Source organism: Trichomycterus rosablanca, chromosome 9, assembly GCF_030014385.1.
Source record: "Trichomycterus rosablanca isolate fTriRos1 chromosome 9, fTriRos1.hap1, whole genome shotgun sequence".
In the NCBI taxonomy this organism is placed as follows: domain Eukaryota; kingdom Metazoa; phylum Chordata; class Actinopteri; order Siluriformes; family Trichomycteridae; genus Trichomycterus; species Trichomycterus rosablanca.
This window is the reverse complement of record NC_085996.1, coordinates 6,658,049-6,729,587: the sequence shown is the minus strand read 5'-3', so window position 1 is coordinate 6,729,587 and position 71,539 is coordinate 6,658,049. Positions and strand designations below refer to the sequence as shown.

The following is a 71,539-nucleotide window of genomic DNA, read 5'->3' as shown; positions in this document are numbered from 1 at the left end:
CAGTGTGTTTCAAAGGTTTCTGTTCTAGTATCAAAACACACAGTTCTTCTCCCAAACTTACCAGTATCATGACCGTAGATTCCAGTTCCAGGATTCTGGTTGGTTGTGGTTAAATGTGACACTGTGCTGTTGTACGTCAACATACATGGTGTGTACGGCAACTTCATGGAGGTTGTTGGAGCTTTTAAAATATCTCATTACACGAGGTTCATCAGTTCACAAGTTTATATCGAATACAGTCTTGGACAATTTAGTGTCTCCAATTCACCTCACTTGCACGTCTTTGGACTGTGGGAGGAAACCGGAGCTCCCGGGGGAAACCCACACGGACACGGGGAGAACGTGCACACATGCAAACTCCACACAGAAAGGACCCGGAGCGCCCCACCTGTGGATCGAACCCAAGACCTTCTTGCTGTGAGGCGACAGTGCTACCCACTTAGCCAGCGTGCCGCCCCGAAAAAGTATTAGAGCAACACACTAAGCAAGGTGTGGCTCTGTGTATGCAGCATGTCTGTCTGTGAGAACCTAGTACTAGCTGGTGTAAAGAAGCATCCAGCTACTCCAAAAGGATTGGGTGCTAGTTTCGACCAACAAGGTGGTGATAGAAGCCATAGAAAAATTGCAAATGTTTGTCCACAAGTTATGCCATAACCTTCCACGGTCAAGTCCTTAAGAGTATAATAGGTGCTGCTTTCTGATATGGGGGGGTGTCACTCCATTCTCCTCATGAAGAATTCTAGCCATTCTTAAACATCATTAAGCTCATGTACGGAGGGGGGTTGGTGTAAGTACTTATTTTTGTATTTACACGTCTTGCCTGATTTTATAGACTGCTAATGAAGGATGGAAACGAGAGCTCTGGTGACGAACAGAACGAATCATCAGAAGAAGAGATGGACTGGAGTGGAAGCAACAATCTTTTTGCTGACCTGTCTATCCCTCAGCTGGATGGTGCTGCAGATGAGAACAGTGGTAAATAATTATTTATCCAGATATTAACAACCCTCCATTTGTACAAACAAGCTGTCGTGTTTTCGGTTGGTTCATGTTTCTGTTTTCTCTTGCAGATTCATCTTTGTCTGACAAAGGATCCAGAACTCACTCATCGCTTCCTGCAAATGATAAGATTTTGAGCCAGAGAAACCACTTCCAGAGCGAAACTGTTTCTCAGTCTTCAGCTAAAATCCTTCTCCAGTGCAAACACCCAGAGCACAGACAGTCACTGGCACTTGATAAGCTGGAACCAGCGGATAAGCACTTTCCTGCTAACAACCAAGAGGCCAGTAAACCTGTAACTGGTCACAAAGTAAATAAAGAGATCCCGTACATTCCACCAGTAAAGCACCCCATCCCATCGAATGTGTCACAGACCAGTGCTGAGAAGGTGGCAGGGCACCCACTTCACTCTAATGAAAACAAAGCTGCTGCCCAACCCGATTCGGACAGTTTGAGCTTTGGGAGTTCAAAACTTTCCCAGAGCTGGAGAAAGCACAAGAGCATTAAGAATGACGACAAGAATCATTTATCCATTCTGCAAAATTCAAGTCTCTCAGTGTGTCTGTCCGATCTTCGGAGCTGTCCTACTGAAACTGAGCTTGATCTGAGTAAAAAAGACGAGGCAGAAAGTCCAGCTGCAAAAGATTTGGACAAAGCCTACAGTCCAGTGGAAGATCCTGAGCCTTTTGTACTCCAGGAGGGTGAGATAAGCCAGGATGGTGAAGAGGATGATGTTGGTGAGCTTAAGATTAGATATGAGGACTACCAAGAGAACAAAACAGGGAGAAAAAATGTGGCCCATCAGGAGGATCATTACAAGTTTTTTCCCAGTGTTATTCTTTCCAATTGCCTTTCAAGGCCAGTGAAGAAGCAGGTCGGGAGTAAGACTGCTGATAGTCTGGATCAGCCTGAGCAAAAAAGGTTGCGGTTAAAGTTAAGCAAGAAAAAAAGTCAGAAAAGGGAAAGTCTGACCGAAAGTCCTGAAACCCCCAAAAATGAGGTGGCTGCAGACTCACCAGTTCAACAAAACATGGAAACAGACGAGCAAGTTCAGAAGGAAATATTTGTACCAGATAAATGTGATTCAGCTTTAGAAAAAGGTCCTGATGAAGATTCTGGCAAGGATAATCTTTTAGATCTTCCTGACCAAATAGTGTGCACCAAGGTCTCCAGTCTGCCAGGCAGCAAGTATACCCTACGCACAAAGCGCAAAATTATGAGTTATGACAGCGAGGACGGCGATTACCAATGTTCTCGTACTTTCAAACAATCCTCAGTACATCAAGAGGGCTTTAAAGACAACCTGGGGGTCCTCAGTGGTAATCGGAAGAAGAGAAAGCTGTCTAAAAAAGAGCCACCGATTATAATCAAATACATCATCATTAACCGGTTTAAAGGCCAGAAAAATATGTTGGTCAAGATGGCGAAGGTTAGCGCAGATGAACCTCAAGTGGTTCTGACACCAGACAAGCTTGAGCAACTAGAGAAACTTGCCCCTCTCAAAAACTTCTGGCCCAAGGTTCCAGAGTCAACAGCAGTTCGATTTCCAATTCCAGAGCCAAAGGTTAAGAAACAAACCAAACGGAAGGTCAAGGTTCCCTCACAAATAGTGAAACCCAGTAGCTCCCCAAAACCAAGGTCTAAAAAAGACAACAACAGAAGAAACAAGAAGTTTAAGACTGAGATAGATTTACCCAAATTGCCAACACCTTGGCCTTGCTACAATGACCTCACTGGTGACTTCTGCTCTGAGTATTCTGATGTAATGTTGGAGTTGGGTTACCTTTCTGAGAGGGCAGCTAGTCCTGCTGATTCGACTCCCCCACGATGCTGGTCTCCATCTGACCCCATTTTAGAGGCAGACTCTAAAGATCACTTAATAAGCCCTTATAGTGATCCTTGCCTTGGCTCACCATATGAAGGAATGCCGGCAGGTCTTAAAGGCAGAAGAAGGGCATCCAGACCAAGAAAGAATTCTGGTGCAAGCCCAAAAAGAAGAAACACCAACCCACCAGCTAATGGAGATTCCACAACAAAAAACATCCGTAAAAAGTCACGCAAACCACAGAAAGACCTTGATCTTAAAATAGGAACTAACAACTCTAAATCTTCGTTCCAAAAAGGCAGACGGTTGAGCAAGAAGATTCTGGTTGAGGGGTCTGCAGATGTTCATGTAATTGCAGACCCATTAAATACTTCCCAGTGTTTGTATCCAGCCGATGACCTTCAACCTACACAAGGCTCATCCAGCGATTTGACTCCCTACCAGCATCCAGATTCCCAGCGACAAGAATTTCAGTTCAGTAGTTCAAGTTCTCAAACTCCAAAATCCACCCCTGAAGCAAAGTCTGAGCAGAGCCAGTCTAGCTGTGGGGTTCACCTGGGCTTTAGTGTTGCTGCTGCTTCTAAACAAGGTTCTCAGTTTTCTCAAAATGCTGCTAATCCTTTTTCTAAAATGTGCACCGATGGTAATTTCTCTCCATCTGCAAAGACGTCTAGATTATGTTTCTCAGATGTTAAACATGGAAGTCAAGATGGGAATGATTTGCCCAATCCAACTGAAATGAAATTAGAACCCTCAGAAGCAGAACCAGCCTCTAAAACTCTACAGCCATTGCAGAAAGACACAAAGATGCCTGCAAAACCTAAAAGACGCTCATCCAAAAAGAAGGAATTGGCAGAAAATACAACTTTGAACTTAACTCCTGAGTTGACACCCTTAAATAATAATCCACCAGATAATCCTCAGAAAGATCCCTCTGAACTCCATTTGGTGCCAAAGAATGGAGAGACCCCGTCTCAACCAAGTATGCCCTCTGGACTTGCTGTCTTAAAGGCACTTCTTCAAAAAAGACAGCTCAAAGAAGGACAAGGCTCAGTGGAAACCATACCTAAGAGTGTTTCTACTGCTATACAACTTCCAGAAGTTACTGCCAAACCTAAGAAGATGTCTTTACCTACACCAAGAAAGCCCAGAGTCCAGAAAACTCAGGTGCCAAAAGAGACGAAGCCACGAAGCAGGAAAGGAAAGAATGGCAAGTCAGAGGACCGTGTTAAATCAGAACTTCCTTTTTCTGATGGAAGTCCTGTGTTTTTGTCTGATCCTGGATTTGACAGCTCCTTCTCCTTTGAAGATAGCTTATCTCCTGAGGTTCCTCGTAACAGCTTTGACATTAATACTGTTTGTATTGTAAACTCCAGTTTGTATTGCAGTAGCCAGTTTGTTCTCACTGACAAGAATTTGCCTCAGACGTTCCTCAGTGATGTCAAACAGGAACCTGTATCCCCTCTGGCTTTGGAAAGTGGGCAAGGAAAAGCACAAGGCATTGTGGAGAGCAGCATAAATGAATCAGAGTGGCAAAAGCCTGGGCATGTCAGCCCTGAACTTTTTGAAAAGTTGCCTGCTGGTAATGTGGATGGGCTTTTAAATGAGATCCCTCTGTCTCTGATGGACAAAGGGAACAGAGATTGGGGTGCTTGTTTGGCTAAGATGAACCACAGCCACTTTCAAGACTTTTACTGTGAAAAAAACGACCTTTTACTAGGACAAGACCCCTTCTTACCACTTACGTCTGTCTCTTTTTCTGATAATGGTGTGTCCCCTACAGGGGATCTGCTAGACGGTAGTGAGGCATTTACCTCCACGACTCCCAGCAGTTCACCACGCTCTATCAGTTCATTATCACAACTAAGAAATGGTAGCCAGGCTCAGAAGAGTACAGGAGCTCATATTCTCAAACCTCTCATGTCCCCTCCGAATCGAGAGGAGATCCTCTCCACCCTGCTGGAGCTGGACCTTCCAGAGGCCACCTACCAAGAACCCTTTTGCAGTGACCCATCTGATGTACCTGTGAAACCAAGGTAAGGCTGCTAACACAGTATTTTCCGCTGAAAGTGTTGTTAGGTGCATGAATGATGTTCTATTTTGTGTTTTCCACACAGAGAGGTTGGTGGCCGGAAGCTTCTCCTGGAAACGAAGCTTGCAAACGATCTGACAGAGTTCATCGGTGGTTTATCACAAGAGGGTCTGCAGTTTTGGAAAACCGCATTTTCTGCTATGACTCGTGCAGGTCCTTCACCTAGTCAGGGTGCTGAGCCTCTAAAATCTGCCAAAGATCAAAAAGAGGGCAGTTTGTCCCCAAATAGTGACCAGAAAATAATCCTGTTACCCTGTAAAAGCGCACCAAGCCGAGAACGAGTGCAGCTTTGGCTCCAAGCAAAGAAACAGTTCGAGTGTCTTCAGAGGGATCGACAAAAAAGATTGGGGCCAAAAAATATAAAGGTGGACCAGGACAAACCTAAAATTGAACTGAACCATGAGGACGGGGGGTCTAAAATAGTATCAGACTTGCAGGCGCTCAGACGGAAAGAGTTGACTTTGCCTCTTAGTGCATCACCAGTCCAGGCTGAAACATCCACCAGCAGCCCACAAGATATAAAATATGACATGAATACTGAAACTATAGGACAAGAAGAAGGAGAAGGAAACTCGCTCAAACAGAGTGCATCTCCAGACCCGTCTGACCTGCCACCATGGCAGGAACCAGATCAGAGTCCTGGACGAACGAATCTTAGCAGGCGTGATTCAGCTGTTGAATCGGCATCTCCTAAACTAAGTGGATCTAGCGACCCTACCTCACCAGAAAGCATTAAACCAAAGCAGTTCCTCAGTCCATTGCCATTTCCTTTAAAAGTGCAGGATGAAGAGGGTTCGAGCCCCGGCCCAATACACAGCACCCCCATCCTGAACAAAAGAAGAAGCACAGCTGACCCCCAGCTCAGCAGCCCAGGATCAGAAGGTACTGACTGATTTTTACACTGAGATTATAAATCTGGGAAAGGAAGCTTGAAGTTCAATCAGAATTGTTAGTCAGGACTTGTTATGATTTGTAGCTCAGAGATGAGGTGGCAACTTGTTTCCTAAATTATTAAGCATCTTCAAAAGCTTTGCAGCCCCAAAGGTAGTGTTATTAGTCCTACATTAATACATACAGTGGGGCCAAAAAGTATTTAGTCAGCCACTGATTGTGCAAGTTCTCCTACTTAGAAAGATGAGAGAGGTCTGTAATTTTCATCATAGCTACACTTCATCTATGAGAGACAAAATGAGAAAAAAAAATCCAGGAAATCACATTGTAGGATTTTTAAAGAATTTATTTGTAAATTATGGTGGAAAATAAGTATTTGGTCAATAACAAAAGTTCAACTCCATACTTTGTAACCTAACCTTTGTTGGCAATGACAGAGGTCAAACGTTTCCTGTAAGTCTTCACCAGGTTTGCACACACTGTAGCTGGTATTTTGGCCCATTCCTCCATGCAGATCTCCTCTAGAGCAGTGATGTTTTGGGGCTGTCGCTGGGCAACACGGACTCCACAAATTTTCTATGGGGTTGAGGTCTGGAGACTGGCTAGGCCACTCCAGGACCTTGAAATGGTTTTTACGGAGCCACTCCTTCGTTGCCCGAGCGGTGTGTTTGGGATCATTGTCATGCTGGAAGACCCAGCCACGTTCCATCTTCAATGCTCTCACTGATGGAAGGAGGTTTTGGCTTAAAATCTCACGATACATGGCCCCGTTCATTCTTCCCTTAACACGGATCAGTCGTCCTGTCCCCTTTGCAGAAAAACAGCCCCAAAGCATGATGTTTCCACCCCCATGCTTCACAGTAGGTATGGTGTTCTTGGGTTCTTCTTCTTCCTCCAAACACGACGAGTTGAGTTTTTACCAAAAAGTTCCATTTTGGTTTCATCTGACCACATGATATTCTCCCAATCCTCTTCTGGATCATCCATATGCTCTCTGGCAAACTTCAGACGGGCCTGGACATGTACTGGCTTAAGCAGGGGGACACGCCTGGCACTGCAGGATTTGAGTCCCTCTCGGTGTAGAGTGTTTTTTTCAGATGGCAGCCTTTGTTACTTTGGTCCCAGCTCTCTGCAGGTCATTCATCAGGTCCCTCCGTGTAGTTCTGGGATTTTTGCTCACCGTTCTCATGATCATTTTGACCCCACGGGATGAGATCTTGACCCCAAGGGAGATTATCAATGGTCTTGTATGTCTTCCATTTTCCTACAATTGCTCCCACAGTTGATTTATTCACACCAACCTGCTTGCCTATTGTAGATTCACTCTTCCCAGCCTGGTGCAGGTCTACAATTTTCTTCCTGGTGTCCTTCGACAGCTCTTTGGTCTTGGCCATGGTTGAGTTTGGAGTCTGACTGTTTGAGGCTGTGGACAGGTGTCTTTTATACAGATAACGAGGTCAAACAGGTGCCATTAATACAGGTAACGAGTGGAGGACACAAGAGCTTCTTAAAGAAGAAGTTACAGGTCTGTGAGAGCCAGAAATCTTGCTTGTTTGTTATTGACCAAATACTTATTTTCCACCATAATTTACAAATAAATTCTTTAAAAATCCTACAATGTGATTTCCTGTATTTTTTTTTTCTCATTTTCTCAGTTGAAGTGTACCTATGATGAAAATTACAGACGTCTCTCATCTTTCTAAGAAGGAGAACTTGCACAATCAGTGGCTGACTAAATACTTTTTGACCCCACTGTAATAATTAATCATTCAAAATATTTTAATTGATGTGTTTTATTAATGGTGGTAGTTTTGTGTAGTGATGCTTTAAAATGAAACAAATTCATGACACGTGGAATAATCATAATCAATAATCATTTCCATCTCGAATCATTTGGCAGATGTGGAGCCGAAATCTAGAAGACTCCAGCAGAGGAGGATCAGCAACACCAGTGCATTACGCAGAGTTCTGCTGACCACTCAGATGAAGGTCTGATCAAAGACGTACAATCATTTCAGTTGTAGATTTCTCTCTGCGACCTGTGAGGATATGAATGCTGATGAGCCTGTTTTGTTCCTGTAGAATCAGTTTGCCGGGTTGAATGTATCCAGAGGAGACGGCTCTCAGATCGAAGGTCCATCACTCTGTAACTCATACGGGTTTAAAGTGGGGATGCAGAACCTGCACGACGCCAAAGCTCTACACGAGGTAAAGAACGAGGAGCAGTGCACCGCTTCAGGTTTCATTCTCTTTAATATAAAGCTGCTGCTGTTGCAAAGACTTGTGTTGCACCAATACTGTATCAGCATGGATCTACAATATGAGTATCGATACTAAATATTACTGATATCATGGTGCCAGCTCTGACCCACAGCGTATGACTGAGTGATGCTTGCTTAATCGACAGTCAAGTAAACAACACATCAGTAGTTTGACATTAGTAAAAGAAATTGGTTGCAAAATTTGTAACGCCACAATTTTAAAAAGTGGCACGACCAGCAATTACTATTTGCTTGTCCTTTATCCTCCAATTTAGTCGTTTAAATTCCTTTTTGCAATTCCTCTGCAGCATATATGGCAACAGGCTAGCCGAGGCTCCTTCCAGAGAGCTGTAAAATGTATGGCAGAACACACTACATTATCTGTATTCCTCCACCACCTCTATATTTCACCCAGCTCCCGCAGGTCGCTCTAAATACTCGATAAATGTGAGTGCGCATTAAAAAGTGAGTGGATTGAATGGGAGAGCCTTTATCATCTGTCATTATACCATGACTAGCCGAGTCTCTTTGTGATGAGCGTCCTGTCGAGTAGTTCTGTTTACTAGAGTACAGACTGTATCAGTATCAGGATATTTGAGAACCAAGAATCAGTACTGATTTCTGTCTGGATCTGATTGTTTCGTACAGGTGCAGCATCTGACCGTGATGAGTATGGAGCTGCATGCTCGGACACGCCGGGATTTGGAACCCGACCCCGAGTTCGACCCGATCTGTGCCTTATTTTACTGCCTCAGCTCAGACAGCCCGCTTCCTGATTCGGAGAAGAAACAGATAACTGGAGCTGTGGTCATTGATAAAGACTGTCACTCTACAGGACAGGGTGAGAAACCTTCCCACTGGCTAACAGAATATCAGACTTTTGGATCAGATCGGATAAAATATAAAATACTATCAAATTTTATGTGAAACAAAACGACTGTAAACTAGGTGGAAGATTTTAATTGGACCCTAAGCAGGGATGAAAACTAGCCAGCAAGTCTGGCAATTATTCAGAAAAAAAAGACAATTTGGTGCTCTGATCAGCTTACATGGTCCACAGTTACAGTGGTCCACCGCCACTGAGAGCCTGGTCGAGCACTCTGCAGACACAGTTGGCTTTGTTGTCCAGATGAGGTACCAAGATGTTGGAGCTGCAACAGCAACTCTTACTGACTGGTGTCGGGTATTTCTTTTTATCCAGTGGCAGATTCTTAGCCACAATCTGTATAGCCATTTTATGTGTTTTAGCCGTATGGAAATTATATGGTTCCAACTTTGAAGCAACAGTTTAGGGAAAGCCCTTCTATTCCCCCATGAAATAAAGATTTCATGTTTAGAGCATTTACTTCAAAGCTTTGGATGTTTCAAATGTTTTTGGACCGTTTGCGTTGTTTCTATCAGGCTTGAGGAGCACGGCGCCCCTGCTGGTGAGATCAGGTGTTGCAGATCTGCAGGTCAGTTATGCTGCCGATGAAAAGGAGCTTTTTGAGGAAATCTGCAGAATAATGAAAAAGTAAGAACTTTTTATTTGGACACCAGAATTGAAATAGATCCATTACTGAAACATTTACAGCTCATCTTGCATCAAACGTTTCAATACAAGTTCAATACAAGCCATTTTAATGCACTTTTATTTCTGTTGACTTGATTTTATCATTTTTAAGTGTTATTTTTGAGGAGGAGGGACGTGATGGGATCGGCTGATGTATGAACTTTGTTCTGCAGGTATGATCCTGATATATTGGTGGGCTATGAGGTTCAGATGCACTCGTGGGGTTACCTGTTACAGCGGGCATCAGCACTGAGCGTTGATTTGTGCCAACAACTCTCTCGAGTGCCAGGTACACTAAACACACACACCTGGTACAGGTGGCACCATTTCATGTATAAGAAGCTGTAGATTAATACGTCAATTATTGCAGTGGATTCTGGGTAATGTAGTTGTATTTTTTGCTTAGGTGATGCGAAAGAGAACCGCTTCACTGAGGATAAAGATGAGTACGGTGCAGAGGTCATGTCAGAAATCCATATTGTTGGGCGAATCACCATCAACCTGTGGCGAATCATGAAAACTGAGGTGATTACACGTGGGGTTTACACAGGTAACATAATTAATGAGCTTAGGCGTTTTAGCCACCCATTGCTAACGTGTGTGTGTGTGTGTGTGTGTGTGTGTGTGTGTGCAGGCAGCACTGAATATCTACACCTTTGAGAATGTGGCGTTTCACTTGCTGCACCAGCGCTTTCCTCTCTACACACATCGTTCACTCTCTGACTGGTTCGACCACAGCACACACCTGTACAGGTGAGTCCACACACACACACACACACCTCTTTATGAACTGCACATCTGGGTGGGTAGGTGTTTTTGATCTTTGTGTATGATGTTGTGTGTGTGTTAGGTGGAAGATGGTGGATCACTATGTGAGCAGGGTGTGTGGTGTGATGCAGCTCCTGCAGCAGAGGGACATTGTGGGTCGTACCAGCGAGTTTGCTCGCGTTTTTGGGATTCAGTTCTACCACGTCCTTACCCGTGGGTCACAGGTACTAACACACACACACACACACACACACACACACACACACACACACAATCTATTAATACGTATCTAGTCTTAACAGAGACTGCATTTTAATTCATGGCACTCTGGATTTTCGTGGGTGGGTTCTGAATTACATCTGAACATTGAACATTTAGACACATTTCTGCTCAGAATGTGTTGATGGTTTGTGTTTTCATCCAGATTTCCTAAAAAAAATTCTGGATTAAAGAGTTTATGTTCCAATTATTCAGAAACGGAACAGTTACAGAAAACCCTAAACTGCTATCAAATAAATATCTTTCTGATGTATGTAAACTTTTGACCTCCTGTAGTGTCTGTAATGTTGTTTTGTTTTTTCTCTCCATCAGTACCGCGTAGAGGCGATGATGTTACGTCTTGCTAAGCCACTCAACTACATAGCGGTGACTGCCAGCACGGCTCAGCGTGCCCAGCAGAGGGCACCTCAGTGTATCCCGCTGGTGATGGAACCCGAGTCTCGTTTCTACAGTAACTCGGTTCTGGTGCTGGACTTCCAGTCTCTGTACCCGTCTGTTGTCATTGCCTACAACTACTGTTACTCTACGTGCCTGGGCCACACCCACAGCCTCGGAACGTGAGAATCATCAACCTTTAACATCAGTTTAATTCTTCATTTAATAGTGCAGTGCAGTGCAGTATCTGTAGTGCAGTGCATTAACTGTAGTGCAGTGCAGTAACTGTAGTGCAGTGCATTAACTGTAGTGCAGTGCAGTAACTGTAGTGCAGTGCAGTAACTGTAGTGCAGTGCAGTAACTGTAGTGCAGTGCAGTATCTGTAGTGCAGTGCATTAACTGTAGTCCAGTGCAGTATCTGTAGTGCAGTGCAGTATCTGTAGTGCAGTGCATTAACTGTAGTGCAGTGCAGTATCTGTAGTGCAGTGCATTAACTGTAGTGCAGTGCAGTATCTGTAGTGCAGTAACTAGTGCAGTGTAGTATCTATAGTACGATGCAGTATCTGTAGGGCAGTAACTGTAGGGCAGTAACTATAGTGCAGTAACTAGTGCAGTGTAGTATCTATAGTACGATGCAGTATCTGTAGGGCAGTAACTGTAGTGCAGTAACTAGTGCAGTGTAGTATCTATAGTACGATGCAGTATCTGTAGGGCAGTAACTATAGTGCAGTAACTAGTGCAGTGTAGTATCTATAGTACGATGCAGTAACTATAGTGCAGTAACTAGTGCAGTGTAGTATCTATAGTACGATGCAGTATCTGTAGGGCAGTAACTGTAGTGCAGTAACTATAGTGCAGTAACTAGTGCAGTGTAGTATCTATAGTACGATGCAGTATCTGTAGGGCAGTATTTATAGTACGGTGTAGTATCTGCAGTGCAGTATCTGTAGGGAGGTGCAGTGTAGTATTTGCAGTGAGGTGCAGTGCAGTATGTGTAGGGTGGTGCATGACCTGTAGTGCATTATAAACTGCTTTTTAGTAACAGGGCACCTGAATCTGTACATGTTGTGTGATTGTTGTTATTGTTTAGATCGGACGAGTTTCGCTTTGGTTGTACGACTCTGCGTGTTCCTCCCGACCTTCTGTATCAGCTCCGTAACGACATCAACATCTCACCCAACGGAATCGCCTTCGTTAAGGTACACACCCCACATTTAATAATTAATTATAAAGCTTAACAAACATGACTTTTGCTTTATAATTAGTTTTAATGTGTACAGTACAAGTATTCACCATGTGATCATTGAAGCACCCTGGTTGAAGATTACAGTCATTCAGTAATGGGTGCTCTAATGTGTTAGCCCTCCGCCACTAAGGGTTCTTGAGCTCTCATGTTTAATCCCTGGTGGTGATATGATCCACACGGGAACAATTGGCTGTGCCTGAGGGATGGGACAAAATTGCCCAAATTGTTGATTCTGTACAGCTATATATTTATTAACTTTATTTTGGAATTGAGCTTTGTAATCTTTAAAGGTGGAGCTGAAGGGGGGAGTAGAGTAAATAGATTACAGCTTTTAATGGACTTTGTGTGTGTGTGTCTGTGTCTGTCTCTTTTGTGTCTGTAGTCATCAGTACGTAAAGGTCTGATGCCACAGATGTTGGAGGAGATCCTTCACACTCGGTTCATGGTGAAGGCAGCGATGAAGTCGTATCGTGGTGATGAAGGTCTGACGAGGCTTCTCGACGCCCGCCAGCTCAGCCTGAAACTCATCGCTAACGTGACCTTCGGCTACACCGCGGCTAACTTCTCCGGCCGCATGGCCTGTGTGGAGGTAAATCCCGTGAGAACTAGCAGTGAAGAAACAGCCAGTGTTTTAGAGCTTCTAGTTTTTGAATACACATTATTTCAGTCTGTGTGTGCGGCATCATCTTGTCTACTTTTTCTGTTGTTACAGTACAGAATTTAGCAATGTTACTATAATGTGCTGTTTAGAAATTGAGGAGCTAAATAACTAACAATTAACAGAAGATTAATTAGTATACTTTTTTCAAAAAAATAATTTCCCCCACTTTTTCCCCCAATTTTGTCCCCTAATTTAGTCGTGTCCAGTTACCCTGTGTGCGTCCTCTATACTGATTCGGCCCTTCACCGCTGACTGAGGACGCCTCTCAACTGACATGCGCCCCCTCCGGCACGTACAGTCAGTACAGACTGCATTTTTCACCTGCACGAGTCGAGTTCATACACCGACGGGCACCGTGTACGGAGGGCCACACCCCCATCAGCATTATTCCTGCCAGCAGGGGCCGCAGTCCCCTTAGGTTATGCAGTCGGATCATAGGTTATGAGGACCTATGATCCGATTTTTACCCCTAACCCTGAACAACAGCCAATCGTTGTTCATGCAGCCACCCAGCCCAGTCGGAAAGGCAGAGCTGAGATTCGATACGATGTATTCGAAACCCCAACTCTGGTGTGCTAGCGTACTTCACCGCTGCGCCACCTGAGTGGCTTAATTAGTATACATTTTGGACATGAATCAGGTAATTCAGCACGTCTAGAGGTCTGCAGTAAATCTGCTCATGTGCTCTGTATGTTCTGTAGTTGGGTGACAGTATCGTACACAAGGCGAGAGAAACACTAGAGCGAGCCATTAAACTGGTGAACGAAACCAAAAAATGGGGAGCCCGGGTGGTGTACGGAGATACGGACAGGTGAGAGCACACACACACACACACACACACACACACACATGGAGTAATCAGTGTTGTAAGATGTTGACGTTCTCTCTGTGTGTCAGTATGTTTGTGTTGTTGAAGGGAGCGACTAAAGAACAGGCGTTTAAAATCGGCAGTGAAATCGCTGAAGCTGTGACCGCCACCAACCCCAAACCCATCAAACTCAAGTTTGAGAAGGTAAAAAAGTCTTTACCTCCTCCATGAACCACACCTACATCGAGAAGCAGGTCATCACATGAACTGTTCCTGGTTCTGTTTTTTGTAATTGTAAATGCAGTGGTGTGTGTGTGTGTGTGTGTGTGCAGGTATACCTGCCGTGTGTGTTACAGACTAAGAAGCGCTACGTAGGTTATATGTACGAGACTTTGGATCAGAAGGACCCTGTGTTTGACGCTAAAGGCATCGAGACCGTACGCCGCGATGGCTGCCCTGCTGTTGCCAAGGTAACTGGCCTCAGGACATAGTGTCCAGTACAGTCTAGGTCAGCATTTAGTGTCCATCCTGCCATCTAGGATGTAGGTAGTCATCTAGAACAGGGTTTTTTAACCCACCTAAGGGTCTCAATCCTAAAAAAAATGGGTCGCTGAGAAAAATAATAATAATGAAATAAACGTGGACGTGATCGCCCCCTTGTGGAGGCTTTATGTTACATCTTGTAAACCACAGTGGGACCAGATTGTACACAGAGAGAGAGAGAGAACAAATGTGGGTTGCTTGGGGAAAAAAAAGTAAAAAAAAAAAAAAAAAAAAACCTGATCTAAACTAAGCAGCCCCTAAAGATCTAGACTTCTTCCTTTAAGCGGTGGGACTCACAGTTTGTTGTGTGTGTAGATCCTGGAGAGGTCGTTGAAGCTGTTGTTTGAGACGAGGGACATCTCTCAGGTGAAGCAGTATGTACAGAGACAGTGTGTGAAGATTCTGGAGGGCAGAGCCAGTCTACAGGACCTCACCTTTGCTAAAGAGTACCGGGGCAGCGCCTCCTACAAGCCCGGAGCATGTGTGCCCGCTCTGGAACTCACCAGGTACCAGCAGGGACTTTGTGGTGTTCCATCAAACCACTTATTATTACTTTCTTTACATTCAGCCATTCATCCTTTCTTTGTATCAGGAGGATGATGGGGCACGATCGGCGGCTGGAGCCACGGGTCGGTGAGCGGGTACCATATGTGATTGTGTACGGTACTCCTGGAGTTCCTTTGATCCAGCTGGTTCGTCGCCCTTTCGAGGTCCTGCAGGATCCCAGCTTGCGCCTCAACGCCACTTATTACATCTCCAAACAGATCCTGCCCCCTCTGGCCCGCATCTTCAACCTGATCGGAGTGGACATGTTCAGCTGGTACCACACACTGCCCCGGGTGAGGGACTGTTGAGACATTTTTATTCACCTAATAAGTCAAGCACACTATACGGCCATAAGTATGTGGACACCTGACCCTTTTCCTCAATTGTTAATACAAAGTCGGATGCAAGTAATTCTTAAATTTAAAAACTGGTAAGAAATAAAACACAAAATTAGAAGGGGTGTTCACATACTTTTGGTTATATTGTGTACAGTAAATACATCATTGGCCATGTTGAGTAAAGTACATTACTGGTGCATCATTGTGCAGAAAAAGACACATGACCTCACGTGTAAATGAACTGTGTGCAGGTGCAGAAGGCGTTGTACCCAGCGGGGGCCGCCGTGGGGGACGAGTTAGGGAGGAAGGGTACGATCTCTCAGTACTTCACCACACTGCACTGCCCTGTGTGTGACGAACTGACACAGCTGGGAGTGTGTGCACGCTGCAGGGCCGAACCTCAGCGGGTTGCCGTAACACTGCACCAAAACCTCCGGGAGTGGGAACTGCAACAGGACCAGCTACTAAAGGTACTCGCACCTCTGCTGTTTATTATCTCAGATACCAGGGGCACAGGGCACAATGATACGTGATGTACAGGAAGGGGCTTTCAGTTTTTGGTTATGATGGAAGGCGTAAAGAGGTTTCGGTCATGACGTGATTGATTGGGAGGGGTTTTCGGTTATGACGTGCATTAGGAGGGGATTCAGTAATGACATGATTGATTGGGAGGGGTTTTCGGTTATGACGTGATGCTTTAGGAGAGGTTTTCAGTTATGATGTACTGTACAGTGTACAGTGTATCACAAAAGTGAGTACACCCCTCACATTTCTGCAGATATTTAAGTATATCTTTTCATGGGACAACACTGACAAAATGACACTTTGACACAATGAAAAGTAGTCTGTGTGCAGCTTATATAACAGTGTAAATTTTTTCTTCCCTCAAAATAACTCAATATACAGCCATTTATGTCTAAACCACCGGCAACAAAAGTGAGTACACCCCTAAGAGACTACACCCCTAAATGTCCAAATTGAGCACTGCTTGTCATTTTCCCTCCAAAATGTCATGTGATTTGTTAGTGTTACTAGGTCTCAGGTGTGCATAGGGAGCAGTTGTGTTCAATTTAGTAGTACAGCTCTTACACTCTCTCATACTGGTCACTGAAAGTTCCAACATGGCACCTCATGGCAAAGAACTCTCTGAGGATCTTAAAAGACGAATTGTTGCGCTACATGAAGATGGCCAAGGCTACAAGAAGATTGCCAACACCCTGAAACTGAGCTGCAGCACAGTGGCCAAGATCATCCAGCGTTTTAAAAGAGCAGGGTCCACTCAGAACAGACCTCGCGTTGGTCGTCCGAAGAAGCTGAGTGCACGTGCTCAGCGTCACATCCAACTGCTGTCTTTGAAAGATAGGCGCAGGAGTGCTGTCAGCATTGCTGCAGAGATTGAAAAGGTGGGGGGTCAGCCTGGCAGTGCTCAGACCATACGCCGCACACTACATCAAATTGGTCTGCATGGCTGTCACCCCAGAAGGAAGACTCTTCTGAAGTCTCTACACAAGAAAGCCCGCAAACAGTTTGCTGAAGACATGTCAACAAAGGACATGGATTACTGGAACCATGTCCTATGGTCTGATGAGACCAAGATTAATTTGTTTGGTTCAGATGGTCTCAAGCATGTGTGGCGGCAATCAGGTGAGGAGTACAAAGATAAGTGTGTCATGCCTACAGTCAAGCATGGTGGTGGGAATGCCATGGTCTGGGGCTGCATGAGTGCAGCAGGTGTTGGGGAGTTACATTTCATTGAGGGACACATGAACTCCAATATGTACTATGAAATACTGAAGCAGAGCATGATCCCCTCCCTCCGGAAACTGGGTCGCAGGGCAGTGTTCCAGCATGATAATGACCCCAAACACACCTCTAAGACAACCACTGCTTTATTGAAGAGGCTGAGGGTAAAGGTGATGGACTGGCCAAGCATGTCTCCAGACCTAAACCCAATAGAACATCTTTGGGGCATCCTCAAGCGGAAGGTGGAGGAGCGCAAAGTCTCGAATATCCGCCAGCTCCGTGATGTTGTCATGGAGGAGTGGAAAAGCATTCCAGTGGCAACCTGTGAAGCTCTGGTAAACTCCATGCCCAGGAGAGTTAAGGCAGTTCTGGGAAATAATGGTGGCCACACAAAATATTGACACTTCAGGAACTTTCACTAAGGGGTGTACTCACTTTTGTTGCCGGTGGTTTAGACATTAATGGCTGTATATTGAGTTATTTTGAGGGAAGAAAAAATTTACACTGTTATATAAGCTGCACACAGACTACTTTTCATTGTGTCAAAGTGTCATTTTGTCAGTGTTGTCCCATGAAAAGATATACTTAAATATCTGCAGAAATGTGAGGGGTGTACTCACTTTTGTGATACACTGTACTATATGTAAACTCACTATTTGTGTGTGTAGGTGTGTAGGAGCTGTAGTGGTGCTGCAGATCGACAGTCCGTCTGCGTCTCTCTGGATTGTCCTGTCCTGTACAAACTTTCCAGAATCAATCGACAGCTTGCTAACGCCCCCTACCTCCGCCAACTGCTACAACAGATCTGATCTTCGTGCTGATGTGGTGCTACAGTTTGAGTGTTTGTGTATCTGAGTTAAAAATGGTGCTTTATTCTTTTTAATAGTCAGTGTGTGTGTGTGTGTGTGTGTGTGTGTGTGTGTGTGTGTGTGTGTGTGTGTGTGTGTGTGTTATGCGCCCAGTTTGCTGCATTATTGTTTGGGTACCTGTGTTGTGTGTTTATGTGGAACAACATCCAATCAGAGACAGTTAATCATGGGTAACGATCTTGTCTTCTCCGCTGATGGCATATACAGACTGATCTAGAACGCTGTGCAGGGTGTGTGCAGTATTTCAGAGTATTAACACTAGCGTTTCGGTGTAGCGTTGATTTTTTGCAGTGGATTTTATAAACAGAATTTGGATACATTCTGTCCTGTGGGAGAATAAAAGGAAAACAAGACTTATTTCTGTTTTCTTTCTGTTTGTTTTTGTATTTAACCGCTCCAACGTTACGTGACTTTACAAAAATCAAAGTGCTGAAGGTGTTAAATCACTGCAGGTTTGAATTTCTCTGCAGCTTTTTATTGGTCTGTGTAAATAGCTCCTGTACAGTAAGCAGGCATGTTCCAAAAACCAGGTCACAAGTTTATAGCGCAATATTCAAAACACACAATATTATCAGGGACGCTTTTGAACACGCTCATTTGGAAGGAAGTTTTTTAAAGAGAGAAATCTGTATCAGTGAAAAATCATCCATAATCCATATTTTGTACGTGAACATGGACTGAAGTATTCAAATGGGTAAAGTTCTGGGAAGTTGTAATGAACCGTGATAAAATGTGTGATTATTGTGATTATTGTACCTGCCTGATTGTAGCTGCCTGACAGTGAAAATGTTTCTAAAAGAAAGAAGAAAAGGAAGCATATTGTTAAGATGAAAGTAACATCTTTGTTTGGGTTTGTTGTTGGGTTTTTTTTTTTGGGGGGGGGGGGGGGGGGGTCGTCATTGTTTTGTTTTGTCAGTGTGATTATATTCAGATAAAAAAATGAATAGCTGCATTTTTAAAAAAGTTTCTACGCCTTTATCTAAACACTATTAAAAAAACGAATGTACTATTGAGCTGTGCAAAGTTTGTGCACTTTTATAAATGGTTGTTGTGGATGGATCTTAAAAACTGATATAATAAAATGTGCTGTATTAAACATGTTCTTCTGAGTGTTTTTTTTTCGTTTTGAATATTTTTTTTGCATCACACCTTTTCCTCCGCTGTTTGCTTTTTCACCCACCAGACGTGAAGCCTAACAGAGAACCATATCACAGATTCGGAAAATCATTTATCGTTGGGGCATTTGCCGCAGAAATGAAGAACCATCGACCCTCCGGCCTGCAGGCAAGGTCGATTGTCGATACCGCAGATGAGATTTTAACTTGAACGCTGAAGCTCAAAGCAGTGGAGGGCCTAATGCATTGGTCTGCCTTGAATACTTCAACCTAACAGGAACCTTAATTTTGTTAATTAGTTCTCAATCATGATGATAAGACTGCTGTTTATGTCTTAAACCACTTGGTGGAGCTGTTTACTAATGCTATAAAAGCAGCCTTTGTGGAGTTTGTAGGACGACTGGGATGTGCACAGCTTGTCCAGAAGGCTTCAGAAGTGATGAATCTAAGCAGAGCGCTTCACAGTTTAACAGTTCTTTATACAATAAAGGTCAAAAGCTACATACATACACATGTATGAAACATGTATTTTACACCTTTATTTCATTTTTTATGTTTTAAAATCTATGACAGTCATCTTTCAGCTTTTGGAGAAGGATGTGGAGTACGCTGATGGTCAGGTGTTTTGGTAACAAACAAAAGTGTATTTGAATAAATCGTGACATTTCAGAAGAAAATAAATCATTTATTTGAAACATTGGGACACAACCATCAGTAACATTAAACATTAATATTGGGACACTTTATTTGGCATGTGATGATTCCAGTCATAAGTGCAAAAGTAGTCAAAATAAAAGACAATTTAACAATAACATCGTTCTAAACATCATCTCAGGACACGTACAGAACTAAACATACGATTAATAAACAATAAAATCCTGTTTTTTTTTGTAAATAGATCATTGAAATCGTCAGGTCTATTGCACCAGCCTGTGTGTTCTTCACATCGACCAACAGTATCACAGCATCCGACAAGAGCTGCATGGCAACAAGCATCTGATTGGCCCATTCTGTTCTGTTTATTACAAATTATTATTATTACATTTATAACACAGTCTTTCTTCTGTCTAAAACCTTCAAATTAGGATTTTATTTTGGTGATTTGAGATATCAATCAAAAAACACATTTAATAATAAAAAGAACATACTGAACATGTGCAGATTTACATCAGCTCAGGTACAGAATGTAACATTTTAATTGTTTTAAATAAATTAAATATCACAATAAAATTTCACAAGTGCTCTCAGCATTTCTAAAAACAATCAGAACCGTAAAATAAAGACAAAAGGACAGGAAAAAATTCAGTTTAAATTGTTAAACAGAAACCTGTAGAAGTGCGGCTTTGTGGAGTGGGTGTAATCAGGAAGAGACCACTATGGCCATGGTGTAATAGGGGAATTTGAGATTAAATCAGATCAGATACATCGTTTTATATGTCATCTGTAATAAGTACAGCCATAAAAGACATTTACAGCTGACTGATAGTAAATCGTTGCTACATATTTATTAAATAGTTTATAGCTGTGGGTAAAATTGTACTGAATCAGAAACGATTCAAGGCTATAGCGAGTGTTTCTGCCAATTAGAATCAACTGTGTAAAATAACTCAGCTAAACGGCTGTGCTCCAACACATTTACAAAACCCTGGTGTTGGATGCTCCGGTGGCAAAGCAGTAAAGAGTGGAGCTCTGTTGTCAAAATCAGATTTTCAAATCATTATTCTGTGCATGTAAACACACTATGCTGTTTACACTATGTTGTTAGGCTTACTTCACGCAGCCTAAACACTACTGTTCAGCAGAATTTACTGTGGATACACAAAAGTATTCAGACCCTTTGCTGTGGCGCTCCAAATTATGGTCAGGAGCATCCAGATTGCTTTAATAATCCTTGATACATGTCTAGAACTCAAATGGACACCTGGGTCTACTGTCAGAACAAAAAACAACCAAGTCCAGGGCCAAATAGATCCACTGTCTGTGGATCTCAACAATCAAATTTTGGCATGGCAAAGGATTACAAGGAGTACAAGGATATAAAACAATACATAAAGATTTGTGTGGCCGAGGACCACAATGGCTTCAATAATTTTAGACCCCCACAAACAGCCGCTTGATCTGCCATGATAAATGGGATAAACTGCACAAATCCAGATAAGCATAGTTAATAGACACGTATCCAAGAAGACTGGCAGCTACACTCTTTTTATTAGTATTTCACATAATATCCTAACTTTATGGAAGTTTTGGTTTGTAGTGTCTAATAACTGTTTTTAATCATGATGTAGTCTGAGATACAGATTAAGCAAATCAAAAGAATTTGAGACCTGCAGCAGCATTGTCTTTTATAAAGTTCATTTTTTCTATTCCTCTTATTCTAGACATGTCATAAAAACTGAAAGCTTAAAAGAATAAAGCATAAAGAATAAAAATCGAAACAAAACAAGTGATTTTTATTGCAGTACCCGCTGATTTGCACTTCTACTGCATGTATCAGTTCTGGCTCATCCAGCCTAAAGATGCTATAAAGAGCTATTAGATGAAAGCCATGTTTCAATCATTCTGTGGTTCATATTGTTGTAGTTAAACTTTGTTTTTATTCACTCTTGTCTCAGTCCAGTAGCAGTTTGCGTTTAGGAGATTCACTCGAGCTGTGGGTAGAGTTTAAAGTGTCGGTCGCTGGATCGGTGGAAACAAATGAGGGCTTGACAAACGAAGGCGATTTGTGAGACGGTGATGAGAGACCTTTATCGGGTGAGTTAGCTAGACTGGCGTCCTCCATCTCAATCACTTCGAAGTCCGCATCGTTCCACTGTTCAATTTCAGAATCGTCCTCCAGCTCTGCCTCCTCGATATTGTCATTAACAACAGAATCCAGCAGCGCTTGCCGGTCCTCGCTGTCGGTGGTTCCGACGCGTGTTCTGCTTCGCTGTTTTCGGGCCACCGATGACGAGCCAAGTTTATACATCACAGGAAACAAGATGCAGTTAATGATGGCGGTTCCGAGAGACATGTGCATGAGGAGTGGTTGATTTGGGATCCGCCCCAACAGGAAACCCAAAGTAGCCGGGAGCACCATTTCTCCAAGTGCTGCACCCACCACGAATGCTGCGGCTGATCTGCTGCTTACCGTGGTGTATTGCTCCACCCACGAGATCCCGCTGGGGAAAATAGCGGACATGGAGGCCCCATAAAGAGCGGTGCAGCTCCACAGCGCCAACTGGTGACTGTTGAACAGCACTAATAACAGCGACGAAACAAGAGAACATACTAAGCTGACAGAGATTATGGTGCCTGGGTAGACACAGGTAGCGAAAAAGATGGCTAGACCCCGAAAGGCAGCAAAGGAGCCCCAGAAGACAGAGTTTAACCCGGCCGAGTGTGGCTCATCCAACTTGGCGTAATCCTTGGCGTAGTTAAAAATAAACGAGCCGTACGCCACCTCAGCGCCCACGTAGAAGAAAAAGAAGAGCGCCAGAAATGAGATTAAGGCTCTGTGGTGTTTAGAGCAGAACGCAGGTTTCTCTGGTGTTGATGCTGATGACTGGTTGGAGGATGAGGAACTTTGCGAGTACAGGACAAAAAAGATGAAAGAAATGAGCAGGATGAAGACACCAATGATCATGTACGCCCACATGGACGGCAGGGTGATGGGGGAGGTTTTGCCATGGAAGAAAAATAGGGCATCAGAAGTGGAGTTAGAGCTCTGATTAGTGATGGCAGCGTGGTGCCCGAACAGCAGTTTAGAGATGATGGGTGAGATGAACGCTCCGGCGGCGAAGCTGAAGTGAAGGGCCTGCATGTGAGGACCGGCGTGTTCACCCCACGTGTTCAAAATTAACACATTTCCACCTGAAACGAGAAAAAAACAGGAGTATAAAATCAACTATGTAAAATATGTCACATACGTGCCTCCAACCTTGTGCAAACAGTTTGAGGAAGGCCCTGAATCTGTGCCAGCATGACTGTCCCCCTGTGCACAAAGCAAGCTTCATAGAGACATGGTTTGGTGTGGAGGAATTTCAGTGGCCTGCACACAGCCCTGACTTCACCTTCATTAAACACTTTTGGGATGAACTAGAATGTCGATAGCAAACCGGGCCTTCAACCTCAGAAATTTACAGACACCCAAAGAAATCTTGTTGAAAGCCTTTTACAAATACAAAGGTTGTTAAAGCCACAATGGTGTTTTTGAAATGGGATGTCCAACAAGCTCATGGTCAGGTGTCCACATACTTTTGGCTATCTAGGCTAGTTGAGTTTACCTAAAAGTACAGCAGCAGCTCAGCAGAAATGGAGGGAAGGGCTCTAATCTCTGCACTAGGTAAACAAATCCATAAAGCAATAAAAGCACCGGTTACAACCTGATGTTCTTTAAGAACTCAGAAACCATTTACTTCCAAGGGTCATTTGAAAGCTCACACTCCATAAAGCCTGCTAGATAACCAGAGCAAGAAAGAAAATGCCCTTCTGGTCCAAAAGTAAGTCTAGATCAGCCATCAGGAGAAACTTCACTTGTTTTCTTACCTGTGTCCAGGATCCCCATAGATATACCCACACTGGAGACCAGAGCAGTCAGGATAAGGGCCTTCTTACAAAATGGGGTGGCAAACATGCCAAACGCCGTCATCAGCATGGAAAATCCTGCACACACACAAACAGTGTTGCCAACGGAAAAAAAAGACAGCGTGACAGCTCACAGTTCAGGGTTATTAAAAATGGAGCGCTACACGAAAGAACAACGCGTTTTCATTGTTGAGCAATATTTTAAAAATAATGAAGGTTTGGCAGCTACAGTTCGCAATTTTCGTACAAAATATGGTCAGAATAGTGATTTAACTTCATCAACTGTGAAGAGATTCATTAAAAAATTCAGTGAGACTGGATCAATTAGTGATCTTAGACACTCTGGCCGTCCAGCTTTTTGTGCCTAAATTGCAAGATATGGATGTGGATGACATGTGGTTCCAACAAGACGGTGCCACATGCCATACAGCCCGAGAAACAATTCAATTACTGCATGAGTCATTTCCTGGTCGTGTAATTTCCCGTTTTGGTGATCAGAATTGGCCGCCCAGATCATGCGATTTAACGCCGTTGGACTTTTTTCTTTGGGGTTTTTGGAAGTCTAAGGTTTATGCCATCAAGCCCACGACCACCCACGCCTTGAAGGAGGAAATTGAGCGCTGTATCAAAGAAATTCAGCCATGTCATGGAAAATTTCGACAAAAGAGTGCGTATGTGCCAGCAAAGCCGTGGAGGCCATTTACCCGATATGCTATTCCATACGTAACCCTATACTGTATACTTTATGAATCAATTAAAAATGTAAAATTTTTTATTAAAAACCTGTGTTCGCTATCAAAATTACTTCTTGCGTGAATTTTGGGACACCCTTTACATTAGAAATTCTGACCCGCAATATATACAGATTTCATGACTACATGGTTTGACAACAGCACCCTAATTTCGGTCACTCTCTTCATGAAATTTGCATCTTGGAAATATCATTGAGCATTTTGGGTTTGTATAAGGCACAGCCACACCTACATGTTTTCTAAAACCCACACCAACTAGCGTACAGCACCATTTCAAATGTATGTCCACAAATAAACCAAACCTTGGAAGTGAATATTTCAAAAATAGTTCTCTTCTTACTTTACCCTCACCCGGCATCAGTGGTGATTTCTGTAAGACTGCAAGGGAAGCTCAGCTTCCCCTAAAATGTCAAAAATTAAATAGTCAAATATGTACAGTTGTGTTAACCTTCCATTGACTACAAATGCGTTAGAACACGTTCATCTCAAAGACGAGTTCGTTCAGAATCAGCTACTTATCACAAATCGACTCGATTTTGTTAACTTAACTCATACGTTCCCGGAGCGTCAATGCATTTACCCGCAGACGCTGAGCGTCTCTTTGCTTCTATGGGGCTACATGGGCGGAAACTCGCCGGTCATTGGATAAATGCCACGATTTTGTCCCGCCCCCGGACGCTGAGAGTCTCTGGGGGTCAATGGGGCTGTGGGCGGGTCTGGACGCTGAGCTTCTGCAAGATGATTGGAGGATCAGTCGAAAGGCTGAATCCCGTTTTGACTGACAGCTGTCGCTGGGAGCTTCAGTACCATCGCGGATTTTGCGAGTGAGAAGACAAACTGCTGCAACCCATTTCATGCCATTTTCTTGAAAACTAACAAAGGGGAGAATTTATACATTTATATATAAATAAATTGACAAATTTTATGATGTAAGCCGACAATGAGCTTCCCCTCTTTGAAAGACCAGCAGCCGCCACTGCCCGGCATCATACCTGCTGATTTCTGCTCACGCACACATTGCTTACATTGTGTGGAACTAGACCATTCAGAGTGCACTAATTAAAGGTAATATTAAGTACAATAGTTTGATATTTGGGACACTTTTATCCAAGTTTTTGCTTACTCGTGACCCAATACAGTCCAAGTAATTTATGAATAAGGGCCAAACAGCTGCAACATTTACATTTACATTTTCAGCATTTAGCAGACGCCTTTACCCAAAGCGACTTACATTACTGTAACAGTATACAGTCTGAGCAATTGAGGGTTAAGGCCTTGCTCAAGGGCCCAACAGCAGCAACATGGCAGTGGTGGGGCTTGAACCAGCGACCCTCTGCTCCGTGGTCCAGTACCTTAACCACTAGACCACAGCTGGCCCAGCAAACCGCACAGCACACCAGATTCTCAGACGTTCTCCCATCCAAGTACTAACTAAGCTCGACCCTGCTTAGCTTTCGAGAGGAGCTCAGGTATTCTCAGGGTGGTGTGGTCGTGGGCTCTGAGTTTGTTCCTCTCTCATGATTCCTGTTTTGTTTTATTAAGCTACTGCATTACACACATTACTGCTCATTGCTGGACAGATAAGTAAATGCCTGTGAGAACCCAGCAAACCTTTAAGACCGGTGACTAGGCGCTCCCTAGATGCATTCTGCTAGCCCACACCCTCCAGGTCTCGAGTCCCCACAGTGCCATCGGTCTGGCCCCTCGTTCAACCAGTGACCAAAGTGCCATTTTTATACCACAGTGGGCAGGGAAATTGAGCATATCCAAATTAGGACCATGCAAAAGGGGGAAAGTTTTCCACAAAGCAAGGAAGGTGGAAACCAAGCCAATGAGCCTTTTTACATCCAGTATAGTCAGAATATTTAACACTATGATGAAGAGTTTTTGCAATCATATCGATTTATATTTATTTGAAGTGCTGAATGTCGTACCCAGCAGTAGATGAGGGTTAATAAGGTCGAAGAGAATTCCTCCCAGAAGTGATCCTCCTATGTAACCGCTCGCACGTCCAGCGAAGATATACGAGATGTTACTGATGTTCTGATTGACATTAGTAGCCAAGTCTTCCAACGTGGGGCCGAGCACAGAGATACACATCCCCTATAACAACAACAAAATGATAATACCATTCAGTGTTTATTACTACAGTGCTGCATTTGATCAGGCCTATCATACCCTGTGTTTAGCTATGACCTCTCTTACTATTTGGGTGATATAATCCAATCATCTGGTCATGACGATACAGTCCTTATCAAAGTCCCTCAGGTCTTTATGCTGATAAAACGATCACGACAATAATATAAAAACACATGCTAGGTTTTTTCTTTTCATGCCTGGTTTGTCAGACAGGAAACATATTAAACAGGATTAATGTCTTGCTTTATTTAAATGAACCTCCTGAATCAGACGAGAGCCAATTCTAACAGCATATGGACTTACAAGCAGTGCATTTACATAACGTGTTGCTACATTGAAAGCCAAACTGCAGGAAGAATGTACAAGAAATTTGCATAAAGAATCACATCTGAATGCTGACAGAACTTTCCCTAGATGTAAATTAAATGCTGCTGATAGCTGCTGATGCTTTTTCTTTTTTAAGAAAACCTAATTTCCAGAGAAGTTGGGACATTTAGTAAAATGCATTAAAAAGAACAATCAGTAATTTGTTAATTCTCTTGAATGTTTTTTTTATTAAACTGACAAACAGTTTCTCTGCTTATAACTGATGTCCCAATCTGAATTCATCCTAAGAAAACTAATAAAATTTGCCTGCATGTGATTGTGTGTATTCTTAAAGTACGTTTAATGATAATATGACAAATCTCATAATAAGTGCTAGTTACCAGTCCCAAAAATGAAGAGCAGAGGGTGAGGGTGATCATCCAGCGACGACAAACACCACCATCAGATCCACCTTGTTTTATGTCCACCTCAGCTGGACGGGAGAGCCTTTTACCCCCCTTCAGGGCACTTTTCAGGCCACCTTTAACATCCTTTCGTTTTTCAAACAGAGTGTCTTCTTCCTCCTGCTCTGCATAATCATCATGCACATCGTCATCATGCAGCCGGGCAAATCGTACATGCTTCTTCTTCTTCTTCCCCGTCAGCTCCTCTGGGTCGGACGGCATGTCGGCAACAAGGATTCTGAAAGAAAAGAACCACATCACTAGGTCAAAATCCTGCAGACATTCTTTAATAAAAGAATTAAACATATGTGCTGAACTGCAGAAGCTCTGATACCATTAAGCGTGAATATTTACTGTTGACAGGAACACACAGCTTCATCCAAAATTAATTAATTGTAGGTTTTCTAAAAATCAGCCTCTAATATTTGGTTCTACAACTCTGTGTTGTTTTTAAGTACAGACATAACTGTTATTTATTCCAAAAAGGTTTTGATAAACGTTCCGTCTACTTTCTGCAATGCACTAGTTCCACTGGCAGCAAAACGCCTCCCGAGCATAATACTACCACCACTGTGCTTTACAGCAGGTACAGTGTTGTTGGGATTTAATCCTTCATCCAAACATCAAACACATTTTTTTTTCACACAGAAGCCGCTTAGTACATGGTGATATAAGGCTTGTTTACATTTTACATTTTCTGCATTTAGCAGACGCTTTTATCCAAAGCCACTTACAGCTGAGACAGTATGCAATCTAAGCAATTGAGGGTTAAGGGCCTTGCTCAAGGGCCCAACAGTGGCAACCTGGCAGTGGTGGGGTTTGAACCGTCAACCTTCTGATTACTGGTCCAGTACCTTAACCACTAGGCAACCACTTGTTTCACTGAGGACAGTGCCAAGTGTTGATTGGGCGGCACGGTGGCTAAGTGGGTAGCACTGTCGCCTCACAGCAAGAAGGTCCTGGGTTCGATCCCCAGGTGGGGGCAGTCCGGGTCCTTTCTGTGTGGAGTTTGCATGTTCTCCCCGTGTCCGTGTGGGTTTCCTCCAGGTGCTCCGGTTTCCTCCCACAGTCCAAAGACGTGCAAGTGAGGTGTATTGGAGACACTAAATTGTCCAAGACTGTGTTCGATACAACCTCGTGAACTGATGAATCTTGTGTAATGAGTAACTACCGTTCCTGTCATGAATGTAACCACAGTGTAAAACATGACGTTAAAATCCTAATAACCAAACAAACAAACAAATGTTGATTAAGGCAGACCTGTGTAGTTCATGGACAACATTTGCTGATCTAGACAATTTATCACTCAGAATAAGGCGGATGTTTGGGTTTTCTTTCTGACCTTGGTCCAAGCAACCACTGTTCCACGCGCTTTGTATTTACAAACAACTGTTTTCTGTGATGTTTGTGATTAAGTCTAATGTGTGCAGTCAAACTAGCCCTATTTATATTGATCTATTTGGTCAGATAAAAAAAGCCACAATAAATGTAGGAACTCAAATTCTTTCATTCCAATAATATAATATATGAGAATATATAACAGTTTAATGCGAAAAGTAATAAACAGTAATGTACAAATACTTACCTTAGATGAATTTACTGCACACCTGGAACATCAGTTACTCGGGTTTTAACTTTTATTTACAAAAATCATTACCAGAGAATAAAGAAATAAAACCAGCGGCTTTACCCAGTCTAATTCAACATGAGCTGCTATGCTAGCTTTATTACTCGTCAAAATATCCATCTAATTCCAAATCTGATAACACATTTCTGCACCTATTAAATATGTAATTGTACATGCATTATTAGAATTAATTCGATAGCAAAACCAAGTGTTTAAAATTAAGTGTTTTTTTTTACATCGTAGCATTCACAATTGCTAATGTACAGCTGTCAAACGACTGACTGGGACTGGGAGTCGATTCTGCGCATGTGCAGGACTGGGATTCGATTCACATGATTCTACTCTCCGATTGTATTTCCATTATATTGAAAATCTTGCTGAAAATCAACAATATGGGAATCTTGTGCGCTGGACTGTGCTGTTAGAAAAGAATAACCCTAAAAACTGTATATGCTTTTGAACAATACCTTATTTGGAACTACATAATAATGATAAGTACAATGTAAAATTAAAATGAGCGTTTTATTTTTTTTCAAAACACGCTAGCCCACCACCACTGATAACCCAAGCTCTTAAGTTCGAATTTTAGCTGTGCTATCGATCTGACCGGGTGTACAATTAATACAACTGACCAAGAAAGGTCCTGTAACTACTGTTCAGTAGTCAGGATTCAAGAGGATAATATGGAATCGGCTCTCTGAATCGACTCAGTCTTTCACCAAAGGCAGGGGTCTGATGAGTTTGATTCAGAATCGACTCCTCCATTAGTGGAATAGAACAGACCTGCAACCGATTCAACGCTGATTCATTCAGTTAACATCCGGGAGGATTTGTTATCGTTTCGCCTGCGTGTAGTTTATAATATTGCCCTTTTTATTTATTTAAACAATATCTAATAACTGACGGGCTTTTGTGCCGTTGGTCACAATAGTACAGAGTTCTAATATACACCATGTGTTGTTATATTATTGTTTAGTACCATAATAACCCTATAAAATACATTTCCCAGAAACACCCTCACCGAAGCCCTACTCACGTTAGCATTTTGCTAATCTTTACCAAATAACATTCAGATCTTTCTTCAGCAAACATTCCTTAGATCTTTACAAAAAAGGACATGTTTACATGTCTTTATAAACAGCATCCAAAGACATAAGTTTACATACACTTGTAAGGAGCAATTTCTGCAACTCTTCTCGAAATACAAAAAGCAAATAAGATTGTGGGTAGCACTGTCGCCTCACAGCAAGAAGGTCCTGGGTTCGATTCCCAGGTGAAGCGGTCCGGGTCCTTTCTGTGTGGAGTTTGCATGTTCTCCCCTTGTCTGTGTGGGTTTCCTCCGGGAGCTCCGGTTTCCTCCCACAGTCTAAAAACATGCAAGTGAGGTGTATTGGAGATACAAAACTGTCCATGAACTTATGAGCTGATGAATCCTGTGTAATGAATAACTACCGTTTCTGTCATGACTGTAACCAAAGTGTAAAACATGACGTTAAAATCCTAATAAACAAACAAACAAATAATATTATAATCAGCTAATGACTTCTGTGTGCTAGTTAGGGCGAGTGTTGGGTGAACACATAACATTAGACTGAGCCATAAGGTCAGTACAGATCTCAGACACAAGATCAGATGAGATTTTATCCAAGCAACTTCAGGTTTCAAGCAATTGTTCTTAAATACCTGGAACAGTGGTCGCTTTACCAAAGTCAATGAAAAAACGGTGGATTCGTACAGAGCTTTAAGATTATTAAAGAACATACTACACTTCCTGTTTTCATACTGATTCATACAAGTCCTACTGATACCTCAACCAGACAGTAAGCCTTGATATAAGAAAGTTAATGTTGTGCAGATATGTAGTGTGTTTCTTTATGCTTTAATAAGTTATTATTCTTTTTTTATGTGGTATTACATACTGTACATGTTACATGTTACATTTACAATAAAAATACACTTTTATGCATTGGATAGAATATAGTGGTCACAGGCACAAACATCAGAATTTGGTCACATGATTTTGGCTAATAAATGAAAGAGCCTGTCATATTTGTGTTTGAGAATTGCAAAGTTGCATTTTTAGTTCTAGTTAATATAAAAGGTGTTCACTAGGGTTGAGGTCTGGGCTCCTCCATATGAAAATCATCAAACCAAACTATGTCTTTATGAACCTTTCTGTTTGCACAGAGACATAGTTATGCTGGAAGAGCAAAGAGCCGTTAAACACATATTAGCAATGGATGTGGCTTAAACACCTAAATCCAATGGTAAAATGGTGTGTCCACATACTTTTGGTCACACAGTGCATTTCAACTTTGTTTATAATAGTAAGAATACTGACGATTCTTTGCTCTGCTTCTTTAAACCTGATGAATATTAATTACACAATCATATAAAAACATGATTACAATACAGTTGTAAAAAATGTTTTTATTGCATTTTCACAAAATGTATTTTTCACATACAGCTGGATAAAACAATAAATAGCAATAATCAGTTGTATTTAAAATTATCATCAATTAAACTGAAACTGATAAAGAAAACAACACTGCATGAATAATATATCAGTACTGAATCATAATACAAAGGAACACATGTAGAGCTGTGTCCTAAACGTAGGGTTTTTCCTACAGTTTATTCCAACAACATGTCGGGAAAAAAGGCACAGTAAACATCACAAAGATAAGTTATTCGTAAAGGCAACTACAAAGAACAGTTGCTAATAAAAAAAGAAACAAAAAGAAATGTATTTATTCAACGCAACATCAAAAACAAGATCCTTAAATAAAGAAAATGCTACTAAGAATATATGATAATATGATAACATGCGGCACAGCTGCATATTGTAGGCTATTACATAGCTATCTGATAACGTGTTTACCTAGGTAATTAGCAAATTACATATAAGACTAGCACTCTACAGCAGAATCATGATGTCTTGCTAGGACAGATTCATTGTGTTGTAGCGTTTGGAACGAAGCCGATGTTGAACACACTAAAACATATTTTAACCAAAAATGTTTTATTCTTTTATGGCCTTAAATTGAAATAAGCATAATTTTGTTTAATTTATCTAGTTAAGCTAGCATGTTTGATGTTATTGTTAAGCATTTAAATTGTTGCGATCTTTTCCTATTGGACGTTTCCTGAGAGACATTACATGAATTTTTATGGAATACATTAAGTAGATTAAAATCTAATATTATTTATGAACTTCACAAAGCAAACATTAATGTGCCAATAAAGAATTTAATCATAACATCAATCACATGGACGTAAATATTTCTTGTAAATGAAATAATGGTGCATAATGGTGCACTAAACTAATGCTAAAACTTCCCTCATTCAAACACTCATGGATTGCAGGAAATTCTGTTTACTACTAAAAAAAAACCCAAAATAAACTGGGGCACTCGAGTGATGAAGCAGTCTAATGCACAAGCCCTTCACCGCTGAGGTCTGAGCTTAACTTTCAGCTGTGAGTTAATGCAACAAATTCCAAAATGTTGAGATTTCTGTAAAGCATCTGTGTGTAAATTGAGGTAGATTATTTTAATAAACCTACAGATGGAGATTAGGATGAATGTAAACTGCAAAAATGCCTAAAAAGTGCCAAAACAAATCATGTTGTACAGGCACACTGATCATTGATAATCAGCCCACACGATATTGTTATTGTTATTAAAGGCACTTAAAAAAGAAAAAAATTACCTCCCATAATTACCTGTGATTAACAAATTGAGGAATCATTTATGGTGTAGTAATGGTGTCATTTTAAATACTGTTATATTAGGTGCGTTACGGTTCTGCCTCACTAGCTATTACACCATGCAGGTTTTATCATGATTTGATGTTGCCAGGTTTTTCCTAGGTGGAGCTTTCAAGATGTACATTTTTGTACATTACTCATGAGCCACCCCATTAAAACAAGCACTTGCTGTTAGGAAACACACTAAAAATGAGAATTGTCTTTAAGGGAGGTTAATAATATAAAAACACAGATTGCAGTATGTAATCAGACACTCTGATCCCTTTGTTTATTCCTAATGAATAGATCTGTTGATGCATGCTCAATAATCCAGGTACACAAATCCACAAAGTTGAATCAGTTCATCTGGACACAAGTTTGTTGTAGAGATACTTGTGTCCAGATGAACTTGTGAACTTGTGTCCAGATGAACTGATTCAACTTTGTGGATTTCAGCTAGATGTTTAGAGATTGTAAGTCTATATCAGTGTCTATATTTTAAATACATATCAGCAAAAAACTAAATGGTCAGGAGTTCCTATTCACCTCACTCGTGGAACCCGTTTTGTTCCGCTACATTCCTGACTGGTTATCTGTAATGCGTAACGAACATTTATTGCAGCATTTAAGAGCACTTGGTGTAAAACTGACATTCATATTCATATTGCATAGAGAAATGAAAGCACAGATTTCAAACATTTATAAAAATGATACTGCAGCGTTAAAAAACTGAAATGATTTCTAAAGTTCCTAGAGTCAATATTCAATACTTCATCTTTGGCTTTGTATTGATACCTAATTACATTTAAAAAAAAAAAAAAAAAAAGCGAATTGCGTTTCTATGTGCATCTAAACTCACAGAAAATGGATCAGTAAAGATTTTCTTTGGCATGTTGCATAGAAGACTAAATAAAAAGCAAAGCAAAGATTTAAGAATGCTTCTGTTTCTACATGAATTCATATTTAACATTGACAGGAATACTTTCAGAAGAGTGCAGATTAAACTGATCGTCTTTGGTTTCCAACTCAAATTGTACATATTTATATAAAATACTGATAAAACATTAAAAGCTATAAAAATACCTCAGAATAATGAAAGCAGAGCTGTTAATGTTTACAGTCTCGCATACTTTGTACAACTGATTTATAACATTGATTGTCTGGTTCTGGAAGAATAAAAATCCAGTCTCCCTGAAATGTATCCTTATATAATAAACATCAGTTCTGAATTTAAATAACAAGTATTTTATGCTAAGCTAAAACTAAAAAACAGATTCCTTTTTATTCTATTTAAAAGAAAACTGAATATAAAAATAAACAAAATGTTGCATCATTAAAGCACCGATAATTAAAAACATTCTCCTAAACAATGTATATTAAAGCATGAACGTTTTCCCTTAGACATGTAAATATGCTAAACTGTGTGTGTGTGTCTGTTTTACTTGGGCTGTTATGGTAATTACAAATAACAGAGGCAATTCAGTATAAATGCCCAGGGTTTTGGAATGGGATGTTCAACAAGCTCATGCTCTGGTGTCCCAATACATCAGGCCATATACTGTATCTTCATAGTTATGATTCATTTAAACGAAATAAATGTTAGGAAGTCACATTTTGTTCAGAAGATTCATCACTAAACGTGTCAAGTCAACGGTGGCTCGGCAGGTGAGAGCTTAACTGGTAATCAGTTGGAAGGTCGCTGGTTCAAGCCCCATGTCTGCCAGGTTGTCAAGGTTGGGTCCGTAAGCTAAACGAGGCCGTAAATCCTCAATTGATTGCAGTGCGTCAGTCAAATCTGAGCAAGTAATTTCGTACCATTTAAAGACAATAGCAGCAGAATTAGCTTTACTGTAAACCTGATAAGAAAGCCGACAGTCGGCTGATTTTTCCAAAGCTCGAAATCGAGGTATGTTGCATCTATTTAAATATTTTACTCAGAGACGCAAAGACTGGCTGGTGTCAGAAATGCCACTTTTCCTCCCGGAGTACAGGCATTTAGCTCCCGGCCACTGATGGCTTGCAGCAATATCAGCACTCAAACGCACAACATCTGGATGACAGAGCACATGCATTGGTGCTGCATGTCTCATTCACAAATCTGTACAAATTTAAAGCAATGTGAGCTCCTGCTGGGACTGTTTCACCCTCACAGTAGGATCAGCCTGATTTATATTTTTATCCTAACGAAGCCCTCAGAGAAGCCGATGCTCCCAACCCAGGTCCAGTGATTGTCCAGTAAAGATTAAATGAAAGAGTAAAGATGAATGGACCAGGGTTGGGCTTCAGCTATGAAATTAAATTCTGTGGAAATGAAATGAGCAGAAACATAGTGTCACTAACACTCACATATGCGGTTTGGAATGCAGCCTGTTCTTCAAAAAGCTTCCACATGAGAAAACCAAACGTAGACATGGTCTAGGATTTAAACCCACCATGTCTTGTCTTGCATGGCAGAAAGATTTCCACCACTGAACCTCAATCATCAATGCTGCCGGCTTTCTAAAAATGATCCAAGTGGCTCTTTAAAGCGTCTCTGATGAAGCATGGACCAGGTTCTCCTTCCAAACAGATTTTTAGCAGTGGACGGTGCAAGATTACAAGATTTATACATGAATGTTTCTTAGCATTACCATGACAGCCCGTGAATGTGTCTTACTCCTATGACCAACACATTTTCAGAATGTGTGTGTGTGTGTTTTAGATAACAGACTCTGCATTATTCGACATGTCCTTGTGTGTACCATTGGTGGGCACATCTGTTAGCATTCCATCGCCAGTGTCCTTGGCTTTATTCATTTTCTCCGACCTTCTTCTTCTGTTCTCTACCCACGGGATGAAACACAGCACGGCTCCACCAATCAGAGGAGGGATTCCAGCCAGGTAGAAAGCCACGTCGTAACTGCCCAGCCGGTCACGCAGATAACCTAACACACACACAATCATTAGTTCATCAGTGCAGTTCTGTCCATGTTCGCCTTTACCTGTAGAACAGAATTAAACTTTGTCTCCTGATTATTCGTTAGTAATTCTAATTGACTAATAGGTGTTCTCTGTGCCCATATAAATAGGGCTATGTGTTCTGAGCTGAGATGGTGGCGCGTGCAGACGCAGTGGCTCGATGCTCTCCGTACCTTTGTAGTTTTTTAGTTTTTTTTCTTGTTTTATGTTTGTCAGTACATGTAACAGTAGCGGTGAGCTGCTCATACACTCGAGCACAACTCATCTGCATCAGTAAACAGTACAAGGAGTACACTTTTTATTATCGGAACCGAACTCCCCAACTTGGACAGTGTATATAACAGCCGTTTACAAAACAAGGCCGACAGCATTAGTAAGGACGCAACACACCCTGGGAACTATCTGTTTTAACTGTTACCATCTGGAAGGCGGTACAGGGCTATTCGTGCACACACGAACAGACTGAGGAACAGCTTCTTCCCAAGAGCTGTGGCCTCTATCACCCCTCCCAACAACTCATAGACTGTGAACTTGAACACTGCGTATTTGCACATCTTCATACAACCATTTTCTCACTCAAACATAAAATCATCATTTTTGAAACTGAACTGGTATCTCCACATAGCACAGTCACTTTATATATTCATATTCACCCATAATTTGTTTTATTTATCTTGAAATTAATACTTCAAATTGTACTGGTTATTCTGTGTAAATATCCATATGTTTATGTAAATACTCCTGCTTCTTCTTTTTATCTTTCGGAGAGTGTCAAACTAAATTTCATTGTACGAAAGTATAATGACAATAAAGGTTCTTCTTCTTCTAGTTTACTTACACCCTTTATGAAAAAACACGGAACAGTGGTCTCTTTGCAGACGCCAGAATGAAAATAAAAACTGTCACCTTATGCTAAGAAAAGGTTCACAAAGAAACTAACAAAACAAACTGGCATTGTGTGACACTGTTCACAGTCAAGTGAGCTTTACGTAACCATCCTGGCTTTGAGGCTGCCATGCAAGAAAGTGGCTCCTGCTTCTGCGCCTGCTCTGTCCATTAGCAGTAACAAACTTCAGACCAGCTTCATTGTGTTGATTTTGGCAGGTTTTAGAAATACATCTCAATTTTTCTCAGCATAAGGTGACAACTGTTCCATGTACCATTTAAGCCCAGACTCAAAGATCACATGTCTGAATACTGCAGGTTTATAAATGTTTCTAAGTGGCCAATAGGTGTGTGTGTGTTTGTACCTGCAATGGGGGGTCCCACAGTCATTGGCACTGACATCATGCCCAGCAGGAAGCCGATGGCCTGAGAGACGTTCTGTGAGCCGACCAGCTCGAAGGCGATGGGAGCCATGATGCAGATAAAACATCCGTCGAACAATCCCATCAACAAACACACAGCGATCAGCCCACCGAACACGTTACACAAGGGTATCAGCATGGACATCACGCCTATCACCAAAAACGACGCCACCTACAGTCAGACACAGACAGATAATTCAGTCACACCTACTCATAACAGGTTTATTGAAATAGGTGTGTACAAAATGAGCTCTATTAAGGGTTGGAGGAATTTGGTTGGGAGGATCTCCAATGGCTTTGCAATTAATTGGCGTGGATGCTATTTTGAGAGAATGGGCACAAATGCCCACAGATACAGTCCGAAATCTTGTTAAAACCTTCCCAGAAGAGTAAAGGCTATTGTGTTTATTATGCTAGCCCTTAACACTGAGATCCAGGTTTGAATCTCGCTGGTGTTATTGGCCGGGAATCTACACAGCCATCACTGGCTATCTCTAAACCTGATCTGGATTGTATTCCTGCCTTGTGGCCAGTGCTTCCTGTCGGAATTGGGGTCGAACCCATCATGACCCTGACCATGTTCTTGGAAATGGTTCTCATTGTGGATCGATGGATCGACTTTGTAACCCTTGACAGGCTGATTTATTTGCACTTTTTAGTCCATTGCAGAACATGGTGTTTAATGTGAACAAGTTTAATGTGAATTTCTGTGTGTGTGTGAGAGAGAGAGAGACAGTGTGTGTGTGTGTGTGTGTGTGTGTGTGTGTATTTCACCTGCAGGTATACTTTGTACACTCCAGGTACGTAATCAGCCACTTGGCCAAAGATGAGACGTCCGACTCCAGATGTGATTCCAAGACACATCAGCAGAACTTCTTTATTTGCATCAGCACCAAAACGTTCCTCTACATGCTTCATCTACACACACACACACACACACACACACTGTAAGGTTCAGATCGATTGCACTGGAGAAAACACGCAGGAGTTGTGCAACTAGAGGATGGATGGATAGATGGATAGATAGACAGACAGACAGACAGATACTTATTGGGATTATTAATTATTGGGATTTTAAATCTAAAACTACGTAAAACACACTCATTCACATACACACAAACACACTTACTTCCCCACTCATATACACACTCACACACACATTCTGAGTCTCTGTATAATGACAGCGGTTGTGTGGCAGATCACCAGCATGTACATGGAAATTAGGTATATCCAAATTGCTACCATGCAAAAAAAGGGGAAACCTGGGTCTGAAACAGCTGAATTAGACTAAAATTCTACTTTTGGAATGGGGCCACATATTTCTGAAACATGCTAGCCCACCACTGCTGGGATTTCAAGCTCTCAAGTTTACAGACACATGATTGGCTGTGTGGCTGTAGAAGGAGGGACAGGGGCGGAAACCGGCTTCCTCATCACTGGGACACTGGGACTGGGCGGCTGATTGAGGATGGCCTTACTCACACACACACACACACTCTCACATAGACACACACTCACAACATACAAACACACACTTGCTCACTCACACACACATACACACTCACACAGACACACACACACACACATTTACTCACATACACACATACACACGCTCGCTCGCTCACAAACACACATACACACTCACATACACACAAACACACCCTCGCTCACACACACACATACATACTCACACACACATACTTATATACACACTCACACACACATACTTATATACACACTCACATAGACACACACTTACACACATTTACTCACATACTTACACACATACACATTCACTCACATACACACAAACACTCGCTCGCTCACTCACACACACACTCACATACACACACTCACAACAATACACAACATACAAACACACACTTGCTCACTCACACACACACACACACTCTCTCAGACACATACACACATACACATTCACTTACATACACACAAACACTCGCTCGCTCACTCACACACACACTCACATACACACACTCACAACAATACACAACATACAAACACACACTTGCTCACTCACACACACACACACACTCTCACAGACACATACACACATACACATTCACTCACTTACATTCACACATACACTCACATACACACACACATACACACATTTACTCACACAGATTCACTCACATACAAACACACACTTGCTCACTTACTCACACACATACATAGACACACTCACACACATTTACTTACATACTTTCACTCACATACACACACTTACTCACACACAAACACACACTCGCTCGCTCGCTCACTCACACACATAAACACTCACATACACGAACACGCTCGCTCACCTACACACATACATACTCACATAGACAAACACTCACACACATTTACTCACATACTTGCACACATACACTTTCACTCACTCACACATACATGTGTGTGCCAGATGTTTGCAGAGGTTCCTCCTCCAGAATGCACCAATCTAAGAGCAGGAAAACCAATTACTGTGTACTCACTCACACACCCTCACACAGTGGGAAAGGAAAATGCTCTGCTCTGCTGCAGCAGAAGGTGGAAGGTCTGGCTGATAGCATGTCAGTAACGATAAGAATTCACGTGGAACAGTTATAAAGTGATGACTCCATGACTGACTGTAACAACACCTTCGTCCGCACTTTCCAGCCACACAAAACCATCAACATCAGCACAGTGGAACAGGAAGTGGCATCAACTCAGGTCATGAGACCAGAAACGCTAAAAAACAGGGACACAAACGCACTATGGAACTACACGGTGAACTAGAGACCTGAACACTGAGAACACGAGTAGTTTTATAGTGTCTCTGTCCCTACATGTTCCCTAGCGTATATTTGATCCCTGTCCACCATGTGTCCAGAGCTTCTGGTTTGGAGGGGTCAGAACAGCTGCTGAGACGTGGACCTCCTGACTGAGCTCTGTGAGACGGGTGAGAGAAGTGTTCTCAAGCTCAGCGGGTGGAACAAAAACACAGAGAAGTTCCTGTAGAGACATGGATATATCCTCTATAAACACCTATCAAGTCTAAATAAACAGCCGGCCATCCCTCACACTGATCCGCCTCACACGAACGGCCATGCTGTGAGTGCTGCACAATACTAAAATAATAATAAGCGTGTGTGTCCATACGTGTGTGTTCCGGCTGAAACTGAGCTCTGTATTTGCACTTTTCGAGGTGAGATACGGGCTATGACAATATTGACCCTGAGAGGTGCACACTGACCAGGTGGACGTAGGGGACGAAGTATCCGTAAAGAGCAGCGGGGATTCCGAAAGCCCAGATCCGGTAGCTCAGACTCCTCCAGATCTGCACGTTACAGATCTTTCTCAGCGACGCCCTCTTGGACTCCGTCTTCTGCTGGGGGAAGCGGGGCTTGTAGGTGAAGCCGGCCAGGACGAGGATGACCATGAGGACGCAGAGGGCGCGCAGGGTGTTGTGCAGGCCAAATCGGTCCAGCAGGTAGGACAGCAGAGGGGGCAGAGACACGGTAAACACACTGCTGCCCGCCGTCACCACGCCGTTCACCAAACCCAGGCGCTTCTGTAAATTTATCGTCAATAATCAATCATCAGTGCACATTGATCATCTTCTCCTTCCAATGTCAACACTGTTAATACTAACCTTGAAGTATTGACCGAGGATAACGAGACTGGGCTGATATGCGAACGAGCATCCGCATGCGAACACAACACCGTAGGTAAAATACAGTGCACCAAGAGACCTGCACAGAGAAATAAAAATGCATCAATATGGTCCAATCAGAACGCAGTCCACTAGGTAGGTCGTACATTTAGAAAGAGTTGAAACAAGGCGCCCTCTAATGCCTGCAGCAGACAAAATTGGCTTGCAGTCCGCTGGGTGGGAAAGACCGGACTAAGGGGCGGGGTTATCAATGCTGTGTAAGGACCTTGGTTACCCAAGTCACCTGTACAGAAAGTGGATGAGCGCACAGATCAGGCCAACCTCACACGCAAATCCACCCAAGTATGGATGAATAAGAAGGGATTCATGGGCTGCGCACACACTGGAGGGGATGCCATCGGGGTTACAGCTGCATTTTTTTTAATTAATTTAGTTCTTATTGTAAACAGCATGATGTATGCGGGATGTGTAGAAAAAAGTATTTGCCCCTTTTCTGGCTCCTGACAGTTAACGATTAAAGAGTATGTCCACAAACTTTTGTGTAAGATGAGGAGAGGTTTCTTACTTGACAAAGGAACTGCCCAAGAGGCCGACCAGACCCACCGCTGCCCCGGTCACCGCCGTGATCCTGCAGCCGAACAGATCGGTGAACACGCTGACGATCGGAGAGCAGAAAAAGATCATTCCCATCGACAGAGAGCCCACCCACGCTGAGAGAGAGAGAGAGAGAGAGAGAGAGAGAGAGAGAAACTGAATATAAGTGATTACATTAAAAATGTGACTAGATATCAGAAAATAACATACAATCACAAAACCATTCATTGTCTGTTTTGCCACCGCTTTATCCTGGTCAGGGTCATGGTGGATCTGATTCACTGGGTGAAAGCCAGGAAACACCCAGGACAGGTTGCCAGTCCATCACATTCACACACACACTCGGCCTGGCAGCTGTCCTTGGACTTGTGAGAGGAAACCTGAGCTCTCTGAGGAAACCCACACGGACACACGACCCTCGGCCACCCGGCCAGGAAATTGAACCTAGGTTCCCCCTGCAGACTGATGGAGGCAGGCCTGCATGGGGATGGCTGATTACAGACGGCAGTGCGAGGCTCCAATTAGACACGACTGAATGGGTTAAAAAATTAATAAATAGAAGAAATATGTGGACTGTACTAAAAGGTCGAGTCAGGGTCAGAAAAACAGACTCCTTTGGTTAAACTCCACCAAGTACCAAGAAATGTTGATGGTTATAAAAGCAGCTGACTGGGGTGAAAGATCTAAGGTAAAGTTTTAACAAGTGCATATAGAGTGTTTTTATGTTCAAGTCAAAAAATATCCAGACAGCAACTTAGATTGTTGTTTTGGTCGTGTAGAAAATTGCATGTAAATTTGTGGCATGGCCTCCCAATTCTATTTCTACATCTGGTGACTTCTCTGTGTCCATATACAATTGGTAAATTTTGCATGCACCCATTAAAGACAACCCAAACCAATCTGGATTTTTATTAGAGTAACAATTTTAAACTGAAATCTCTCAGCAATTCTAAAGGATGCCGTTAAACTAGCCCTATTTATATGAGCACAGTGAAATCAGCAGCTGTACCCAATCATAGCTGGTAATAAAAAACTGGAACAACGTTAGATGATCATGTAGAACTAAAAATCTGTTTTTAAATTATTCAGATACAGAAAAGGAACAGTTGAAGAAATCACTGCAATTCCATACACTGAGGTTTTTTTTGTAAAGCAACCTTGAGTATGATAAAGCACTATATAAATCTACCTTATTAATAGTATTATTACACAGTTTACATTTCTCTTGTATTTTTAGGCTCATGCTGAACTCGTTCAATCATATTTTCCCAAGGGAGCCCATACTGTTGGAGCTGAATGTATGTACAGTAGCACAATACTGTAAAGTCATGATACAAAGGTCAGGTCATTACTGAGATCTGCAGACGGATAGTCAGCACATGCTTACATGTGATCGTTTCCACATGGTTTGGTCTGATGACCCGGTAAAGGAACCTGAAATGAGGTTATTGGCTTCTGGCTTTGATCAGGAGAAGTTAATGATACTGAAAGTGGCACCACGGTTTCAAGAATTTGTACCCCACGACCTACAGTAATGAGGGTTCCTGTAGGTTTCTGATGTTTTGAAGTTCTGATGGTGGATGTTCTGGTTTGCACAAATGAATATTTTAAGTAATTAAATGATTTAATATGTAATCCCATCCAATCAGATTTGAGAAACAAAACAGATTTTTTTAGTAGTGTATTTATATACAGAAGATTCAGTTAAGACGTTTCAGAAAGCAGAAGTGAGGTTTCATAAAGGAACAGAAAGTATTACTTAGCAGAGGACAAGAAACTCAAACTTGCTAAGATTCAGATCCGACTGTAAAAGATCAGAAAGCTCGAACAACTAGTGTTTATATTTCCTCAGTTACCAAACCCTCATCCACCACCTTCCTCTGATCAATCTTACTCACCCACATACACTATAAGATCAAAAGTATGTGAACACCACATAGTTCCCTGCTAACAGGTGGCAATAGGCCACGTTTGCATTACTAAGGTCCATAATATTAGACGTTGGGCTGATGGTAGTTCCTCATAGTGAAACTAGACATTGGAGCAACGGAGGAAAATCGACTGGTCTGACGAATCCTGTTTACCCATGAAAGAGATGGAACCAGGATGCATTGCAATGTGGGCCTGTCGCCTCACAGCAAGAAGGTCCTGGGTTCGATTCCCAGGTGGGGCGGTCCGGGTCCTTTCTGTGTGGAGTTTGCATGTTCTCCCCGTGTCCGCGTGGGTTTCCTCCTGGAGCTCCGATTTCCTCCAACAGTCCAAAGACGTGCAAGTGAGGTGAATTGGAGACACTAAATTGTCCATGACTGTGTTCGATATAAACCTTGTGAACTGATGAATCTTGTGTAATGAGTTACTACCGTTCCTGTCATGAATGTAACCAAAGTGTAAAACATGACGTTAAAATCCTAACAAACAAACAATAAACAAGCGGGACAGAGCTGTTTTGACAGCATGTTAACCAGCTGGTCATGATGTTTTGGCTCATCGTTGTTAATTAAGAGCACTAATCTACTGAACAATTTGCGCCGTGTGCTTATCGTGCGAGAAAAAATAGATAAAAGCACAAAATATAAAATATTCAAGTGCAACTCGAGACGTGTCCAAAAAAATACAACTACATTATGTTTGTTTAGGTTTTCTACTGACGAACAGAATCACGGATGGAACGCAGCCCAATGCCTTCATCACCATTAACGTAATCAGCTAACACACGACCCTCCTCCCCACACTCGCTTCTGATTGGCTGCCTGCAATTACCTCTTAAACCACATGACCACATCAACACTGTTTGTTCCCACTGATCATGGGGTGATTCTGGTAACTGAGCACAGGTTTTATCTCCAGTTGGTTTACGGCCTTCACCTGAGCCGAGGGCGGTTTGAGCTCGCGGCTCGAGATCAAACACAACGTTAATGATTAATGATGGTCGACCTAGCAGGGAAGGGAGGGTCCACGTTTTATCATTTTTTTTTTACCATTTTAAGGTAACCTGACGGGGTTATTAGTAAATAAACTTTTGATTTGTGCATCGGGGGACATGAAGTGAAAGGAAAACATCCGAGAGTCACGTGGGGGAGAGGTTCGATTCAGTGAAGAGGAAACTAGTTGAGATTGTAAAAACAAGATACACTATGGTGGGACGTGGCCTTGTTATTAGTATGGAGTCCCCTGGGATACCGCTAAACATAACACACACACTTACACACACATACACACACAAACAGAGCTCATTAAACACCTACAAGTGTTCACAAACCTCTATAATCTGCCCTCATTCATTCTTCTTTTAAAATCTAAACACTGAACCCCAAGGCCAGTCTGCTCCTACTGTCCCACCAAATCTGATCTTCATCTACCCCTCCTGTCACCCAAATGTTTCCCCACTACCCCTAATCTACCCTGTTTTTTTGCAATGCAGTTGTGTACATGCTGTTCCCAAGTATGGCCCTCTTGTAACCTGAACCTATTCATTCTGTTGCCCCTCCTGTTACCCAAATCTACCCTTCGTTTACTCTCCAAAATCGAATCCTGTGCCCCACATCCGCCTCTCGCCTTTAAGCCAATCGAAATCTGTAAAAGCTGCTCTCCATTATCTACGGCTCCAGTTTCCAAAATGCATCCTTACTTTTTACACAAATCCACCCCATTATTTTCTCCTAATACACTCTCCCGACCTTCATCGGTTCGCATTAAATGTGTTCCTACTGCTCTCCAAAACCTCCATCAGCCCATTTTATTTATCCCTTATTTCAACCCAAAAATAACTTTTGCCCTTTCCAGCTTCACTCCTTTCAATTGTCCTACTTTACCTTCCTCAAATCTTTCCTGCGTACCCCCCTCCCAAACCTGCTCAGCATGATCTCCAGCAGAGCTATCTTCCCTATAGCCCTGCAAATCGTCCCGCCAGCCTGAACAGCCCCGAAACGTCCATCCAAATAGTCCCCCTCCCTCATCATCCCGCCCCCCCACAAAGCGATTAGCCATGACTGAGCCTTTCAGCCCGAATAAAAGCTTGTTCCAGCTCAATTAAACTGGACTAACACATCAGTGTGAGGGTTTACTGACACGCATCAGCACTGTGGGGGGTGTGGGATTAGGGAACTGACCCACAATAGAGAAAACCAACTCTAGTTAATCTCCAAAAGATCAAGGGTCACATGGGTGAAAGATCTACATGTGGAAGAACTGAAGAAGGAACCAAAGGTCATGAGTCCATGACCAAGTCTAATGTCTTGTGCTCACTTTGCAATTTTCACTACAATTTTCTAGTTCCAGACTCATTTTAGGAAGTTTCAGTGATCAGTGACCTGACTTGGCTCTCCTCATTATGAGGGCTCACGTCATGGCAGCATTTCACAACCTGATATCTACAAATCGATCGTGCAGTGTTACTCTGCAAGTACTTATTACAATCCAACAATAAGAAACAGCCAATCAGAGAGCATAAAGGGAGGGAAATACTGTAAATGTGCCTTTTTTTAAATATATTTTTATTTATGCATTTTCTCGCGTCCAATTGCCCCATTGCGTCATGCTTTCTCTCCACCAATGCCGATCCCTGCTCTGATTGAGGAAAACGAAGCTAACCCACGCCCCCTCCGACACGTGGACAGCAGCCGTATGTATCTTATCACCTACACTTTCACGAGTGCAGCGCAGCTTAGCGTTGTGTACGGAGAGACACACCCTGAGAGCACTCTTTTCTCATCTCTGTGCAAGCGCCATCAATCAGCATTAATTGCATTAGTTATGATAGAGAGACCCCATCTGGCTTAATCCCGCCCATATCCGAACAACAGGCCAATCATTGTTCATTTGGCTGCTCAGCCCAGCCGGCAGGCAGAGCTGAGATTGGATACGATGTATTCGAGATCCCAGCTCTGGTTCCAGGGGTGCGTTTTTACCGCTGCGCCACCTGAGCGGCCGTAAATGAAACCACTGGCTCTATCAGGCTGCAGACAAAGCAGAGAAAAGCTGCAGTATCCCAAATACCATCCTGCATTCTGAGAGGTAGCTAAATTAGTTCTCCACCAATGATAAGGGTACTGTACGAACACACAGCCGTCCGGCTCACTGCCTGAAGCATTAGCAGACACTTTTATCAGCAAACTCCTGATCGCTCGTCCAGGATTATAACCATTGAGCTACCACTGACCACGTTGTTGATGTTTACTGAATTCAACAGTAAACTAACTAAATAAATGTTCATATATGTGCTTGTCCTGAACTTCTGATTATTTAGAACTGTTGTTATTAATGTTTTATGACCGGAGGACCCCTGGCTGTGTGTGTGTGTGTGTTCTACAGATAAGTGAGAGTTGTCAGGGCTACGTCTTCAATGCAACACAAAGATAAAACTCTAAATAAAACAGAGAGAGACTCAAACATGCACCAGTTCTTCCATGGCTTACAAAAAGCACATTTTCAGATCAACATACACTCGAACATGTTCTTTTTATCTGAAAAGTCCACTAGCTATACAGGTTATGGACAGATGTCCTCATATAGTGTATTCAAACACTTCAATGCAGCCAATCTTATCCATTTTGGAGAGACATAAAACCATGCTTTTGAGCACAGTCATGCTGGAACAGGGAAAAGTCCCTCCCCAAACTGTTCACAATAATTAAAGCATATCATTATTTTACATTGTTGATTTTATGCATCTGTTACCAACAGATGGGGTGAAATACTTGTTTCATCATTTACTTTTAGCCATATAGAGCACATAGAGTGATGTGAAAAAAAGTTATTGCACCTTTCATGACTGTCTGACCTTCCATGCTCCCGCTGTTGGGAACATATAGATGTGTGAGGGAGAAAGAATTCTTAACCCTTCTTCTAAACCTAGTGGTTAATAGAGGAACTACATGATTCTTGCTGGCTGTTCATTTTTTTTCACTTACGAGCACTAAATAATCCAGAGCAGGGAATGCCTCCTGGGGCTTGTCTATAACATGACTACCAAGAGAGGTGTAAACAAGCCGAATTGCCGCTGTAAATGAGACAGTATAAGAGGTGGACGGGGGACAGAAGGACGTCTACATTTCAGCAATCAGCGCTACCATAAAGCTAGAACCAGCCGCATGAGCGTGTGAATGAGGACAGCTGGACTGACACGTTGCTGATGCAATCTTCACTCAGTGTTACATACCAAGACCCCCTAGCCCCTCCGTCAGGAGGTCAGTGAGTCCTCGTCCACACACGAGATTTGTTAAATGCAAATGATAATCACATCACTCCGAGAAATTAGAAATCTGACAAGATTTACGTTCTAACTACAGTGTATCACAAAAGTGAGTACACCCCTCACATTTCTGCAAATATTTCATTATATCTTTTCAAGGGACAACACTATAGACATGAAACTTGGATATAACTTAGAGTAGTCAGTGTACAGCTTGTATAGCAGTGTAGATTTACTGTCTTCTGAAAATAACTCAACACACAGCCATTAATGTCTAAATAGCTGCAAGTGAGTACACCCCACAGTGAACATGTCCAAATTGTGCCCAAATGTGTCGTTGTCCCTCCCTGGTGTCATGTGTCAAGGTCCCAGGTGTAAATGGGGAGCAGGGCTGTTAAATTTGGTGTTTTGGGTACAATTCTCTCATACTGGCCACTGGATATTCAACATGGCACCTCATGGCAAAGAACTCTCTGAGGATGTGAGAAATAGAATTGTTGCTCTCCACAAAGATGGCCTGGGCTATAAGAAGATTGCTAACACCCTGAAACTGAGCTACAGCATGGTGGCCAAGGTCATACAGCGGTTTTCCAGGACAGGTTCCACTCGGAACAGGCTTCGCCAGGGTCGACCAAAGAAGTCGAGTCCACGTGTTCAGCGTCATATCCAGAGGTTGGCTTTAAAAAATAGACACATGAGTGCTGCCAGCATTGCTGCAGAGGTTGAAGACGTGGGAGGTCAGCCTGTCAGTGCTCAGACCATACGCCGCACACTGCATCAACTCGGTCTGCATGGTCGTCATCCCAGAAGGAAGCTGACGCACAAGAAAGCCAGCAAACAGTTTGCTGAAAACAAGCAGTCCAAGAACATGGATTACTGGAATGCCCTGTGGTCTGACGAGACCAAGATAAACTTGTTTGGGTCAGATGGTGTCCAGCATGTGTGGCGGCGCCCTGGTGAGAAGTACCAAGACAACTGTATCTTGCCTACAGTCAAGCATGGTGGTGGTAGTATCATGGTCTTGGGCTGCATGAGTGTTGCTGGCACTGGGGAGCTGCAGTTCATTGAGGGAAACATGAATTCCAACATGTACTGTGACATTCTGAAACAGAGCATGATCCCCTCCCTTCGAAAACTGGGCCTCATGGCAGTTTTCCAACAGGATAACGACCCCAAACACAACCTCCAAGATGACAACTGCCTTGCTGAGGAAGCTGAAGGTAAAGGTGATGGACTAAACCCAATTGAGCACCTGTGGCGCATCCTCAAGTGGAAGGTGGAGGAGTTCAAGGTGTCTAACATCCACCAGCTCCGTGATGTCATCATGGAGGAGTGGAAGAGGATTCCAGTAGCAACCTGTGCAGCTCTGGTGAATTCCATGCCCAGGAGGGTTAAGGCAGTGCTGGATAATAATGGTGGTCACACAAAATATTGACACTTTGGGCACAATTTGGACATGTTCACTGTGGGGTGTACTCACTTATGTTGCCAGCTATTTAGACATTAATGGCTGTGTGTTGAGTTATTTTCAGAAGACAGTAAATCTACACTGCTATACAAGCTGTACACTGACTACTCTAAGTTATATCCAAGTTTTATGTCTATAGTGTTGTCCCATGAAAAGATATAATAAAATATTTGCAGAAATGTGAGGGGTGTACTCACTTTTGTGATACACTGTATGTTCATAATATTTATGTTCTAATTATCTTCATAATATTTATGTTCTAATTATGTTCTAATTATCTTCATAATATTTATGTTCTAATTATGTTCTAATTATCTTCATAATATTTACAGTGTATCACAAAAGTGAGTACACCCCTCACATTTCTGCAAATATTTTATTATATCTTTTCATGGGACAACACTATAGACATGAAACTTGGATATAAGTTAGAGTAGTCAGCGTACAACTTGTATAGCAGTGTAGATTTACTGTCTTCTGAAAATAACTCAACACACAGCCATTAATGTCTAAATGGCTGGCAACATAAGTGAGTACACCCCACAGTGAACATGTCCAAATTGTGCCCAAAGTGTCAATATTTTGTGTGACCACCATTATTATCCAGCACTGCCTTAACCCTCCTGGGCATGGAATTCACCAGAGCTGCACAGGTTGCTACTGGAATCCTCTTCCACTCCTCCATGATGACATCACAGAGCTGGTGGATGTTAGACACCTTGAACTCCTCCACCTTCCACTTGAGGATGCGCCACAGGTGCTCAATTGGGTTTAGTCCATCACCTTTACCTTCAGCTTCCTCAGCAAGGCAGTTGTCATCTTGGAGGTTGTGTTTGGGGTCGTTATCCTGTTGGAAAACTGCCATGAGGCCCAGTTTTCGAAGGGAGGGGATCATGCTCTGTTTCAGAATGTCACAGTACATGTTGGAATTCATGTTTCCCTCAATGAACTGCAGCTCCCCAGTGCCAGCAACACTCATGCAGCCCAAGACCATGATGCTACCACCACCATGCTTGACTGTAGGCAAGATACAGTTGTCTTGGTACTTCTCACCAGGGCGCCACCACACATGCTGGACACCATCTGAGCCAAACAAGTTTATCTTGGTCTCGTCAGACCACAGGGCATTCCAGTAATCCATGTTCTTGGACTGCTTGTCTTCAGCAAACTGTTTGCGGGCTTTCTTGTGCGTCAGCTTTCTTTCTGGGATGACGACCATGCAGACCGAGTTGATGCAGTGTGCGGCGTATGGTCTGAGCACTGACAGGCTGACCTCCCACGTCTTCAACCTCTGCAGCAATGCTGGCAGCACTCATGTGTCTATTTTTTAAAGCCAACCTCTGGATATGACGCCGAACACGTGGACTCGACTTCTTTGGTCGACCCTGGCGAAGCCTGTTCCGAGTGGAACCTGTCCTGGAAAACCGCTGTATGACCTTGGCCACCATGCTGTAGCTCAGTTTCAGGGTGTTAGCAATCTTCTTATAGCCTAGGCCATCTTTGTGGAGAGCAACAATTCTATTTCTCACATCCTCAGAGAGTTCTTTGCCATGAGGTGCCATGTTGAATATCCAGTGGCCAGTATGAGAGAATTGTACCCAAAACACCAAATTTAACAGCCCTGCTCCCCATTTACACCTGGGACCTTGACACATGACACCAGGGAGGGACAACGACACATTTGGGCACAATTTGGACATGTTCACTGTGGGGTGTACTCACTTATGTTGCCAGCTATTTAGACATTAATGGCTGTGTGTTGAGTTATTTTCAGAAGACAGTAAATCTACACTGCTATACAAGCTGTACACTGACTACTCTAAGTTATATCCAAGTTTCATGTCTATAGTGTTGTCCCATGAAAAGATATAATGAAATATTTGCAGAAATGTGAGGGGTGTACTCACTTTTGTGATACACTGTATGTTCTAATTATCTTCATAATATTTATGTTCTAATTATGTTCTAATTATCTTCATAATATTTATGTTCTAATTACGTTCTAATTATCTTCATAATATTTATGTTCTAATTATGTTCATAATATTTATGTTCTAACTATGTTCATAATATTTATGTACTAATTATGTTCTAATTATCTTCAAATAATATTTATGAACATAATATTATTTAATAATAAGAATGTGCATGGTAAAATATCCCTGGTAACTCCAGTTCTGTAGCACTGGTGCATGTGAGGGTAAGGGATTTATTAGATGTTAGTCTGATGGTAGTTCCTCAAAGTTCATGTTGAATCCAGCAGATCTAATCAGCATAAACATCTGAGGGACTTTGATTAGGACTCCCCAAAACAGCAAAGAGTGTCATGGGCAGCCGTGGTGAGTACCCACTGACAGTGGTCCAAGGAGGAATGAGCCAGAGGACATGAAGACCATGGTGTCTGGTATGGACCAACAGAAGATCTATTGTGGATCCAGCTGCACAGGGTTTTAATCCGGTTGATGAGGTGAATGTGTCACAAGACACAGTGCATCAAAACCTTCTGTGTACATACTGCAGAGTAGCAGGGAATTCAAAGTGCCCACGCTAACGCTGTCCACCATCGAAAGCACCTAACACAGGCATCAATACTGGACATAGGAGCAAAGGAAGAAGATTGATTGGACTGTGACAAGTTACCGGTGAAAGAGATAAAACCAGGATACACTGCAGGACGATCCACCTCACAATATACCGAAGTTAAAGGAGCTGCTGGTAACGTCCTGGTACCAGATACGACAGAACTCCTTTAGATTCCTCAGCAGGTTAGAGCTGTTTTGACAGGATATTAGGCAAGTGTCCAAGTGTTTTGTCTGATTGGCGTAGATCAGTGGTCAGAGAGGGGTTCTATTTATTTTCTTCTTTAAAGCACACATTTTAATTGTATGTGTGTGTGTGTGTGCGCGCTATATCTTGACTCAGATTAAACTTAGACTTTGAACGAGGCAAATGCACAGTGTGTGTGTGTGTGTGTGTGTGTGTGTGTGTGTATTCCAGTGTGTGCATGTTGCATTTAGACAGGTTCTGTCTTGCTTACAATCCCATTAGACCCAGTAAACCCATCCTCAAGTAAGTGTGTCCCTGAATACCTGTAAAGAGAAGCATGACAACTAGCAGTTAAGGTAATGGACTAGTAATCAGAAGGTGGCTGGTTTAAGCCCCACCACTGCCTGGGTGCTGCTGTTGGGCCCTTGAGCAAGACCCTTAACCCTCAATTGCTCAGACTGTATACTGTTACACGACTGTAAGTCTGTAAGACTGTAAGTAATCTGTGTTCAGCCTAACTGTGGTTCTAAAGTCAACCGCAGAACAGAAAATAATTAATCAGGATCTCCACACTCTGGATTTATTCTCACTACAACTTTCAGAACCGTTTCCACTTCTCTGATTTGTATTCTAATTCTAATTTTAATCCGTATTCTACAGCTGTGGCAACCTATAATAACTCTCACTGGTGCCAGAGAAGGGCACAGAACCTATAACACCCACAAAAGACAATTAAACTTACAATTTGCACATGGTACTGTTTTATTTGCACAGTTTTAAATTGCACAACGTACGTAACTGCACCTTTAGATAGATAGATAGATAGATAGATAGATAGATAGATAGATAGATAGATAGATAGATAGATAGATAGATAGATAGATAGAAAGACAGACAGACAGACAGACAGACAGACAGATAGATAGACAGACAGGCAGATAGAAATGTAAATAGATAGATAGATAGATAGATAGATAGATAGATAGATAGATAGATAGATAGATAGATAGATAGACAGACAGACAGACAGACAGACAGACAGACAGACAGATAGATAGATAGACAGACAGGCAGATAGAAATGTAAATAGATAGATAGATAGATAGATAGATAGATAGATAGATAGATAGATAGATAGATAGATAGATAGATAGATGACAGGCAGATAGAAATGTAAATAGATAGATAGATAGATAGATAGATAGATAGATAGATAGATAGATAGATAGATAGATAGATAGACAGACAGACAGACAGACAGACAGACAGACAGACAGACAGACAGACAGACAGACAGGCAGATAGAAATGTAAATAGATAGATAGATGGATAGATAGATAGATAGATAGATAGATAGATAGGGATAGATAGATAGATAGATAGATAGATAGATAGATAGATAGATAGATAGATAGATAGATAGATAGATAGATAGATAGATAGATAGATAGATAGATAGATAGATAGATAGGGATAGATAGATAGATAGATAGATAGATAGATAGATAGATAGATAGATAGATAGATAGATAGATAGATAGATAGATAGATAGATAGATAGATAGATAGATAGATAGACAGGCAGGCAGACAGACAGACAGACAGATAGATAACTTTATTAATCCCATAGGGAAAGTCAGTTATTACAGCAGCTCCAGGTACATTAAAGCAAAAAGTATTAAAGTACACAAGTAATGTTGTACACACTATATAACTGAATTAATAGAATAAAATTAAATACAAAAAACATAGTATGTCATATAAAAAACTTAAGAAGTCCTCTAGAATTCAAATTGTAGATGAGATATGTAATATGTGATATACTAAACTGTTGTAAGTGTTAAATAATAACAGATATGTAGTATAGCCTTTATGAACAGAGTGCTAGAACATGCTCCATGAGTCTGTCCTGATAGTAGTTTAGTGTTCGATGATGTTCCGAACCGGTGAAGAATTATACAGCGTGATCGCTGCTGGTGGTGCTTTAGGCTCCCCCCTCTTTAGTTTCTTTTGTTCTTGTCCTGTTAGATGTTTTAATATTCTTGTTTTTTATATTATTATATTTTATTTACTTTATATATATATATATATATATATATATATATATATATATATATATATATATATATATATATATATATATATATTATATCTTACTTGTATTTACATTTGTCTTAATTTTTTTATTCTTTCATTAACCTCATTATAATGTCACTGTGTGATGTTTTTTGTAATAATTGTTATTGCTGCTGCGACACCACAATTTCCCTTCAGGGATCAATAAAGTACTCAACCAATCAATCAATCAATCAATCAATTTTAGTCACTGGGTTGTTGTGTGAGTGAGTGAGTAAATGTACGAGTAAAGAAATGATGCCATGTAAATGTGTGGTTTTGAATCAGAAAATTAAACAAAATCCCCACCTACCCTCTTTCCAAAAGATAAAGGAAATACCCACATGAACTGGTATGGTGACAAATGCGTCCAGCACACGACAAGCCTGAGACCTCTCCCACCACACCAGGGACTGGGGCTGGTTTACAGTGTAGAAACTGTTTTTTTATGAATAAATCATGGACTTTATAGAATGACAATATATATTTAAACTCCAGGTTTTTGTAGAGTTTACGTTTCTCTGATTTGAACCTCAGGACATGTGAGAACATACTTCAGCGCTTGGGCCCGAAAAAACAACAGCTGTTCGAATTTACACGTGTGGGAGTCGACTCCGATTCTTAATGCATGTATCGAGAGGGAATTCCCTGAATCGATTCATTTACCCCTATTACATTAATATGGATAAATCTGTAATTAGACCGAATAAGGTTTATAACTATAGTTTTTTTTTTTGTTCTGTTTTATATTATTTTTCATTTTTATTTTAATACATTTTCATTTCAGTTCATTTCGTTTTTAGTAAGTTCCAAAAAATACAAATGTTTGGTTTATATTTATATTTAAAAAAACACTATTCTTTTGTACTTGATAACAAATGTAAAAATCAAAACCAAAATACGATAAAACAACTATAGATGAGCGTGACGTTGCTTCCAACCCAAATATGAATGCTAAATTTATTCAGTAGACATATGACACATGTCTGTCTATATGTAAATAAAGCATTGCACCTTGCACACATCTCCATTGGACTTATTGTATATACTGCTTTATCCTACTTCCTAACTACTTGTGTATGTAAATATATTTTATACTTTATTTCACACTGAGAGCACACTGAATCTCGTTGTACTTATACAATGACAATAGAGGTATTCATATTCATATTCCACCAACTTCAGCATCCGGTTAGGGTCGCGGTGAGTTCAGCGCCAAACTAGTGCACCAGTCTATAACAAAGCATCACACATTTTACAGCAGCCAGTCTGCCCTTTGAATGGTTTTGGGAGGTGGGAGGAAATTGAAGTGCCTATGTTAAACCATACGCCAAACTTCCACAGACAGTGATCGAAAGGATGAATTAAACCCAAGGCCCCAGAACTGGGGGAATTTGGTCCCCTGATAATCGACTCGCTCCTAGATTCTTGTAAACACCATCATGTCACAGTGCATTGTAGGATCTCATAAGTGCTCCAGGTATTAGTAATTTACCCCTCAGTGTTTGTTTACTTAAAGAGAATGGTAGTGGGTTTTAGTTTGACAATTTATTTTGCTTATATTCTGGTTTTATTCGTTCTGCTCACATGAAATTTATAAGTTTAATGAAATAAAAGTTTCAGGGTCTTGCTCAAGGGCCCAACAGTGGCAATCTGCCAGTGGTGGGGCTTGAACCGGCAACCTTCTGATTACTAGTCCAGTACCTTAACCACTAAACTAGCACTGCAAAAAGACTTGAACGAGGGGGCTCCTCAGGCTCTGTAAACTCCAGATAAAAACAAACAGAGGTGGCAGGCAGATTTCAACCAATCAGATTTTGTAATAGAAATCTTTGTTAGATTTAGACAAATTGACTGTTAGATTTAGATAAACAGTAAGCTTTCTTAAAGTCACAGACTTTCCTTTCCTTTTAAAATAAGGCTTATGTGTATTAAAATAAAACGTATCTGTGTTACCTGTGGTTTTAAATATAACATGCAAACACAATTCAGCATAAATTGTATGACTGCACTGTGTATGTTGAATCGACTGCAAAGCTTTGGAGTCGATTCTCGATTACTGCCATTAGAAAATGCTTAATATCAGAGAATCGACTCTTTTAGGAACCGTCTTACACCACACCTGAGCTAAAATTTAGCTCCTGTGCCTAACAAACGATATGACTACTTTTATATTTAACTAAATCTCTAAATGAATGTATTATAACTTGGCCGAATAGAAATATTTGTTGTTTTTTGGTTACTGGAAGCTAACATAAGGTAATGTTAGCTCTTCCGACTGAAATTGATATTGTGTGTCACACTGCAGCAAACAGATGATCTTAAACTTTAAATGCGAGTTTAATTCAGTTAAATGTGAGATAAGTGAGATAAGTACCCGTCCTGAAGCGCAGATCCTCGTCGGTTTCGGATCCGAACTCCTTCAGCAGGGACACGAATAAGATCCCGAAGGCGTTCTGGATGCCGAAAACAGATCCGTTGCACCACATGGAGGCGAGCATGACCACCCAGCCCCAGCCGCCCTCAGGATACTCCTGCTCGGCTGGCTCTACCTTCTCCCCCGCGGGCGGCTGGCTCTCTCCGTTCTTCTTTGTCTCCTCTAGCTGGGTTGAACTTTTCTCCGCCGGAACCGCGACTTCATCCAGGTTGATTTGTTTAGCAGAGCCGGGTTCCTGCTCGCTCATGGTTTTATCTTCTGTCATAGTGAACAGCGCTCAGAACACCTACGACTACTGCCTGTTATATAAAACACCAGATCACGTCTGATCAGGATTTATAGAGATATATTAAACCAAATATTAAACACAATTATAAGGAGAATCTGATTAGATTATTAGATGTTTCATTTTAAAGTAATCAGCATTTAGGTCCCTTTGTTACCTCTATGACACTGACACGCTTGCAGGGCTGACGGACTCTATTTATATGCAAGAAATTGTGGGCGTGGTTATAATTGCATATTAAAAAATCTAACGTTTTGATTGGATGACACTGTGCCTCTGTTCACAATTTAAAAGGTTTAATTCAAAATTATGTTAATGTTACAACTGCAAACCCAATTCTAAAACATGGTATAGAAAGAATAATTTACTTATTTATTTATTAGGATGGGCAAGCCGTAGCCTAGTGGTTAAGGCACAGGACTAGTAATCCAAAGGTTGCTGGTTCAAGCCCCACTACTGCTAGGTTGCTGCTGTTGGGCCCTTGAGCAAGGCTCTTAACCCTTAGTTGCTCAGACTGTATACTGTAATGTAAGTCGCTTTGGATAATGGCGTCTTATGTAAATGTTAACGTCTTACGTCTAACGTTTTACACTTTGGTTACATTCATGACAGAAACTGTAGTTACTCGTAACACAAGATTCATCAGTTCACAAGTTTAATGACAAACACAGTCATGGACAATGTTGTATCTCCAATTCACCTCACTTGCACGTCTTTGGACTGTGGGAGGAAACCGGAGCTCCTGGAGGAAACCCACGCAGACTCCACACAGGGGCGTAACTACAGGGGGGTAAAGTGCACTGGGGCCCATGGCAGGGGGGGGCCCTCCACGACATGAACTCAACCACTCACCTCACTTTAATTTAATTTCACCTACCTTTAATTCATTCTGATCAGCTATCAGCATGCAGCATATATATATGAAATTTGTTGAGGGGGCCCAAATTTTTTTTTGCACTGGGGCCCCTGAGCTCCTAGTTACGCCACTGACTCCACACAGAAAGGACCCGGACCACTCCACCTAGGGATCAAACCTGGGACCTTGAAAGAATAATTAAAATAAAAAGACAGCAATAATTTGCGAATCTTAATTGACCTGAATTTATTGGGACAAAAAGCACAAAAATGAAATGTTTAAACCAATTAATTTTTTTTTTTTTTAAATATGTGCCCTATTTCTAAATTCAATTTCCAGCATAAAAGTTGGAACAAAGAACAAAATCATGTATATCACCTTTCCTCTTAACAGCTTTCTGTAATATTTTGTGAACTGAGGGCACCAGTTAATTAATTTTCTACTTTCCAATTGGGACTACACGTTGGGACTAAGGTTTAATCCTCACATTCAGCCACTGTCTTTTTAGTTTTACATGAACCAGCTACATGCAGAAGGTGGACTGCCCTGTGAAGGACTGGCACCCTGTCCCATGTGTATTCTGGCCTTGAACCCATCCCCAGGACCTGGGTTAGACCTGGGTTCATACTCCTGGGTTCTACGTGTAAGGAATTTTGCATGAACCAGCGACATGGTCTACTTTAGTTTGCCCCTAGGTGTGAGTCAATAGTGAATGTGTGGTGTCTTGTGATGAATTAGTGTCTGTCCAGAGTGTTTTCCTGACATGTTCCCAGAATATATAGCATGTTTTCTCTCTCTCTCTGTGTTTTATACTTCTAAATTTGTTTGTATACTATACATATACAGGTATATATATATATATATATATATATATATATATATATATATATATATATATATATATATATATATATACAGTGTATCACAAAAGTGAGTACACCCCTCACATTTCTGCAAATATTTCATTATATCTTTTCATGGGACAACACTATAGACATGAAACTTGGATGTAACTTAGAGTAGTCAGTGTACAGCTTGTATAGCAGTGTAGATTTACTGTCTTCTGAAAATAACTCAACACACAGCCATTAATGTCTAAATAGCTGGCAACATAAGTGAGTACACCCCACAGTGAACATGTCCAAATTGTGCCCAAATGTGTCGTTGTCCCTCCCTGGTGTCATGTGTCAAGGTCCCAGGTGTAAATGGGGAGCAGGGCTGTTAAATTTGGTGTTTTGGGTACAATTCTCTCATACTGGCCACTGGATATTCAACATGGCACCTCATGGCAAAGAACTCTCTGAGGATGTGAGAAATAGAATTGTTGCTCTCCACAAAGATGGCCTGGGCTATAAGAAGATTGCTAACACCCTGAAACTGAGCTACAGCATGGTGGCCAAGGTCATACAGCGGTTTTCCAGGACAGGTTCCACTCGGAACAGGCTTCGCCAGGGTCGACCAAAGAAGTTGAGTCCACGTGTTCGGCGTCATATCCAGAGGTTGGCTTTAAAAAATAGACACATGAGTGCTGCCAGCATTGCTGCAGAGGTTGAAGACGTGGGAGGTCAGCCTGTCAGTGCTCAGACCATACGCCGCACACTGCATCAACTCGGTCTGCATGGTCGTCATCCCAGAAGGAAGCTGACGCACAAGAAAGCCCGCAAACAGTTTGCTGAAGACAAGCAGTCCAAGAACATGGATTACTGGAATGCCCTGTGGTCTGACGAGACCAAGATAAACTTGTTTGGCTCAGATGGTGTCCAGCATGTGTGGCGGCGCCCTGGTGAGAAGTACCAAGACAACTGTATCTTGCCTACAGTCAAGCATGGTGGTGGTAGCATCATGGTCTTGGGCTGCATGAGTGTTGCTGGCACTGGGGAGCTGCAGTTCATTGAGGGAAACATGAATTCCAACATGTACTGTGACATTCTGAAACAGAGCATGATCCCCTCCCTTCGAAAACTGGGCCTCATGGCAGTTTTCCAACAGGATAACGACCCCAAACACAACCTCCAAGATGACAACTGCCTTGCTGAGGAAGCTGAAGGTAAAGGTGATGGACTAAACCCAATTGAGCACCTGTGGCGCATCCTCAAGTGGAAGGTGATGTTATCATGGAGGAGTGGAAGAGGATTCCAGTAGCAACCTGTGCAGCTCTGGTGAATTCCATGCCCAGGAGGGTTAAGGCAGTGCTGTATAATAATGGTGGTCACACAAAATATTGACACTTTGGGCACAATTTGGACTGTTCACTGTGGGGTGTACTCACTTATGTTGCCAGCTATTTAGACATTAATGGCTGTGTGTTGAGTTATTTTCAGAAGACAGTAAATCTACACTGCTATACAAGTTGTACACTGACTACTCTAACTTATATCCAAGTTTTATTTCTATAGTGTTGTCCCATGAAAAGATATAATAAAATATTTGCAGAAATGTGAGGGGTGTACTCACTTTTGTGATACACTGTATATATATATATATATTGATTAACCACAACAACAGAACCACAACCCTAAAAATATGCATGTGAGGGTGAGGGCTGTAATAACGCTGGGCTGATGGTACGTCCTCATAGTTCACGTGTTGAATGCAGCAGATTTGATCAGCATAACGTCCTGAGGGACTTCTATCAAATTTTTATGATTAAACAACTGGGTTGAAATATCTCTGAAGCAACATGGGGTGTCACAACTCCCGTTCACCTTCATTAACACCTACAATGTGCGCTGAGGCATCAGAACTGTAAATCAGAAGAAGATTGACAGGTCTGACAAATCCTGTTTTCTCAGAAATCATGTGCGCATTGTTTACCCATGAAAGAGATGCACCAGGATGCACTGTAGGATTATATACACGCAAAGCTGAAGGACCTGCTCGTGGCCTAATGCTTGATTCTCCTCACTGCACTAAACTGTGAACTGGTTATTATAGTGTTATAACAATTTAATAATTAAAACAAATGTTTTGCATTTAGCCCAGAACAATAAATTCTATACAAATATAAAATGAATCAAATAATAAAAAGGTCAGAAAAGTATGTTACAAATATAGCCGAAAGTAAAAACGCTGAGCAAAGACAATGAAGCTCCGTACAGTTGCTCAGCTGAAGAAAAATCTAAACTAAATCAGCCTTCAGTCCACAAACTATTATTTAAAAGTGATTAAACAGAGTGGTAAACATGATCCTGTCCCAATATTTTTGGAATTGAGGTTTGTTTAGTAATAAGAGCGTATATGCAGTACATATAGGTGAGGAATGTGTATGGTAGGTGAAATGTACATAACAGAATGTACTGTATGTGCTTCACAGTCTGCCAGATATTAAAGCTGGAATTTAACTGTACTAGTTCAATGTCCAACAATGTGATCCTCAGATGCTGAAAAAGGTGCAAATGGTTAACATCATTACACAACTAAATACCACCGTCTGTAGTAAATCTTTCACTTTTTACCTTATTTAGCAGAGAAAAGGTGAATGAATTAATGCAGCACCTTTTAATCTTGTTTTTTGACACCCTGAAAAATGTGAATAATAAAAAGTTGCTTTGTTTACACATCTTATCAAACATCATCTATTTTATTTGATTGTCATGAACCAGAACAGCCAATTTCTCATTAAAATATTTCTTTAATAATTTTGACAATTTGCTGGGTCAAAATACACAGACAGCAGCTTAGATGATGAATGTGCTGGAGTAGTAGGTTCCTTAATATTATTTAATTTTGTCCCAAGTTCTTCTGATTCCTCATTACTGATTATGATTGATTTCGGCTAGTGACTTCTCTGTGTCCATATAATAGGGCTGGTTTGACCATACCCATTATTCAGTTAATGAAAAGTATGTAAAAAGCAAACCAACTATTTGTACATCCTGTTGTAAGCTCATAGACGATACCATTAAGTTGTTGGAAGAGGAAAGGACTTTTTGCTGGAAGTGTAGGTGTGGCTGAAACACCTAAACTCTGTTTACTTTTAGCCATAAAGATTTTAGATGATAGCGTCAAACACCAGCTGAGAGAAGAACTTTCAGAAGAACAGTGTTCCATCTCTCCACTACAGTTCCAGGGAATTGATACACTGGTGAATTAAAGATGTTCTGGTGGTTCAAGGTGGAACATCTAACTATCTTCATGTAGGTTTTCCTTTCATCCCCCCATATTTTTATTTGTTTTATTTTCTCTCTTACTCTGTATTTTTATTTGGTTTAACTTTTTTAACATGATGTCTTATTTTTGCTTGTTCGATGTACAGCACTTTGGTCAATGTAAGTTGTTTTAAGAGTGCTTTATAAATAAAATTTACTTACTTACTATTAAACCCTTTTGAAAAGGTAATTGCCCTCTTAACTGAATAAATCCTATTCTATAAATGAAAATGAGCATTTTAATACAGCACAGGAATCAGGGTTATTCAGATAAACATGACTCTTCTCCTATTTCTTTGCCATCACATCTAGGTGAATAATTTAACTTAACTAAACACTAAAACATTTTTTTTACTTTTTATCTTAGAAGTGATAATTCATGTTTGGTTTGCGAAATATATGGAACATTTTCCTCCCTTCCAGGACTCCACTGACCTTGTGCCAGTTTTAAAATACACTTGTACAAGCTTAAACATGAACAGTCCACATCTTTCGCCCTTAAATAACTCTTAAATATCGAGCTGTGTGCTTCAGTGTTTCAGCTGCACCCATAACTAACAAAAATCATTGCACGCTTTATTAACGATCTGAGGCTTTGAGAGTTTCCAGGACCACAGGGGCTACCATTGGACAGGATACCATCTCTGCAGCACTTTATGGCAGAGTGGTCAGACAGAAGCCCCCATTGAGTAAAAGACTCGCTTGGACTCTGGCAACATGAGGAAAGAGATTATCTGCTGTGATAAAATAAAATTGAGCTCTTGAAGCCGAGCAGCAAGCACTTTGTGAAGAAACAGGCAATGCACATTATCTAGGGTGCTTTTTAGTGGTAGGAATGAATGGATGCAACCAAATGCAGGAACATTCTTAAAGAAAACCTCCTATAGAGCACAGGCAAACTCGAACTGAAGAGACAGTTCACCTTTCAACACAACGACCCAACACTGAATGTCTCCGAGTGGCCCAGACGATGCCCAGACCTAAACCCCATGGAACATCTGTGGAAAGACCTGAAGATGGGAGTTCACAAACACACACCATCATATCTGATGGAGCTTGAGAGGATCGGACATGAAGAATAGAAGAACCCACCCAAAATCCAAGTAAATAAATAGAGTCCAAATACTTTTTTATATTATATTTCAGTTTTTGATGCTTTTACCTCATGCTTATGGGTGATTACGTGTAGATTGGTTGTAAAAATGTTGTGGAACAATGAGGTTATAAATAAATGAGGAAGATCTGAAAATGAAAAGCTGGTTTCCAGTATTAAAATAAAAAAAATGAATAACAAGCTGACAGGAAGATTTATTAATTCTCCAGTAACCATGATTGATTTTGAATTACTGTTTTATTTGCTAGAAAAAAATAATGTAATTAAAACCAGCATTAAAAAAGGAAAACGGTTGAAACATCTTTATTTATTTTGTTTTCAGGTGGACGTTTGGCCGTCTTACAGAATAACATTTAGAAGAACCTTTATTTGATAACACATACAGCAGAACATCTTACTGTGATTAGAAAGAGATCTGACAGACCACAAAGCCACGTCCAGAACACCAGACAACAGGATCATTTATAACGAGCTCCAGTATCTCCAGAGCCCATCCCAGTATCATCAGATATAAACCAGGCCTGTCAGAACCTCCCACTTCTGCAGCTTCAGGGTTTCAAAACAGTTTGTTAATGTTCATGAAATTGGAGACGTTTATTTTTTAGCTTTGGATTTTTTCTGAGACGATGTCTCTCCGCTCTCTGCAGTGACGTCTCTTTTCCTTTTCCTCAATCCCTTCATCTTTCTGGTCTGCAGCTTGTCCAGGTCCTGTTTCTGCATGTGCAGCCGGCCATACTTCGTTCCAAAGGCATCGTGGGAGATGTTCTTTTTCTTCTTGGGCTGTTTTGAGGTTAAAGAACACAGGATTAATTAACATCATGATCCTAATATTTTGGACATTTCGTTTTTGTTAAACGTTTCTGACTGGCCGGTTACACAGACCCGACCAATCAGACTGTGAGGTTTGGATACCTTGACTCCTTTAGGCTGTCTGAGGGCTGTTTTATACAGGTCGTCTGAAGCCAGATGAGTTCTTCTAAGAACCAGATCTAATGAAGGACCCATTTCCTCCAGCTCGATCCTTGGTGTTCGACAGCCCGATTTCTTTAACAGCACTCTGAAAAACAACGTAATTAGATTATGAGCTAATCTCAGTCGTGAAATAATCCGTGTTTCTGATTTACTGATGCTCCATGAGGCCTAGTGGCACATTTATTAAATTTAATAGAATTTCATGCAAAAGTGAGAAAACCTCTGATTTTGCTGATGCAGCCTCTGGACTGGTGGTGAACAGAAGGTTTAAAGCATACCTACTGGACCTACGAGTGAAAGCAAAGATTCTGCTCTTGTTCTCTCTGTAATCAGTAGCTTGACTATAGACCAGGGGTGTCAAACTCACGGCCCGCGGGCCAGATGCGGCCCGCCACGTCATTTTATGTGGCCCGCGAGAGGTTTAACGACTGTACGATTGTTGTGATGGTTCGAGTCGTTACAGAGACGCGCTTATAATTTAACGGGAGTCCTGCGCCTTTAAGAGACACCGTGACATCGTAGTCATGGCAACTAACTTTAACCTTCGCTAAGAAGCCATGTGACTTTTACGGCAAAAAGAACGCGAAGTAGCGTAGTCAGTAATGTAAACAATAATAAACAAATACAAATAATTATCTTTCAGTATAATACCAAAGCATCGTCTGTAAGTAGTGGCGTTTATATTCTCAGTTGTGTGTAAATGTTTAGTGAGTATATCACAGCGTTTTAGTTACAAATTTACCGTAATTAAATACTGTTGTTACGTTACTATAGCAATTAGTATCTTTACACAAAATTTTAACTCGTTAGCGCTATTTTACGTTTGGTTAAATCTCATATTGTACCAGATGCAACACTTGACTACAGCTGTGTGCCTTTACTGTATTAAGTTCTTTATTGTTTTTATTGTTTGTATTTTTACTTCATTTTGATGCACACAGTGTATCACACAGCTGGGGAGCAAATAAAACCGACTGTATTCTGAAGAGAGCTGTCTGTCTGTCTGTCTGTCTGTCTAGCTGGGAAAGGGGGATAAACTATTAGTGAGGACAGAATGATTGTCTTAAAAATACACTGTAAAATCCTAAATAAACTGCATCTTTCAAAATGCAGGCTGATTTTGTGACCTGCAAAGTGACACAGCCCGCCAGTAGATGATGTTACACATATTTACACATGATCCCAAAATGTACAAGAAGATAATTAAGAAAATTAAGCAGAAGGAGGAAATTTAATGAAAATGAAAACAAGTTTGTGCTTCAGGAAGAGAAACCGGTGCGTCTCTTGTGTTATGAGGCCGTGTCTGTGGTAAAGGAGGACAATATAAATGCAGAATTTAGCCTCCAAGAAAAACAACAGACTGCAATCACAGCAGAATACGTTACAATCAGCCCTTTGAAGGCCACAATAATGCTGATGTGGCCCTCGGTGAAAATGAGTTTGACACCCCTGCTATAGACAGTGCCACTCATGTGAACAGTGAACCTGTCTTATGGTGGTTCCTGGATTACATCTGATCACATCTACCATGCGGACACATTTCCTCTCTGCGTATCAGTTTGGGTTTTCTTCCTGATCTCGATGAGAGACCACTGATCCATGTACATTATATGGACACCTGACCATGAGCTTGCTGGACAACCCTTATTAAAAAAAACTAAAGTGACCTCTATGTGATCTTTTTAGCTATAACAACAGCCACTCTTCTGAGAAGGCTTTTCACAACTATGTCTGTGAAAATTTAGTCAAAAGAGCGTTTGTATGGCTGGGCACTGATGTTGGTCAAGAAAGCCTCAATTATTGTTCCAGTTCATTTCAAAACTGTTCAGTGGGGTTGAAGTCAGGGCTCGGTGCAGGACACATGGATTTCTTTACACTGAGCTTTTCTTCATGTCTTTACAGAGCTTGCTTCGTGCACAGAAATACAGGCATGCTGGAACAGGAAAGGGCCTTTCCTAATCTACAGAGTTGGAATGGGTGTCCCAATACTTGTCCGTATAGTGCAACTTTAATATATGCAGTCAGTAAACACCTGTAGCTGCGCAGGTAGATCTTTCCATCCAGAGCAGTAAAGTGGAGGACATGATCGAGACCAGCAAGACGCACAGCAGGTACAGTGGGACCCCGAAAGAAATCTATAGAAATAAAAAAACAACACAATTCCAATTTCATGATTTCTAGAAGCGCAATTTTAGGAATCACCAGAACAGTGTGTGTGTGTGTGTGTGTGTGTGTGTGTGTGTGTGTGTGTGTGTTACCTGTCAGGACACTCCTGAGGCGTGTGTATTCTTTATCAGTGTCGAAAAGCTCTCCTGAAAACACCAACATGGGCTTTGTTCCCTCAGCACACTTAACATTCTGTACAAGAGACACGGTTATACAATTATTACACTGTGGACTCGTCCCAAATCACAATCATACAAACATTTATTACACTGTGGACCCATCCCAAATCATAATCATACAATCACTTATTACACTACGTATGATTGTGATTTGGAATAGGTCCAATCACTTATTAAACTGTGGACCTGTCCCAAATCACAATCATACACACTCCTATTACATTGTGGACCCATCCCAAATCACAATCATACAATCACTTAGTACACAGTGGACCCGTCCCAAATCACAATGATACAATCTCTTATTACACAGTAGACTCATCCCAAATCACACCCGTACAGTCAGTCACATCTAATGAAAGGTCAGAAGGTGAATAATGATCCACCTCACTTTTCACAGCATGTGTATTTATACAGTTCACCGTTGTTTCTACGTATCATTTATTTCATGTGACTCTCACCTTCACCTCCTTCAGAGATGTGAACTTCTCAATCCCGAGTTCTATCATGTCCAACACGTGGAAATCAAACATTCGTCCTGTAACACACACACACAGAGTCAGTAGGGATGAGGAACAGTGAGTGCTTCATGTAAGAGTTCTACTGCAGGAGATGTTTAATGGATCTTACCAAAGATCAGGTTGTTGGGTCGTTTCTTGTTGTGAGAGCCGAATAAAAACAACGAGCAGTCAGATTTCTTGGAGAAGAATTCCTGACGAAAGAAAGCAAAGAAAAGTGATCCAGTTGAGGTTCTAGCTTCTGCATGTTAAGAAATATTACACACCAAATTCTTAAAGTTCAGCTCAGGTTATAAAAACAAATGCACCAGCACCCTCCGACCGTTGCCAACAGCTTCTTTAACCTGCCAGATTCAGTGCATGGAGAGTCACACAGTGTCCTCTGTGAATCATCCACCACTAATGCAGACGTCTTCACCCCAGCACCCGGCTCAAACTCTTTTCATGAATCTTGTGCTGGACTCACCAGTGAGGTGGAATCCTCGAACGGTCTCATGATGTTCTTCCTAAAAAAACACACAGTTAATCAAAAGTCAGCTCAGTTTCTAAAAGGTAAACAGGGTGACGCTCAGAGTGTGCGGAGTGTAGAACATACTTTTTGTACAGGACTGCGTTGGGTTTCTTTAGTGCATACTGCAAAAAAACAAAACATCATGATATTAGAAACCGTAATGAAATGCAACAATAAGTGACCAGCCTGTCTGGTAGCAACAACTATGTCACACTTAACATCAACCAGATGAGATTTTTCTCTTTGCTCTGAGAGTTTGATGTGATGATAAAATAAAGCTCTTGATGGAGCGGCAGGATTTTAAACATTGTGTTGCTGCTACATGACTGGATATGAGCGGGTGTTCCTATTAAAGAGTTACAGGAATTATTTGCCTGTAGATGAATGAGAGTGCATTTTATATGAGTGGGTTAGAGTGTAGAAGAAACTCGTACGAGATCTTTGAGAGCCTGAGTGACGGTCTCACTGCTGTTCCCTCCCTTCATGATCATGGTGTTCTTGACGTTCTCTGTCAGTTTGGGCTCTTTGTTCTGCAGGAAGCGTTTGGAACGCCTCGTCTTCGGCTTCCTGGTGCAAGACATGAAGATACAGAGAATTATTACAGGTACAAAAATGTAGAATTTTTCATCGTTCTTACTGGTTGTTTCTCTTCATGTTCTTCATTTTTATTTATTTTTTTCCTGTTTAACTCTATAAAGCTTTTATAGTATTATTGTAAATCACCATTTTGCTTTTTTATTCATTTTACTTGTGTTTTTTTTTCTTATTTTTTTACATATTTACATTTTTTGTGTCGTTTCTCATCTTTTTACTTTTGTTCTTGATTAGCTGGTACCAGTTCAGTTCTGTGTGCTTTTCTCTATTCTTTGTTTTCTGTTTGTTCTTATTTGTATTTTTTACCACATACAGTGTATCACAAAAGTGAGTACACCCCTCACATTTCTGCAGATATTTAAGTATATCTTTTCATGGGACAACACTGACAAAATGACACTTTGACACAATGAAAAGTAGTCTGTGTGCAGCTTATATAACAGTGTAAATTTATTCTTCCCTCAAAATAACTCAATATACAGCCATTAATGTCTAAACCACCGGCAACAAAAGTGAGTACACCCCTAAGAGACTACACCCCTAAATGTCCAAATTGAGCACTGCTTGTCATTTTCCCTCCAAAATGTCATGTGATTTGTTAGTGTTACTAGGTCTCAGGTGTGCATAGGGAGCAGGTGTGTTCAATTTAGTAGTACAGCTCTCACACTCTCTCATACTGGTCACGGAAAGTTCCAACATGGCACCTCATGGCAAAGAACTCTCTGAGGATCCTAAAAGACGAATTGTTGCGCTACATGAAGATGGCCAAGGCTACAAGAAGATTGCCAACACCCTGAAACTGGGCTGCAGCACAGTGGCCAAGATCATCCAGCGTTTTAAAAGAGCAGGGTCCACTCAGAACAGACCTCGCGTTGGTCGTCCAAAGAAGCTGAGTGCACGTGCTCAGCGTCACATCCAACTGCTGTCTTTGAAAGATAGGCGCAGGAGTGCTGTCAGCATTGCTGCAGAGATTGAAAAGGTGGGGGGTCAGCCTGTCAGTGCTCAGACCATACGCCGCACACTACATCAAATTGGTCTGCATGGCTGTCACCTCAGAAGGAAGCCTCTTCTGAAGTCTCTACACAAGAAAGCCTGCAAACAGTTTGCTGAAGACATGTCAACAAAGGACATGGATTACTGGAACCATGTCCTATGGTCTGATGAGACCAAGATTAATTTGTTTGGTTCAGATGGTCTCAAGCATGTGTGGCGGCAATCAGGTGAGGAGTACAAAGATAAGTGTGTCATGCCTACAGTCAAGCATGGTGGTGGGAATGCCATGGTCTGGGGCTGCATGAGTGCAGCAGGTGTTGGGGAGTTACATTTCATTGAGGGACACATGAACTCCAATATGTACTGTGAAATACTGAAGCAGAGCATGATCCCCTCCCTCCGGAAACTGGGTCGCAGGGCAGTGTTCCAGCATGATAATGACCCCAAACACACCTCTAAGACGACCACTGCTTTATTGAAGAGGCTGAGGGTAAAGGTGATGGACTGGCCAAGCATGTCTCCAGACCTAAACCCAATAGAACATCTTTGGGGCATCCTCAAGCGGAAGGTGGAGGAGCGCAAAGTCTCGAATATCCGCCAGCTCCGTGATGTCGTCATGGAGGAGTGGAAAAGCATTCCAGTGGCAACCTGTGAAGCTCTGGTAAACTCCATGCCCAGGAGAGTTAAGGCAGTTCTGGGAAATAATGATGGCCACACAAAATATTGACACTTCAGGAACTTTCAATAAGGGGTGTACTCACTTTTGTTGCCGGTGGTTTAGACATTAATGGCTGTATATTGAGTTATTTTGAGGGAAGAATAAATTTACACTGTTATATAAGCTGCACACAGACTACTTTTCATTGTGTCAAAGTGTCATTTTGTCAGTGTTGTCCCATGAAAAGATATACTTAAATATCTGCAGAAATGTGAGGGGTGTACTCACTTTTGTGATACACTGTATATTTATTTATCATCCTTCACTTTACACTGTTCTTTCCAACAGACTTCTTGTTCCTAAATTCATTTAACAAAAGTACTTCAAAACACTTTATATTAGACCTTAATTAGAATTTAGAACTTTCACATTCATTATTTTTCTTTAGTAAAACTTTTACTGATTTTATAAACAGAAGCTGCAAATTAACTTTATTTAATCTTCTATATTTAAACTTTTTAAAAACCAAATCAGGTTCATTTTAAATTGTTCTAGAACAAATATTCTTTGTATAAAGTCTTCAATTAACGAAACTTTTATTAATTATTAATAAATTATTATTATTATTATTATATGAACATTATTTAGCTGTTTTGTGATCCTGTTTAATATCGGTCACAGCATAAACAACGTAGAAACAAAGTAATAATGATTTATTAATGTATTATTATTATTATTTTATTATTATTGTAACAGTAAGTTTACTGCAGATGTGGTACTAGAAGTGTTAGCATCAGCTGTTGGCTTCTTGTACAGATTTTACCTTCTAATAAGAGCGATTATAAACTGCTGTATTATATTCACTGTATAAAGACATAAATAATAATATTAATCATAATAAAAGTAATACTTACACCACCCCGCCTAACTGCTTCATTATTAATCTTTATTTCTGCACACACACGTGGGAACTACAGCGCAGTCAAACCGGAAAGACCCAAATCATCAACCACAACTTCACCTTTCAAAATAAAGGTCTCGTTACATTGAGGGGGAAAAAACCCCAAAATAAAAACCAAAATAAAAGCCCACTTCACAATTACTCACCAGACGAGGAAACTTCCAAAATCTAACATGTCTAATCCATCTACTTAGTCTTATAATCAGAGTCGAGAATAACCTTTCTCCTAATTAAATACTTTAGATGCTTAGATACTCCTAATTAGATACTTTAGATACTTCTAATTAGATAATTAGAAACTTTCTCCTATTTTGCCCCTGTAATATTGGCTTGTTTAATGGTCATTTTTAATTATAATGTTGTTTATTCTGTCCAAATTCTCCCAGAAGAACTCTTGTTTGTCAGCAGAGATGTTGGTTTTTTGTGGCATGCTTGTGTAGAACGTTTACCATGGATGGCGTGACGTAAATTTGTTATACCTTGAGCTTGAGAGTGTACAGCGTCTGTTCAATCCTGGGCCAGTTTTTCTCTTTTTCGTCCAGATGTTGGCTGGTGAATAGAAAAATGAACGTATAAACAAATGAATAAATGTATAAATGAATAGATGAATAAGCGTATAAATAAAATAAACAAATGAATGTATGAATTAATATATAAATAAATGGATAAAATAGTGTAGAAATTAAATAAATAAATGTATAGATGAATACATAAGTGGATGAATAAACAGGCAAATGAATAGATACATTTATATGAGAAAAAAAGAAAAAAATTAATGAATGAATAAAGAAAGAAAGAATGAATGAATGAGAGAAGGATGGATGGAATGATGGATTGATAACTAAATGTATAAATTAATGGATGAATAAATGTAAAAGTTAATGAATAAATGTTTCATTTCATGTATAAATGGATGTATAAGTAAATTAATGTGTAAATGAATTAATTAATAAATAAGCAAATAAATAAATAGATGACTGAATGGATAAATGTAATAATGGATAAATAAACTAATGTATAAATGAACGAGTGAATACATGAAGAAATAAGCAAACAAAAATAATGAATGAATGAAAAAGAATGACTGAATGAATAAATGAATGGAGGGTGGATGAATGGAATGATTGATGAATAAATTAGTAAATAAATAAATTAGCGAATGAATGGATAAATAAATATATAAATTGAACAAATAGACAAATTAATGGATGAATGAATGTATAAATGAATGAATGAAGGATGGAAGGATAAATTGCTGAATAAATGTATAAATAAATGAATGGATAAACTAGTGAATAAGAAAATAAGTGGATGAATGGATGAACGGGTGTATAAATATATGAATGACTAAACGAATGAATGGATGTATAAATGAATGAATGAATTGAGGGTGGATGAATGGAATGATTCATTGATGAATGGATGAATAAACTAGTAAATAAGTAAATTAATGGATAAATAAATATATAAATTGAACGAGTAGATCAATGAATGGATGAATGGGTGTATAAACGAATGAATGACTAAACGAATGAATGGATGTATAAATGAAAGAATGAAGGATGGAAGGATAG

General features: G+C 41.2%; 4 protein-coding genes across 6 annotated transcripts in view; 1 reads left to right on the top strand and 3 right to left on the bottom strand.

The window, feature by feature from the left end:
* The window catches only part of rev3l (REV3 like, DNA directed polymerase zeta catalytic subunit), a 24,831-nt gene extending 6,163 nt beyond the window's left edge, over window positions 1–18,668 (top strand). For both annotated transcript variants that reach the window (XM_063001762.1, XM_063001761.1), the window contains exons 12-32: window positions 833–975; window positions 1,071–4,860; window positions 4,942–5,798; window positions 7,708–7,796; window positions 7,890–8,015; window positions 8,717–8,909; window positions 9,470–9,581; window positions 9,794–9,909; window positions 10,027–10,145; window positions 10,255–10,373; window positions 10,471–10,612; window positions 10,980–11,224; window positions 12,133–12,241; window positions 12,671–12,877; window positions 13,651–13,760; window positions 13,847–13,961; window positions 14,090–14,227; window positions 14,616–14,806; window positions 14,893–15,139; window positions 15,436–15,654; window positions 17,596–18,668. In XM_063001762.1, coding sequence (XP_062857832.1) covers window positions 833–975; window positions 1,071–4,860; window positions 4,942–5,798; window positions 7,708–7,796; window positions 7,890–8,015; window positions 8,717–8,909; window positions 9,470–9,581; window positions 9,794–9,909; window positions 10,027–10,145; window positions 10,255–10,373; window positions 10,471–10,612; window positions 10,980–11,224; window positions 12,133–12,241; window positions 12,671–12,877; window positions 13,651–13,760; window positions 13,847–13,961; window positions 14,090–14,227; window positions 14,616–14,806; window positions 14,893–15,139; window positions 15,436–15,654; window positions 17,596–17,736 — 7,528 coding nt within the window. In that variant the 3' untranslated portion in view covers window positions 17,737–18,668. The remainder of the gene's footprint in view (window positions 1–832; window positions 976–1,070; window positions 4,861–4,941; window positions 5,799–7,707; window positions 7,797–7,889; window positions 8,016–8,716; window positions 8,910–9,469; window positions 9,582–9,793; window positions 9,910–10,026; window positions 10,146–10,254; window positions 10,374–10,470; window positions 10,613–10,979; window positions 11,225–12,132; window positions 12,242–12,670; window positions 12,878–13,650; window positions 13,761–13,846; window positions 13,962–14,089; window positions 14,228–14,615; window positions 14,807–14,892; window positions 15,140–15,435; window positions 15,655–17,595) is intronic.
* Window positions 18,669–19,452: 784 nt separating this feature from the next.
* Window positions 19,453–28,791, bottom strand: mfsd4b (major facilitator superfamily domain containing 4B). 2 transcript variants are annotated; one of them, XM_063001042.1, is made up of 5 exons: window positions 28,724–28,791; window positions 27,076–27,376; window positions 26,164–26,332; window positions 23,439–23,555; window positions 19,453–22,763 (listed from the first exon to the last, which is right to left on the bottom strand). In XM_063001042.1, exons 2-5 carry the CDS (start codon window positions 27,358–27,360, stop codon window positions 21,523–21,525), a joined length of 1,812 nt encoding a protein of 603 aa, XP_062857112.1. In that variant the 5' UTR covers window positions 27,361–27,376; window positions 28,724–28,791; the 3' UTR covers window positions 19,453–21,522. The 2 variants fall into 2 exon arrangements, with proteins under 2 accessions (XP_062857112.1, XP_062857110.1); XM_063001040.1 differs by lacking the exon at window positions 28,724–28,791 and having other exon boundaries at window positions 27,076–27,454.
* A 2,386-nt stretch (window positions 28,792–31,177) lies between these two features.
* slc16a10 (solute carrier family 16 member 10) lies at window positions 31,178–56,452 on the bottom strand. Its single transcript, XM_063001759.1, has 7 exons — window positions 55,950–56,452; window positions 41,005–41,149; window positions 40,419–40,518; window positions 40,020–40,337; window positions 37,553–37,696; window positions 36,722–36,950; window positions 31,178–35,437 (listed from the first exon to the last, which is right to left on the bottom strand). Exons 1-7 carry the CDS (start codon window positions 56,272–56,274, stop codon window positions 35,211–35,213), a joined length of 1,488 nt encoding a protein of 495 aa, XP_062857829.1. The 5' UTR covers window positions 56,275–56,452; the 3' UTR covers window positions 31,178–35,210.
* A 6,248-nt stretch (window positions 56,453–62,700) lies between these two features.
* Window positions 62,701–70,003, bottom strand: rpf2 (ribosome production factor 2 homolog). The gene is made up of 10 exons (XM_063001758.1): window positions 69,919–70,003; window positions 67,194–67,326; window positions 66,844–66,881; window positions 66,715–66,754; window positions 66,361–66,442; window positions 66,192–66,268; window positions 65,644–65,743; window positions 65,418–65,520; window positions 63,326–63,470; window positions 62,701–63,193 (listed from the first exon to the last, which is right to left on the bottom strand). Exons 1-10 carry the CDS (start codon window positions 69,939–69,941, stop codon window positions 63,008–63,010), a joined length of 927 nt encoding a protein of 308 aa, XP_062857828.1. The 5' UTR covers window positions 69,942–70,003; the 3' UTR covers window positions 62,701–63,007.
* Between the last annotated feature and the right edge of the window lie 1,536 nt (window positions 70,004–71,539).

Coding starts and splice junctions, on each gene's coding strand:
- mfsd4b (XM_063001040.1), bottom strand. CDS start 27,444: ATGTTTAATTCTTTTATTAAAGAATGTCTGCAGGATTTTGACCTAGTG. Junction 26,333..27,075: donor GCTCTTCATTTTTGGGACTG/GTAACTAGCACT, acceptor TTGTTGTTATAG/GGGATGTGTATCTCTGTGCT. Junction 22,764..23,438: donor TATGGGGATCCTGGACACAG/GTAAGAAAACAA, acceptor TTCTCGTTTCAG/GTGGAAATGTGTTAATTTTG.
- slc16a10 (XM_063001759.1), bottom strand. CDS start 56,274: ATGACAGAAGATAAAACCATGAGCGAGCAGGAACCCGGCTCTGCTAAA. Junction 40,338..40,418: donor TCCTCGGTCAATACTTCAAG/GTTAGTATTAAC, acceptor ATAAATTTACAG/AAGCGCCTGGGTTTGGTGAA. Junction 35,438..36,721: donor TGTGGGACCCCCCATTGCAG/GTACAAACACAC, acceptor TGTGTGTGTTAG/GTTATCTGCGTGACCGGCTG.
- rpf2 (XM_063001758.1), bottom strand. CDS start 69,941: ATGAAGCAGTTAGGCGGGGTGGT. Junction 66,269..66,360: donor ACCCAACAACCTGATCTTTG/GTAAGATCCATT, acceptor TGTGTGTTACAG/GACGAATGTTTGATTTCCAC. Junction 65,521..65,643: donor CCTCAGGAGTGTCCTGACAG/GTAACACACACA, acceptor TTATTTCTATAG/ATTTCTTTCGGGGTCCCACT.